This window comes from Acyrthosiphon pisum, chromosome A1 (assembly GCF_005508785.2).
Source record: "Acyrthosiphon pisum isolate AL4f chromosome A1, pea_aphid_22Mar2018_4r6ur, whole genome shotgun sequence".
Classification (NCBI taxonomy): domain Eukaryota; kingdom Metazoa; phylum Arthropoda; class Insecta; order Hemiptera; family Aphididae; genus Acyrthosiphon; species Acyrthosiphon pisum.
In genome coordinates this window covers 92,295,900-92,367,988 of record NC_042494.1, presented here as the reverse complement: position 1 = coordinate 92,367,988, position 72,089 = coordinate 92,295,900, and the positions used below count along the sequence as shown (strand labels likewise).

Here is a 72,089-nt window from a genome sequence, read left to right as displayed (position 1 = left end):
TTTTTTTTAATACCATAGATAAGTATATAATATGTCTTATACCTATAGACCGACATGCCGTCTCCACTCAGAATCGTTTTTCTTATACAGTGATATTATATCATTGAATTCAAATTTAATACTATCCATTATACAGTGACCCACTTGTAACCTACTGTACAGCAGAGCGAAATCCACTTACCCACCTTTTTTTAAATTTTTTTTCAATAAATAATCATACTAAGTACAATAAATTCTAATTCAACCTTAAAAATTATATATGGTTAATGATGATAATAATAATAATAGTTATAATAATTTCATGATTTAAATAAAAAGGTCAAAATCATCAGTAATTTATTTTTTATGACACTTATTTATTTTTGAAACCTTGAATAATTTTTCAATCTCATTTCATCAACATTTGGCTTTTGTATTGAAACTATATTGGTCGGAATTCGCAAATTATCATCGATTGTACTTGTTTCTGTATTTATATTTTTACCTATTCTTGCATTAATTTTGATATTTTCAATTATAATTTGTCGCCAATTGTTTGATGGATTTTTGTAACGATTTTTTAATGTGTAACGGCCGATTGGCTTTTAAAAAACCAGCTTATCTCCTACGAGTGTTTTGTTTATGTTATAATTATGATTGAGAATGGCAATTATCGAACGTAAATACATTCCATCAAACTTGAGATGTATTCTTTTGGGCGTATATTTCAAGCGAACGTTGTGATAGGACTCCAAGCGACTAGTATGTACAAAAAGTTTTGCGTGTTGTAAATCTTTTAACAAATCTTTAGCCATAATAATGTTTTTTAACGCAAAGTAAGACTCACTATTAGGATGTATCCAAAGCTTTTTTTTTAAGTCTTTATTGTTTAACTTTTCGTGTTCACATTTTGTATTTTTGCCATTATCTTCCCATCCGTGCACATTACTAATGTGGTTAAGAACTGAAGTGAATTTTTCAACGAGTAATGATCCGTCACCGTTACAAGTTTGAGAGGACCCCCATAAATGGTTATTTAAAATATTTATGCTCGTTTTCCATAAATATGCATCTGGATATTTTTTGTCAAGTCCTTTCAATCTTTTCGACAAACTCTTAGACAAATGCCATACATCAAATTCATGTTCAATTTGAGGATATTTTGTACGTAAAAAATATCGAATACCTCTATGTCGTTCCGTTAGAAATAGTTCAATATTACAATTTTCTTCTTCAATTAATTTATCGATTAACGAATCGCAAGCTTTTCGTTCCAAATCCCCAGAATCCATACTTTTTTGGACTAAATTAAAATCAATTATTTTACTGCTATGCAAGTCCATTACTGAGTTACTGCAATATTTTGCGCAGAAACCTGGGGAATCAAATTGCCCATCTCCGGCCAACCAAATATTTTTAAGAATTTTTAATTACATTTAAATTGTCTTTTCGGTGTTCACGCCACATATCATTAATTACTGGACCTGTATGTAATTTAGTAATAAAGCCGTATGTTGTACGTGAAAAAAAAGCTAGATTTATTGATCGATAAAAAACTGACATTTGAGCGAATAAAATTCCCGAAAGCGTTAAAGCAGCTAATATTTTAATACGCGAACGGAACTATAATGTTTATAACTACGCATTATAAAAACATAATATAATATTATCAAATCGACAGACATCTTTTACTAGGTACTTATATAGAGTAGTAGGTAAAGTGATAACCTAAAGAAAATATGTGTTCAGCGGTGCAGCTAAAATTTAAACACCCCAAGCTCCTTTTATTTAAGACTTCAAATACTCACTTAGTATGCAATTTTATTTTTTAATGATCTTTATCGTCAGTAAATATTTTATTTTCTCAACTAGCATTTAAATTGTATTATACTATATATAGTAATGTATATTAAGCTGAATTGCCTATCCTCGTGGATGTTTGAAAACACGTAAGACGTAAACGTAGTTTCTTTTTTATCAAAGTGATGATTAAAAAATCGGCTGAGAAGCAGTACTTATATGGTACGCTGGCATTTCACCCACTTACAATCGTAGAGTATAAAAAGTATAAAGTTTAAACATTGTATAAAGTATTAACATCAAAAGGGATTTGAATACTGAAATTGGCTCAAAAAAATATTTAACACATTTGTCGTAGTAATAGTTTTGATAAACAATTTTATATAAAATAAAATTATTAAAAGTAATAAAAAAAATATTCTAACCGTTACAATTTAATATTGGAAATGTGGTTGGCAGATCCCCCTCTCCCCCCACGACTCAGAGAGTTACATAATTGTAACAAAGTTATCACCCCGAAAATTTGAACTCTAGTTGCTCCTATGCAAGATATACATATATAGTTTCCGATATAGGTATCATATATAATATAAATTGTTATTGTTAACTATATGAATATATCATATGAAATATGAATAATTATGGACAATAATTATTGTATAATATTATAATATTATTCCTTGATGTTTGCCAGTTTTTCGAGAAGAAGCATTATTATTTTTGTTTATCAAAAAGCCTTTGTCGATTTAGTGATTTTTCAGTTATTAGATACCTATAGGCCATGGGTACTATACCTCTAATATATAAATAGTAATTACTATTTACTTCGTTCGACGATGGGTTTCGTTTGGGTTTATTAATGAAATATTATTTTGCTGAAAACGCTATTCTAGTTATAGGCAAAGGTTTAACAATAATTCTGCTATCTTCGACATGTTCCTGTACATCGTGTTGTGGCAGTTTTATATTTTATATTTTATATATTATCTACGTATAGTTATATCAACATCTGTCTACTACCCGGGTGATCATTATATTATGATTTATTGTAATTTTATTGATTTTACATTTCATGGAAATATAATAAAATGAAATAATATTTCTTTAACTTTCTTCAATACATTTTGATATAATACCTATATATCAATGTTTTAAAATAATTATTCTATGACAATTAAGATATTATATTGTTTTTAGATATAGATACTGCACACTATAGACTAAAGACAACTAGTTGGTATGGATACTATACTACGCTATAGAAGCAATTATTTGTAATGTACTTTCATTAATTAACAAAAATGTTTTTTCAATTAGTTTTTAATGACTTAACCTCGTTTTGAACATATTTTGTGCTCGAAATTATTATTGATTTTAAATGTAATATCATTATATTACAGGTACCGGTTTCATGTGATACATTTTGCGCACGAACGAGTGTTTTCACGTATCATATTTATCACAATATTAAAAAATATCTACCTATGCGTTTTATTTGGAAAATAATTTGACCACAGAAGTTTGGTCACAGTTTTGATTTTACTAGTCTTCTATATATACCTACACGAATAAGTGCACAAAAAGAAAAATTTGTGGTTTTAATGTCACGTATATAAATTATTATTGACCGATATTTATGCTTCACAAAAAATCATAAATAACTGATGAGTATTATTTAAAAAATGCAATTTAAGATTTTTACTTAATTGTCACAAGAAGTTGGTAAAATTTAACCAAATGTTGAAAGTGAAACATAACATGACATATATTTAATTTTAAATTGCAAGTCCACATATTATTATATATTACGATGGTATTAATATGTTATTACAATATTATGGTTTATAACAATATAATTTCAGTAGTTTAGTACAATTTTTGTACAATCCCACATCAATTAATTTATCCCAAATCGATAAATTATTGCTAATATATATTTTTTTAATTTCATAGAAACAGGTTTTATTAAGATTACATACATTTTTTTTTTTAAATTCTCTAATCTCTTATAAGTTATAACTAATACTATAATAGATTCGCATTTTAAATTGTGCATATACAAATTTAACCTACCTACTGAAAGTGTATCATTATGATATTAAATTATTATATTTCTTTAGCATAAAGAATGACTATATAAGACATACATAATATTTGTACAATTAAATTTCTCATCGTGACAAAAGACTGAGTATAATAATATAATAATACACTCGACTTTCTAAATCATTGAGTTCGAATTTCGGTTTTATCTGAAAACTTTTTTTTCTTTTAACTTTGAAAAACATAGCTTACTATATTACATTATTATATTTTGATTATTTTTCACGAACCACAGGGACTGGGTGGTGGACGCTTGCATAATAAATACAGACTATAAAGCAGGTACTGTAAACGAAAGCCTACAATAAAACAAAACAATACGGCATAATAAAAAATGATTATAATAATACATAATCTACAATGATTTTTCCTCCTTATACATATTTTATACTCTTTTGCTCGTCACGCTCGAGTGCTTGACGTACGACTTTAATGGAGATTGCTCGATGGATCAGTGAAAACACCGGAGAGTGGAGAGTGCAGTTTAATAAGGCTCAAGTCTTATAGCGCTCACGACATTTATAAATTATAAATAATAATAACCGCGAGTACCAACTTAAATAATACTCAGTGGCCATTGGGACAGAGCCATTACAGTCTACAGAAGTGATTGAAACAACAGAGATTATTATGAATAACCATTTTCGAAAGAATGTAAATTTAAATAAATCTGGAGATATTTTTTTTCTGTTTTTCCTCACTTAATTTTATTAACGATTTTCTAGCAGTTTTAAATATTTCAAACGGGTAATGGATTCTTTAAGATGATTTCTTTTTTTCTTTTCACAATATTCAAAGACGGGTTTTTACTCATAAATCCAAGCTCACATTACGCGTACCTACAAAGTACAAATCAACAATTTGTTACAGCAATTGTACATGTCACGAAAAAGTTAAATATTTCACAGTTCAATCACAATCATAATAATTTATTTAATCAAAAACTGATTTAATAATCGTCATTGTGTCCAATAAATATCGTATAATAGATATCTATTGTATCAAAAATCTAATGAGTATATCGTATTATAATTATTATTATTTATTTATTGTTATAAACGCTTGTAAGGGTCAGGTAAAGTAAGGATACATGTACAGTACCTAATAGAACTTAACTATAAGTACATATTAAGATGATATTAATAGAGCATAATAATAATTATAATACACTAAAATACATTAAAATATTATAATTTCAAATACCTAATGGTACTACCTAATAGTAATTTAGTAATAACAATTTTGTAATATAACACCTTTGGAGTTGAACAGATTTCGATAATATATTAAGGAAACTTGGCATATGTAAATATAATGTACCTTTAAAAGTTTAAAACAAATCGAAGTTTTTTTAATTCATGCTATGTCATTATCTGTCAATACGAATTATACGACCCATTATTATTTTTATTACATACGATTATCGGATAAATTATTCCAACTGTGTTTTCCAATGAAATAATTTCATATTTGAGTAATTACATAAAGTAAATATGGAATATATTTTATAAAATCAAATATTGTGATTTGTCAATATTGTGGGTATTAATAAATTAACGATACCTAGTCAAAAATATTTATAAATATTACAGATTTGAATATTCGATCATCCCTACGTGGTTTCCTCTCGAAATGTTAGGTACTAACTACTAAGGTATATTCGATGTTTTCGTGCGTACTTGCCATTATATTATATAATATTATAATTATTACCAGCTGTTGCAATGAAATCAGTAAAATATATTATAATCACAGAATAGATTAAATTTTATGTGCTATAATGTTAAGGCCTATGTGTGCCTATTTCATATAGGCAGATATATGTAAGTACCTATGTGAGTATATTAACATTAGTTTGAAACGAGTTTAGTGAAATCATTTTAGTCGTATAAAAAAATTATACATGTTGTGTTGACGGAAAATCGGTCGTTTATATTGTACTCTAAACCACAGCAACAAAATACCTACGCAGTTTTTATAACTTTGACTTTTTATACCCATCGGTACCTATATATTCTGTTAGTGGGTAACGGAGAACGGTTTTCTGCAATATTGCAGTCTATCGCGTTCCGCCGTCCAAATCGTCTAGTCTTTGAAAAATACATATCATTTTAATAGTCTATATATTATGATATGCATCAACGAAAAAAATTAATGTTTTGTCGTATTCGGGAGTGTTTTTTCTATAAAATAAAGTGATAAACAAACGGAATTTATAAATTCAATTGGTTAACCTGAATAACACTTTTTTATGCACAGGTACCGCAGATTCGCCAAATTCTATTTATGGGATTACATGCAGAACGTTTTTTAGTACCAAACGACCTATTTAATTTAAAACCTACACCTGCCGACATCATGCGTGGGATAGTTTATCAGTGGAAAGGGATTTACACAGATTTAAACTATACACCGGAGTCGGAGAAAATCGACTGGGATTGAAAATGATAAATTTTACCAATCCGAACATAGATATACAAATGCGTGATAGTAGTAATGATAATAATAATAATATTAAGCATTAACTATCCAGATAAACACATTATAATAAAAAATATTTAAATTTTCAATATAATGGCAAAATTCGTCTCTGACGATATTCTCGTAACGAAAAATTAAGAGTTGATGAAAATAAAATTAACTTAGAAGATTTTTAAGAATTTTTTCCTAATATGTTCCTAAAAAATACAGCAAAAAAAAAAAAATAACGCCAAATTCGACCAAAAATAAATATAATATATATTATAACTAGCTGATCCCGTCCACTTCGTTGCTCGTTAAATGTACCAACTCTATATGACTCAAACTTTGTTCAATTCGTTATTTTATATTCGGTGTACGGTGTTCAAAATGTATCTTAACTTTTCCATTGCACAGAATAAAAATTCTGATTCGCAGCAGTATATTATCAGGAGGTATATCTGCGGTAGATCGCGGACCCCGTGCTGTTTGTACGTATAGTAGTGTATGATTTAACTCTAAAGTATCAAAGTTATAGATACCAAGTTTGTCGTATTCCACCTATGGTGGATTAATATAATCAATTAACACAAAATCCTAACCTAACCTAGCCGTACTATATCAGATGATAAAAAAAACCAATTTACCATTTTTAAATTAGCCTGTCTTCTTCCCAGGGGTCTAATCTATACACACAAACATCATTTATATGTATATATGACACAAATATAATACAAACAACGAACATACCCGATTAACCAATAGCAACCAATATATAATACACTGTTGTATTTTTACATCCAGATTTCCTACTTTTCCGGTGGATTATCCTAAAATTGTCTTAAAACCCTTTCTCCTGACAATTACGAACATCTTAAAAAAAATTTGAGCCGTTGGACCAGCCGTTGTCGATTGATGAGCTAATGTACATTTTCACGCTCCATTTATATATATATATAGATAGATAATACAATGATATAGTATGATATAAGAATACAATTAGTAATTTATAGCCAATAATCATACAATCAGGTTCACTTTTCATAGCTTCATACACTATGTAGAAGCTAAGAGTTATTTTGGTTATTAATTAACTATATTTTATAACATATTGTTTATAGGTAGGTATTTAATATAATAAAACTTACAATTAAATATTTATATAATAATATTTTAGTTTATGCCTACTTGTATTAACGGGTTTCGTTATCATTAACAAAAACATATTTATGATTCACAGATTTTCCTTGAAGATGGAAAATATTGAGTAGCAAGCAAGTTTTTTTATATTTTTGCATCCCTTTTATATTTATTTTCCAAATTTAAGCACTGAGAATAACATTATTATGTATCCCACCTTTGACATTTACCACGCTCACTATTGATAACAATATAGGTATTTTAGTACGTGCGTACCCGCACAACAAATTTTCACGCATAGGTTTTGCCTACATTAAACTCCTTATAAACAATCCGTTAAAACGGTACAATAAATTGAATATAATTAGTACCTATGCATTGAAGTAGTAGGTATATCTTTTATGTACGGTAATATGTTTTAGTGTTTATAGAAGGTGTGCCATTTTGGGATAGGAGCCGAAAAAGGTCTGAATTTGCACATATTTTTTGTAAAACAACTTCCTGTTAGCTCGCCAAAAATAAAGCCAAAGCAACGATGTGTGTTTTTAATATTTCAAATAATAATAATCGTAATAATATTTATTTGGCCATAAAAACAATTAAACGTGTAATGTAATAGTAACAATGTTACACAAAAACACGTAATTACTAAAATAGTAACTGATTATAATATAATAACAGAAGTGTTTGGTCCAACTCTTCACTGAGGTGTAACCTCGTATTGGTGAGTTGGAGTCTTACAAATTAATTAATTATATACTAATATTTGGTTGAACAAGAAAAAATAAAAAAATAAAAATAAATGCTATAAGATAGTAATAAACAAGTATAGAATAAAAGAGAAGGAAAAGAAAAGATAAAGGTTATTTTATTTTTGTCTGCAAGAAAGATATAGGATAATAGGAAACAAGTAGAAAATCAAGTTATGTTGTAAGAATTTTTTAGCCATATTTTTATAAGAAGTTTGAATTTTGAGTATGATTGACAGTTTAAAACATCAGGAGGAACGTTATTTAAAAGTTCTAGGCCTACTTTACCAAGTATCTACCGGATTTCGAAGTTTTGATTATAGGAATAGTTATTTTATCATTTTGGCGAGTTATCCACGTGATCTGTTTGAATACTTTTAAGATTAGTTTATATGTAAAATATAATGCATTTTTATAAAATAATTGTTTTACGTTGAAGATATTCATATCTGTAAATAGTTTTTCTGAGGAGTAGGTTTTTAATTTATTTAGAATTATTTTTATAATGCTTTTTTGTGCTGTTAAATAATGATTGGGTCATTGCAAAATAAACCATACGTAACATAGGTTTATCTAGTACTTTTTTAGCGTTTATATAGAAGTTTCCGCATTTTTATTATTAAATTTTGAATTTGAATGTCCCATTTCATATGTTGTACACTTAGATATTTAATATTTTCAGTTTTTTTAATTATCGCATCAGTCATTTTTAGTCTTAGTTTTACAGTCTTAGTCTTAGTTTTAAATTGTTTCGTATTTTGAGTATTTTGTACTGTTTTTACTTTTCCAATACATTTTTATTATGGTCCGACACAATTGATCAACTATTAAGAGAAAATTGATAATAGCGTAATATTATATTATATTGTAAAAAAATTAAAAACAAATAATTATAAAAATATTATTTTTACGGGGCACAACGTTATCACAAATTATAATCACAAGACAAGAACTTAAAGTTTTAGTTACCTAACCTAACCTAACCTACCCATATTATTTATAATTATAAAAAATATTAAATTAAAATCACAAAAAATGATCATTTCCGATCACAATGTCAAAAAGAAAAAGAAAGGCTAAAAATGTTATTTCTAGCTTTTCATTATTATACTAGGTATACCTAACCTACAAGCTATAACCTACATTTATAAAGTGCACATTCAGTACACATGATACAAACAAATTGAGAAAATTCTCTAGGTTGTTTTCAAACATTTTTTAAATATTTTAATTTTTCAAGAACGTTGGTTAGGTAATTAAAAAAACAACAAAAATATATAGTATATATTTAAAAACGTTAGGTAGTTTAATAAAAAAAAAAAACAACTTCTGACAAAATGTTATGATTGATTATTATTTATTGTACTACTACTTATAGGTGCAATTTGTGGTGTGTGAAAACGGCATATTATAATACGGTTATGTAAAATATATTGCGTTTACACGCATATCTACGGCACAACTACAGAAACTAGGAAGATATCAAATCCGACGCGTTTTCTATACAAATCTTGCCTAACAAAAACACATTTTGCCTCGTGAAATTGATAGATTTTGATAGGTTTTTTATTTAAACATGCAGATGGTTTTATATGGGCCGTATTGGCATCCGGTTTTAAAAACTCCATTTTCAAAAGTTGTAATAAAAGTCTAAATAATTACAAATTATTGATTATTGAGTATTTTTTATGAAGTTATTTTAAAAATCTAACTACTCTAAATGATCGCTTTTCTTTCATTTTTAATTGTTGACAATATTTTGATTTGATTTTCCTATAATGTCTCTTTTATGGCCGTCTATTTGAATTAAACTAGAAATTGCCTGCAATTTGCTCCTGAAAAAATAGCCAGTTCCGACACCATTAATAATATTTCAATATTTCAATTTTCAGATGTTCTTTCATTCATACTTCAAGTTTTAACATTTATGCAGTTAACATTCATGATACGTTTGAACGTAAAATCCGGCTAATCAATTGATACTCCAATCGATCATCAATCACTATTTGTCACTTTACAGACAAGTTGGCAATCAGGTAAGTTCTAGAATTACTAATCATTCCTTAAAGTCAACTGACTTGTATGTAAAATGTAAGCTTAGCAGAAAGTGAATCGAGTCGTTAATCGTAGTATAATATTTTATTTTATGAGACAATAATATGACGAAGAACATATTTTTATGTACCTAAATCTTCAACTTGTACTTCTTTCGGAACCATCATGTTTTACGGGTTTAATTATCGGATATTTAATAGGTTTTGTGGTTAATTCGAGTACTAGACCTTAATTTTAATATTCCGTTTTTACAACTTTTTCTACGGTGTTTTACTTTGTAAAAATTACTATGTTTTACAATATGACTGGCTACGTACAGCTAATAAATAACCTACAAAACACACTGCACAATATATGCAACACTATATGTCTTGCATTTAAACACGATTGGTCTCAAGGAACAGGCTATTTATCGAGAAACAAAAAATTCAGACAATCGTATAATAGACTGTACAGAAAAATTAAATCAAAGTTTATCAAAAAATTTAAACGATAAAAAAACCGACATTACAGGAAAAACGATCACACCTCGCGTAAACTAATCCACAGATATTGTTCATTCTTAATAAATAAAAATAAAAATATTGAAATCTGACTATATTTCATCAGATATTTTCCTGTGAAGCGATTTGTGAACTTTAAAAACGAGTCGATTCAGATATTCTTAACGTGCTAGTTTCTGTGACACCCTTAAGGCAATGCTGTGGATTTGATGAATACAACAAATTAATACATGTCAAATATTAAAACAAGTACCTAGCTTGGTATGAATGGTATACCTAAAATATAATAATTTGCGGATAAATATTAATTATTTCATATACACAAGCTTATCAAAATCAACAACAGGTTGTACCGATCGAATGTAAAATCCATGAACGCGTCTCTACGACATGTTTTCAGATTTGATTAATAAATTGATTCATCTCAATCACTCTAATTCACAATTTTGGCAGATTCTTATTTTTTTATTAACGCCAATAATAAAATAAACTTATTGCGTATAAATCTATAATATTATTATCCTGCTGTAGTCTTATGTATTTCAATATCAAGCAATGATTTTTAGTTTTATAAAATGTCAATACGTCATTTAAAGCTACTAATATTAAGAACAAATAAAACTATTGTTTTTTCAATATAAATTATTTGTATTTATAGTTTAGGTTGTAAACGACAACACCCGTGTACATTTTCATTTAATAAATTCAACGGTGACATAATAGAAATAGGTAGGTACATAGTCTTAATAACTAATAACACAATATTTTAAATGACAAACAGCATAATAATATATTGTTATATATTATGTTGTCTGATGTTGAAAAAATTATGGACAATATCTACGATTAATTTAATATGTATGCATTTAACAGAATACAAACATTAATAAACTGGATATGTATTTGTAAGTTTTAATAAAAATATTTGTTTATTTTTTGTTTTTTTTTTTTTTTGATAATCAACGTCTTTAAAATTTCACAAGAAATAAATGTATTGTACAACTCACTCAAATTCTAAAATGATAATAATTATTTACACAAGATTACAATAAAGGTAAAAATAATGATGTTTTTCATTAAAAAAAAAAAAATAATAATAATAATAATAATAGTCCTATAATAAAGTCTAAAAGAAAAACATTCTAAACATTTAAATAACAAGAACATCATATAAAAAAAATGAATAATAATAATAAACCATTATCGACGTAGTAAAATATTTACACGATAAAACATATATTATTAATATTAATATTTATCTTAATGATTTTGGTATAAAAATAATTTAGTTGAATAAAATATAAATAATTTGTAATTTGTGTAGGAAAAAATGCTCTTCTTTTTTGATTTATTACAACAAAACAAAGAGAAATATATATATCTAAATAACCTCCGGAAATCGAGTCCCTACTTACTTAGTTGAAATCGAGTGATATTCCGTGTAATTTCGTTTTGTCCACCGGAAAATATAAAATTTTAAGAATAATAAATAATATGAATACAATGTGTATTTATATTATGTATCATCATCATTTGTTTATAATGATATCGTCGTAATGACAAAAATATTGACGAATTTATTAATCAAAGTAATTTTTCAAAAAAAAAAAAACGATCCCTTCGTGGTCGGTTACTGTCCACGTGGCCGGGCCGTTTAAGGGCTGGAGGGGTATGAGCGAGGGTACGTGGGTGCTGGTTTAGTTGGCCGATGGTTGCATACAATATCCGCTGTACGTCCGGATGTTCTCTTCCGAGTAGTTCTTACTCTGTATCACTCCCGCGTCCGTGTGATGGGACGGACACGCGTGTTCCGGCGGGCACTGGCACAGCGTGTTGGTGTTCACCTCGTCCACCATCTCCTGTCGCTTGCGCACGGTGAACAGCCGGCAAGGTTCCTTACGCTGGCACCGGAGCCTCTGTAACACAAAAAGTCAATTCCAGATTATAACAAGATACATAGTACCTAGCAGGGGCGGAGTGGCCCGGTGAGTTACCGAGTAAAACTCGATAGTGGGCCGGTAAAGTACGGAAAACTCAGTGGGCCGAATTTCTCTAATCCGGCCCTGCGTAGTAGGTATAACGCAAAAAAAAATAATACTATCCAAAACGTTTAAGGGGCAGTGGCGGATCCAGGGCTTAATTTTGGGAGGGGCATGGGGGGGGGGGGCCAAAGTACAAAAAGTTCGAAAATTGGCTAAACACAGTGTAAAACAAAGGTAAAACTACGGTGATTGGGAGGGGCAAATGCCCCCTTTAACCTCCCCCTGGGTCAACTACTGTTAAGGAAGGTTAGAACGTAATAATAATAATTACAGTGGATAAGTGGATAAGTCGAAAAAATTCAAATTCCCACGAATTTCGACTTATCGAGGTTCCGCTGTATAACAATTTTTGAAATTTTTGAAATTTAACTGCACACAGCTATATTTTTATTCTGTCAAATTGCTAAAAGTCAGTTACTACGCGTTCTCAGACCAATTTCTCGGGAAGTGGGATCAAATGCCCCAGATAAAAATTAAATTTATAAACATTTAAGTGAGTTCCTCCTTCTGACAAAATAATTAATGATATTTATTGCACGAATATTTTGAAAATATAATATGGCGTTTAATTATTATTTCATATCATCGTCCCCTAGTCGCCAATTTTGTTGATGACTACCTATATAATTCTATATAACGCCACGACGTCTATTCAATGGTCCCGGATCCTTTGCGAGAGTTAATTCAACGCCATCCAATTATTATTATTATTGTTGTTTTGTAGTTCAGACAGAATACACTATAGAACAAACGGTAAATTCATCAGCGTATGGTTCACGCGGGCTCGTATCGGTATCGCTCTTATATAATATAATAATAATTAATAGGATAGAGTCCCCGTACAAGTACCAGCTAGCGGCCACTCGATGAAACAACGACATTATTATTTTTTCCCTTCGACAAAAAAAAATCTTTTGTGATGCTCGGAAGGCGTGCTATTATATTATATAATGACACCATTGAAATATGTTTTAATATGGAGTATCCGCGCGTCGTGTAAATATAGCTTTTCCGGCAAGTACCAGTACGCTTTGCACTGCGAAACTCGACTACTCTGGGGGCGCATACGCTGAATCGGTTAAGATTTTTATTTAACGTAACCGCACGTGTGAACTGAACGAATTTAATGTACTTACCATTTTACCTTGTTATATTATGCGAGATGGGCTGCCTAACTCAATAATATCGTCGGCCGGATTTAGGATTTGATTTTTAGCTGCGTTGCAGGTTAATCTTTAATGGACCAACCGTTGGTCGCTAAATCACTCGTAAGAGATTATCAGCTTGCTAATTATTCGTTAAATGTTTAGTGATTTTTTATGCGATCCGGCATAATTTTTGCACAAATATACATCGTTTAAATTTAATATTATGTATTTAATATGGAACAAAACCCCAAGAAAGGACTACTATATTGTGTAAGGTGTAAGTACATAATATATTCCATACAAAATATGGAAAATAAATATTTCATCGATAGTCAACTATAAAATATGATTATTCGACTGTCGAAGTGTCTGTTTGGGAGGGTTAATTCATATGTTGGAGATGGGGTCTACAACGCCTGCTTACGTTGAACCCACTCTAAAAATCGATTCTTAACTGAACGCTTTTTCAACGATCTTAACACATTAACTATATATGGTATGCACTGGTACTTACGCTCTGCGGGGAGCATGCGAACGAGTACTGGTAACCGATCTGTTTGGACTCGGTCTGGTACGCTTGCCGCTTCAGCAGGTAGGCGACCGAACCCTTGGGACAGTGACAGTGCACCGTCTGCAGCGTACCATTTCCCTCGCTGCGCAGTGTCCACGCCATGTCGCGGAAGTAACGACATTTGGGCAACATCTTGATGGGCTCGCATAGCTAGATGGGAATTAAGATATTATTAATATCGTTTTATGGTATAAGAATACAATATATAGTATATAAAAAAATTAAATAAATAATAATATACGTTATTAAAGAATACAATTATATGTACCTATATATCCCTTATTTATGTGCATTATAATTTATAGCTTGTTTCCTTCAATAATTAATTCATTCAGATTTTCAAGTAAGTATATATACTTTAACACCATATTATGCTATTTAAGAATTTTTCATGTCATCTGGTGTCAATACAAATTATTTTTTCAAATCTGTACAACCTTTTTTACTGTATATTTTTAAGAAGAACATTCTATTTTGAATGTTGAATATAATATATAAATCGAAGTTCAAACGAGTAGGCCCTGAGTTATTAAGGATTAAGTACTGAGGAAAAAAGTCCATGAATCATGATAATAGGTTAAAGATATGAAGGCTAATAGGCAATATGGTCATCTGAAAAATTATAGCTATTAATTATTAGATATACGTTTCATAGTTTGTAAAAATTATCTGTATATGATAAATACTAGACTAAAATATTACATCTATTGATCTATCTAATATTTGATGCAAAAGTAATACCACATAATTAAAGACAAATGTCCTTACATTCCTTAGTAGATAAATAAAGTTAAAGTAATACGCCTAACTCAGAAACTATGATTTCGAATATTTTGATTTAGATTCATCGACATTTTCCAAAAACATCACGTGTTCAACAGTTTACAGTGAAAAAGGATGGTTAGAAAAAAATATGTTTGAAGAGCCAAGGCCCACGGGACACTAGTAAATGTATATAAAAATATAGTCTTTAAATTTTAACTATCTATTATAGGTAGTTTGAAATTCCAAAAATCAGGATTTGAATAAATATGCATTACTTATAAAAGGATAAAGGGAGGGGTGACGATGCCTTGGGCGAATGATCATTTAGATTGATGCACACATAATAATTTATTATTCGCTGTCGTGGGTTCACATGCTCGTGGATTTATGCGCACAAATCATTAACAGCAGTCATTGTGCTGATAACAAAAACAGGTGGGGATGTGTATGCATTTATTATTTTTTTTTATTGAAATCTTATCGAATTCGAAACGATCGATCAAACGGAATGATTCTGACGGGTCTTATATTCAGTATTTCAATACCGTATGTGATGCACAGACATAAGTTATGTAAACTATAATATATTATTATTATATACATAATATAACAATAACAAAATATTATATTGTGCGATATCGGCGGCGCAAGGGGCGCTTTCGAGGTAAGGTGCACGCGCGCGCGTAAAGCCCAGCCGCGGTGGATTTTCATGACTTGTGTGTTTTTTTTATCTTTTTTTTTGTGCTTATTTACCTTGAACTGCCTCGTTTTGTCGGTGATGGTGTGCCCGTCAGCCGGCGACAGCATTTGCGAGCACGGCGGCACGCCCGGTGGACACCTGCACTGCCTCTCCACCCACGGCCATTGATACATGTCCACCTTGCTGCACACCGCCCACTTTTCGCACACCGGCAACTCTTCCTCCGAGCTCTGAAATATAAATAAAAACACAGATGCGATTATTACACGAGCGTCGAATTACGAAACCGTAAGGATATGTACAAATTAATAACGACAACGCGAGGAAAATGATGATAATAATAATATGATAATACGACGATGAAATTAGTAAACCAGTATAGTAACAATATCATTACGATACCTGCGCGCGTAGGGTCGCACCCACTCGGTTTGGAGAAATGTCTTATGAAACTGCATCATATAGGTACCAGGTACCAGCTTAATACATAATATATAATATTATTACTATTAAGTGTGTGTGTGTGTGTGTGTGTGTGTGTGTGTGTGTGTGTGTGTCCATATTATAATACCCGAGCGATGGCCCCGAAATAAATAGAAATTATCTATGGACTATTAGAATAATATAATATTTAAGTAGTAGGCTGTTGTAGGCATATTGCGGGTACGTAATAATTGATTTGAATATTACGATGCGTGAGCGATTTAATTCCAAGCGATGAATAGTAGTTGATATAGTGTTATTTTATTACCTAGTTATAATATTATAGTTATTGGAGATTTCGTATGTTTTCACGATGCTATAATTTATTGCAATCTTTTATTGTTTATCTGGCTCTGCAACGATCAAGTTGTGATGTCATCGAAATTAAATATTCCCGTTTAATATTTTTTTTTTGTAAGTGATACGATCAATACCTAAACCAATATTCCTCGGATACCACAGATACTCAGAGCCCTACTTATGGGGTGGGAGGAGGGGCTAAGGTGGCGCAGTCCCGGGCACCGACATAAGTAGGAGCCCGCATATATATTACTGTATATTACTGTATATTACTGTATTACAGTCAAATACGTTTTATTTATACGAATCAACATTAAATAATTATACTTATACTTATATTATATAAGTATACTTCTAATTATAGACTTATTTATTTATTATCTTAAAAATATATTGAATATAAAAAAAACGATATTGTAAAAAAAACTGAATTTATAATTTAGGTTGATAGGTCTCACCAAAAAATTAGCCCCTGGCCCCGAAATCCCTAAGTAGGGATCTGCAGATACCACGTGCTATACCATCTATAATAGTATAGTAGATAAAACTATTTATCTTTATAGTATACTACAAACAAATTCAGATTAGATATGAAAAAAAAAAAAATGTTTAATCAAATCTTAGCCGCCCGCGATATTACAACAAGATGATTAATTTATTACGCTATTTAGAATTAACCGCCACGTGTTGCTCAGTCGCTTATACAGTAATAATATTATTTATGTTAATGCAATCTGTTTGTTATTTATCACAAATAGTTCATTTACGCATCAATCGTTTTTTTTTCCATAATATTGTATCATAATAATTTGCTGCGCATTACAAGTTACAACTGCAGTCAATATAATATTATTATGCAGCCGTGAGACATATACGCACATACAGTGTATAATAATAATATTATGTTTATTGAAATGATTTGATTAGTAGGTACTAACGTAAATAATAAGGATAATAATGCAACTATCTAATACTAAGAATTTATTTAGAACGTATTTTTTATACGAAATAAAAAATGAGGTGACTTAATGCATTTTTTCTTGTTTAAAGTAGGTCATTATTTTCAATGTCGTCACGATTATCAGAATGTACCCATATAACCACGTCGTAATTCTTTATATTTTTCGATAAACTTTGGTGTCGATTTAGTTCGAGTCGGTTAGGTACACTGGGGTAGTGGATATAATACATTAAAACACGTTTAGACGTGTGTGGAGAAATACGATTGTCGTGCACTACATTATAGGTACATACTTTGGAACGACCCATTGTTTGTGATAGCACGTATTTTATGTAAGTGCAGGGTGATAACACTAATGAGTGTTGAGTTTTTCATAAAAAATGGAACTGTTAAGCAAAAGCTGCTGCACGCATCGACGTGGCTGCAGCTGTGCGATATTTTTCATTTTATTGTGATCCGTGGGTATCACGTATAGGACATGTATAATATTATAATATAATATTATTGTTAGGCCTACCTTTATATTTATAAAGTATTATAGTGAACGATAGTCGCAAAAGGCGAGCGGCTATTTGGGAATCGTCAGTATTTACTAATTATAGATTTTACTTGGTAGAACCCCCCCCCCTCCCCCCAATCAATATCGGTCTTCAAATTGCCTATATGAGATAGTGAACAGTGCCCGAATAGAGTAGAAATGCAGTTTAGAGTTTTTTTTGGTATTATTATTTAATTTGTAAAATTACACAATCCGCTTCGCGCCCGAACAGCAGAGACGGGCTCGATATAATATTATTATGGATCTGAATATATTATTATTACAACTAAATTATTTGTAGCGATCGACGGACATCAATCCGTAGCGAAAGAGATTTGTCCATTTGGTAGTATATACATAAAACAAGCTATCGAATAGTACTTCCCAACATCGTAACATTCGTGTATAATAAGTCATTTGGATTAAGTAGAAGACACCACGCGGAGGTTTTATTTATCTCGCACGATGGGGCCCGTGGGCCGCCGCTGGCCAATATCTACTATATGATATGTATTATATTGTGTTATTTAAGTCTCCTAATATAGTACATAAATATATATAATATTATGTAATATATTATAGTATTATGTGTATTATAATGATATGATAATAATATCTATACTCATTACTCAATGTTATTACCTATATGTGTATAATATGATGGCAATGTTTTGAAGTTTGCAAAAGATTTCGTCTTTTACCAAAGATTCGTGTGACGTACGTATAAGTTTGTTTATGTGAATATTGGACGTTGTAAAAAACCGTCGACAGACGTAATCATCGTTAAAAGTTAAAATATTATACAGTGTGCGCGCAACTCCACTCCAATATATATATATAGGTATAATATACAGGGCCGGAGGTATAATATCTGTAATAAAAACTCTCGTTTGAAAAATATGTTTAAATATCCATAAAATAATATAATATATTAATATGTCATCGACTTTTGGCTGTTTCAATACATATAATCTGTTTGTGTAGTGTGTGTTTATATAGAATATAATAGATCGTGTGGATTATAATATGCCTACCGCAGCAGTGATGATTGCATCTGGGGGATGATGCGAACGAGTGCAAGGGGTGGAGAAAACCAGAATTTAGATTTCATTCAATACTGTGTGAGTTTGTATGGTAAATTAGTGAATGGGTAGATAATGGTTGTATGTGACATATTATATAACATACATAAAATGGTACCAGCTATACCTATTTACATCACGATATTGTATTTCTGCGTTAAAGTAATATATTTTTAGTATGAGCGGATATAAATAGTTCACACGATCAAAACGATACGTTATGGTATAAGTATAATATAATTTAATATATTATAATTTTTTGAATACAAAATAAAAAAATACATCAGTGCGTGTTATATAATGTGTATTATGTGTGTGTGCGTGTTTAATATATGCATATGTAGGTAGGTATACAAATCGTTCGTTATTGTTATCGTGTTCTTTCTATTTGGTTCTTCAAAAGGAACATAAATAATATACTAATTTCGTAGTAAAAGGATTGTACCTATCTATTTTTATTGTTTTCTCGCGCTATTTATGAGTTTTAGTTTTTATGATATTATAATATTATGTACTTAAACGGCGAACGCGCGTGTTAAGGATGATAATGCAGATGGAAAACCGCACGTACTCTTTTTAGTTTTCAACGATTAAAATATTATTACAATAAACTCATGACATAATCGACTGTACACATTATGATTAATATTATGTGACTCAAATATTATACGTTTGTCGCCGAAAACGGCGGTGACACGTGTCGATTTGAAAATTGCATTGCTTATTCGATCGGACATCCGCACCGAACGCGTTTTTTTACCACCAAACAATAATAATCATTACACTATTCGACACGTATAAGACTGTAAGTTTGTAATTTGTTACTCGAAGTGTCGTATTGTAATCAAACGTGTAATCAAAAATAGAATATCGAACGTTGTTATTATTATGTTTTTTACTCACGTTATCACAAAACAATAAATGTCTCACCGCGCACGATAAATTCCCGTAACCGTGTACGGGGTGATTGCTTTATGTCTTTATCTATATAATAACATATATATATATATTTGAAGAATTTGAAGTTGCAGGCTTTCTCTTCGCCGCTGAAAATCATATTTTTTTTATGGATTTGGATTGTTCGAAAGAAAAAACAAATCTTACTTATTCCTATTTCGTCTACAGGTAGCACGAGCAGAAATTAATTGCAGTGATAATAATACTGACCACCAAACCCCGTAGTATATAATATGTAGTAATATTTAACTAGAAACCGCTGGCCGCTATATTTTAAAGACGTCTGTACGTATACCTATATACTACTAATATGAACTCCACTATGTTGAGTCGTCGTGTATATCATATATTTAATTCCGGTTCCGTCGCAATTAAATGAAAAAAAAAACATTGATAGCAATAATAATAATAATATGACGTCGTATTCAGCGTCGAAACGTGTTACGTCATTGTGTTTTGTTGTTATTGCACATGCACATTTCCGTGCGAAACTGCGAAATGTACGCTATTAATTTTTAGTAATAACGTTTTTTTTTTTTCGACATCGAAAATTTCCGTCGTCCCACGTGACGTTATTTGCACACACGGTGATGGTGACACGATAATATATATAATTATATTAAATTGCTATATTATTATATGTGTATATATATTTATAAATGCGCTTGCGTCGTCGTTATTCGGTGATTAAAAATTGATTTGGCAAGATTTTTTACCTAGTCCGCCCCCTTACAAAAAAAAAAATTGATCGAGCCGGCCCTGTTGGCATCGGCTCAAGTATTCGACACATCTGCGGCGCAAGACGCAAACAAATCCGTTGCGCAAAAACACACAAACACACACTCACACACAATATAGGTACCTACACCGTACACGTTATAATATGTTATATAATATATTATATTATAATTTTTTTATTATATTTATATAAGCACGTGCATCGCACGGGAGTACGCGACGCTAGTGTGTATTTATATAGATATAACATTTTATTAAGATACTTGCGCATTGTGCACGAGTGCCGCAGTGACGTACAATATATGAAATTATACATTATTGCAATTTATATATGTTTACGATGTTTTTATTAAATTAAAATATATTAATGCACCTTATACCGTCAGTAATTGATCCAGGGGTCGTTCACGGAGAGAAGGGGTGAGTTTTTAGAAAATATCATGTGAAATTATATTTCCGGCAAACACGTCTAAATTATAATTGCATTTACAACCGTTATAAACAGTATAAACGCATTTATAGAATATTACAATTAGGTATGTTAAAAAAAACTGTTCAAGAGTGAGGGCGATCCCCCCTCACCCGTTGTAGCCGCAACTGACTAAAGTACCTCTATAGGTACACACGCGTCGTATGATAACGTGTAACATATTATTTTACTTTTGTACAGACATTATTACTCTATACAATATTGCCTAATGGCTTCTCCGTGTGTTTGTGTTTATAATTTATTATATAACATATATATATATATTAACAAACGAACAATATTCACAATAGTATAACGTAAGGTTCACATGACACAATGTCAGGTGTAGGTATTGTGTTAAATTACCTATATCAGTGTGGTGAATACGATTTTTTGTGCGGGGTTTAGAGATTTTTTGTAAACAAAAAAAAATAATAATTTATTACAAAATGTAGTAAGTAAACCTACTAATTTTAGATAATAATTAAACCAGACATACCTAATTGAATAGGCCACAATATTCCAAAAAGTTACCTATTGGGCATTGTTACGCGTCCGTTGTTAAATATATATATATTATTTTATAATAAAATGAATGTATTATTTCTAGTATACAACTGTCCCCGCGTATACATACAATTTTTTCCATAAGTCGTCTTTTCGTCGTGAATAAAGTTTTTTTGGAAGAGTGTGCGACCAAGTAACATCCCCTTCGGACTCTCTCCGCTCGTCCCATTATAACTGCGACACTGACACTGAACATTGTAATTTATAGTAATGTATTATAGAATTTGTGAATACGCATCACGCGTCTATCCGAGTCAACAACATCTGTTGCTACAGGAAATCTACTGGACATAATAATATAAGTCTATATTGTTGTATAACTCGTAGTATAGGTACATAATATATTATTATGGAGTCCGGACGTTTTGGTTAGGTAAAACGACCGTATGCGATGTATTATGTTTTCCCGGTTTCATTCATATAAAAAGTATAATTGATGATGATATAAAAATATATTATTATATTATGCTATAGTCTATTGGCATATCATGCTTATTAACATATTTTATTTTATGTGATGTAAATTGTAATTGTATGTGTTCGTAGTTCGTACTTATATCGTGTTCTTTTGATATTGAATATATAATTATTATTGAGCCTATATTTCGTTTTCATTTGGCTGCAATCCGCCGCTGCAACAATGCAACATATAGGTACACTTCAGCTAATATAATAATTATATCTGTATTGTCTGTGAATGAACATAATAATTCATAATAATGATAGTGTTAGTATATTCGGGTTAAATTAAATAAACATAGTCTTGTAATATTTTGATTTTAAATCATCGCAGCAGGTATAAAGATGTGTCATAATTTCAGAATTCTAATTTTGATCCACACTGACGTTACAATAAATAGTCTTTGACTGTGATGAATCGCCTAAAGACTCCACAACAATATAATATTATAATAAAAGGAATTATCAAAAACTGTAACTATAATAGGTACTACAAAATATTATGTTCCTACGAGTAGAAACTTTTTATGTTTTATATATAGGTAGGTACAGTTTTACACTCCATCTCGGACGTCAAAACAAAGAGTTCTAAACAGCATTAGCACGGAAAAAACCAGCAGAAGGCTATATAATATGTAAGTAATAGTATATTTGAAATGTAAAAAAAAAACTATCATTATCGTGTTTGAAACCGTCCATCTAGTTGATAAAATTCGAAAAAAAAACGATAAAAAAAATAATAATAATAATAATAAAACTTCATACACACACACACACACACACACACACACACACGTATAATAATAATATACACACGCAATGTCAGCGGCGTATGCCTATATATATATATATAATAATTGACCAGATGGTGGTTACGACAGAAAACTCGGAGAAACGTTGAAAAATGTCAAAGACGATGAGGTAAAAAAAAACCGAAATGGGTATATAGGTACTATATACATACCTATAGACTACTGTTCGTATATATAATAATATGATTCAATACATATTATATTTTATATAGAATATGCGATAGGTACGCAACAATGTACTGTAACGACGACGGCCGCGCGACAGGAAGAGGTAAAAAAACGCGCACGCGCTAGCGCGTTTTTTTATATTTTTTATTGAATCGTCGTTGCTGCCACCGCCGGTAGCAGTCGATTTTCATTGATGCGACGACGGCGCGCGGCGTAAAAAGATCGGTCTGCGAGCGTCAGTGAATGGGCACGGCGCGATTCGTGGCATGGTGGGGGTGAGGGTTGCAGCGCGAATGGGTTAGGGAAGCGGAGTGGTTTCCATAATCGCCGTCGGACGGGGCGGGACGGGGCGGGTACACATGGTTTTTATATTATTATTTTCATTCTTGTTTTATTATTATTATTATTTTTATATTATTCCGTTTTAGATGGACGCACTACGCGGGCGGGTCGGGGTGGGTGGCTGCCAGAGGGAGGACGCGCTCCGATAGGGGAAACCGTCTCGGACGAACGAGAGAGATCGCCACCGCGCGGTCCGCGCGTGGCGACGTCGGAGACGCTGTAAGAGCGCTCGCGCGCGCGCGCAGCGGATCGCACGTGACATTCCATTCACGGAACGAACGGTCGGACAAGCGCGCGCCGCCGCCGCCACCCGGGATCCATGCCGTGCGACCGGTTCCGTCTTCGCGCGGGGCGGCGAAGGGTTTCCGTGCGCGCGCTCGGAACTGGTTTTCCTCTGCTCTCCCGGCTTGCAGCACGACTCGGCCGAGTACGTTCCGTCCATTATACACACACAGCCGCCGCGGTACACATTATTATTATTATTGTTGTATTCCGTGAACGCGCGCGTGTGTGCAGCGTTCGATGCGCGCCAAAAAAAATTATAACCGGAAACGCGACGTCACGGTCGGACACACCGCCTCACCTGTTTCCTCTGGCCGCGTGCGCGCTCGCGACGAGATGACGACGACGCGGCGACCCATCAATCACCTGTTGCCCGCCGCCGCGATTGACAACTCATATATAATAATACACTCGTATGTACACACACACACACACACACACACACACACACACACACACACACACACACACACAAACACACGTGTGCACCGGTTTAGTGTTCGCGTTTGCTCTCGCGTGGATAAATATAGTATGTAATACGAATCGGTCTGGATATAATCAGCGTATATTATTATGATCGCGAAATGTAAATATGCGTTGCAGTGGGTACGGCGGGCTAATATTTTTTTTTAAGGTCAAGTCGCATTTATATCCTCAATGAAAAGATCGCGATCAATATCGATGTATGATATAATAAATAAATCGTATAAATAATAAATTGTGATCGAATGATCCGGCCCGCAGCAGGCCGCCCGATGTTGTGCAGAATATAATATTATAATGTGGTGCACGTGTGTTCGCCGTAAAGAAAACTATTATTATTATTATTTGCATACGACAACGATACGAGGAAGTGCGCACCACCCCCTACCACAACACGTGGGGCCACCCGCCGGCGGTTGAATGCGCGACGACGACGATCGTGGGAGAATTTTTCTCTGCTTTTTTTCGCGGTAAACAATCGGAATAAAAACAAGTACCGCGCGCCATTCAACGGGACGACGACGACGACGACAATGGCGCGCAGGAAGAAGAGGAACTCGCCGAATATATACGTATATAAAAATAAAATATATAATATTTGTATGTATGTATATATATATATAATATAATAATATATGCGCAGTGATTGTACACACAAACTCATACAAGCACGAATATGATATATGTGTAAGTATAATAATAATATGTATATGTATGTATATGGGGGTCGGCCGCCACTGAATCTGTGCACCGATTGTCCTTATCCGCCGGCTATATAGGCGCGCTGCAGCTGTCCGTCGGGGTTACTTGCGCGTGTACATATATATACATATAATCGCGCCCCGGCGCAGATAGCGGCAAGTGTACATACATTATATTATTATTATTATAATATATACATTGTACCAGCTATTATGCGCACCGTGCAGGTAACCTAGTTTGGTTCGTCGCGTCCTTTTTTTTTTCTCAAAGTCGACGTGTATCACCTACTCGCGTATACAGCTGGTACGGTGTACGATCGCAACACGACAGACGTGGCTCGCCGCTATTTCGACCTAAATATTATAATATACGGTGGCGCCGCTCATCCTGGTCCAGATATAATATGTAACATTATAATAATATATTCCTACGAGTGTACGATATGTAGAGGTGTTGTATCTGTATATACTGTAATAAATCAAACTCTGCGAAATATACGTTTCTCGTTCGGAAATCGGCGAAGGGGTGTGCAACCCTCGACCTGCAGTTTCACGCGGTTTGCTAATAGCTTTCCGCGGCGGATGTGCGTCGAGACTGTAGGAAATGCACATAATATTATAATACGGTACATGATGCACACATATACACATATATATGTATACATAAGACGTAAATACACTGCTACACTGCAGCGAGCACAGGTATAGGTAAATAGGCGACGGAGACTCCGACGAGTTTTCTAACGGCGTGGGAGAACGCCGACGCCGTCGTCGATCGCCGGCGCGCAGGGAATGCGACGCGAAAAGAAGAGGAATGCCGTGAAATATTTTCGTGTAAAAAAATTTTGAAGTATCCGATGTTTAGCAATGCGCCGCCCGGCATACCTACATAATTAATCGGTACGAATTTCGTTTTTTTTCCCCCCCATATACAATATATTATCTAGCGCGCGCGTTCGTCTATACACATACACATAATAATAATAATAATAATACGAAGGGCTGTCGTCGACGTCGCTGAGCGAGAGACGGCGACCGGAATATACGCCCCCGTGTTCGGGAAATGACAGGTTTCAGACGCGATTTGGGCGCCACTCGATCGCACGTAAAGATATATAATATAATGTATAATATTATATACATGCACACGGTCGCCGCCGCCGGTCGCCCGCCGCCGCCGCCGCCGCGTAATCGAGGTCCGTCGCCACTGCGCACATATATCGCAGTCGCCTGCACTCACTCGCCGTCGCCTGCCACTGACGCCGCGCCGTGCGGGGCACGTCCGCGTAATAGTAATAATAACGTCGGATAACCGCGCTTGGCGCCGGTCGTGAACAGAGAAAAACGGCGTACCTACGTATATACGATGTCTATGTATATAAGTATATACCTACATGTATATACGATGTCTATGTATATAAGTATATACCTACATGTATATACGATGTCTATGTATATAAGTATGTACCTACATGTATATACGATGTCTATGTATATAAGTATTAAAGTATGTACCTACACGTATACGATAATGTATGTGATATTATGATCATGATGTCTGTGCACACGCGTCGTCGCCGTCTTCGGCAACGCGTTTCGCCACGCTCTGCGCGCCGTCCACCGCTGTGCGCGCGCGCCGCAATTAAAGACGCGTCTATATTGCCGGAGACGGCGACCGGCGCGGCGACGGCGACCGGACGCGCCGGGACGAGCGAACGCAATTCGTTATCGGACGCACCTTAATGTGTCTACCCTGTACGCTATTGAAATATGTTATTTATAATATGTACTCATGTCCGCCCTCTTTTACCCCTCTAACAGTTAAAACGAAACATTTAATTTAATTTTTTTTTCGATCGACCACCGCCCTTGCACACGTTCAAATATATATCATGTAATACGCGCCGTGCTGTTTAGACCTCGACCAGTGGTTTTCGAATAGAGGTTTTCATTAATTTTCATTTTATATTTTGATTTCACCTTTATTTTCTTCGGAGAAACACGTATACCTACAATCTACATCCATACCTACATGACTTTCGTTTTAACGAAAACTTCCTAAAGTGACCCTCTGAAAACATTATAATAATTGATGATGATCCGTGACCTATAGAGTCCGAGAGTCTAGGTCCCATATACTGTTATATTCAGTGTCTCGTCCTGTCAGCTATTCTGCTATCCACGCGCTCCTCCTTTCTTTATAGCGTAATATTTGTATTATTCCAATACGCGCGTGTTTGTGACAAATTATTATTAGGTACATAATATTTATATATTATGCAAGATGTCAAGTCGTATATTATAATAGTTGTATACTTGTATCGCATCGGATTACAGTTGAGTTAAGGTACCTGCACTTACACATAATTACGCATACACGAACCGGATCAGTCTTATACCGTAACTACTATTCATATATAAGTTTTTGGCGTATATAATATAATATTATTGTGATTTAATGAACAATTCTTTACCCTTAGTTTATTCATTTTAGTGTTCAATTGATTTTACTTGTATGCGTTTATTTTTTAAATTAATTGTTTGTGCTGTCGTTAAGAATAGGTATACGGCTCTAAACTATATAGGTTAGCCGCTTAGACAGGAACCGGTAGTTACTTATTATAAATATTTAATAATATACTCTTGCCGAATATTTAGTGAATTTACATATTATACAAGTTTCACATTTCAAATGTCTACAAATAGCTCAGAAACAGCGAAAATATTTTGATAGTATACAAAATTATTTAAATAACAGTAACAGGACGTCTAGAATATACTTGTGTAAAAGTTTTGTGAAGATGTCAAGATTCTACGGTTATTATTTTCTGAAGTTCATAATCTGAACTACCTCAAAATCGATGTTTTGGGCAAAAACTAGTGTTTTTTTTATTAGCTATTCCCAAATATGGGAAAATTAATAAATGAATTTCCTATTTTTGAACCCCAAATGTATAGGTACCAATAGTAAGTGATAATATATTCATCCCGATACCATTCTCAAATATCAATATTTAAAATGTAGTTATATAGGTACCTACGTTACTGCTCCAAAACGCGATGATACAAAAATAAAAAAACACACATATAGTATATTTTATTGAAAAATCATTTATACATTCTTCGCTCCGATTGTAGTCTAAAAAAAACCCACATCGATTTGAAATCAATATATACGCATTTCTTAGCTCTGCGCACAGAATCTAAAATAAGTGAGTTTGTATGCAATATAGGAAGCGATGATAGTTTTTTCCTGTCTCGGCAAAGATTTTTTTTAGCCACGTGCAGTGTATATATCATAATATACATATTATACATGCATCTATGTATTCTATATATTCATCAGAACCGGATCGACTACGTATATATATGCTATATATAAACTACGGCCGACCATTGCGTATATTTTATTCTATATAATTTTTATTTACTTCTTTCCATTCGATATTCGTTAATAAACGTAAAATTATTTGCCTGTCTCGTCTTGACCTATATGTATAATCTGTATATAAATAATAAATCATTATAAATTGTATAATAATACACATAGGTAGGTATTATAATTATTATATGCAATACGCATACAATGTTAAAATTGAAGTACGTTGATTTTACGACGGTGGCGCCGTTTCCTCGAGAGCGTATGTCCAACTTGCATATTTATTGTAATTTATTTATTCCACGATAACGGATCATACATCTGAGTATCTGACCACATCACGATTTCATAATTTGCGTCTTGTCGTATAAATTATACGTACTCACATTTATGTATAATATACAATATAAATATTACATATCGGGGTGATTCGTCAAATATCTGCTCACCTCCTCTAATAATAACATATTCAAATATATTTGAAAAGTGAAAACCATATTTTCGAGTAAGTATACCTACTAAGATGTTTTTACCATCTAAGGAGTGCCCTGTCTTAACACTAATTTCTAATGTCTAATTTCTAATGTCTCAACATTAATTTTTTTTTTAATGAGAATAGTTTTGTTGTTACATTTGTATGCAGAAAATGAGTTTTTGAGTTATTCAACTTTATGTATTAAAGAGGAAAATATTATTGGTCCTTAAAAGTTATAATAGTCATAAATCAAATATATTATAAGATACCTACATATATTAGTGTATAGTACTTAATATACAAGACATTTTTTACAAACTATACAATTTCAATAATTTGATATTATTAATTATTATAATTTTCAAATGATCCATCCATTTTAGCCATAGGTACGTACGTCCAGATTTATAAACATATTACCATTTTTATTTAAAGTTTAATCGTTCCGAAACTATACGTCTTGTTTGATTTTCGATTTATATTCGTTGGGATTTAAAAAAAAAATCTTGCTTAACGATTTACCGTAAAAACAGGTGGTTTTCAATTGAAAAAAAAGTTTGCATCAACACAGGACACTCCTTGTCCCTTAAGGCTTGAATGGTATAAAAAATAAAATATGGTGTCCATACCTCGCGTACCTACCTACCTTGCATATCATTAGAAATGTTATCTGTCAATTTTATGAATATTTAGGTACATAAACTTGTCACTTGTGTATCATACACAATATTATATTTATAATTTTACTATATCATCAATCTTTATTATTAATATACATTTTATACATAGGTATGACGCGTCTATTATATCACTTGAAAACATATTATAATACAATAATTATCGTCAAATCTACACATAATACCGAGAACTTCAAAGAACTTTCATGACTTACACATTTAAAGAGAGAGAGACTATATAATATAATATGTAAATATAAGAATTCATTACATAGGTATAAATACGTATATACGTGCCTGCACAATTCATGATACCTATATACAATATACAGAACGGTTTTTACTGCAGACCTCGTGTATGCAACTATAATTCCAGACTTCCATACCCAATAATGAATCCTCTACATATTATACGTCATTTTATATGTGGGCCGTTCAAATATTCGCAGGTCACAGCAGTGCAGGAGGTGCACCATTCGTATGGTTTAAGGCTTGATGTGGTCCAACATGCCATGGACTACTCCACTGCCACAGCTCACTCAACTCAGATAAATGTAATAGGTATAATAATAATACAAGCAATAAGACATATTATGTATAACGGGTAACTATTATAATTTATTAATACGGTTGTAAAGTGCGAAATAAGAGATGGACCGCGAATAGCCTGCAGATAGCCCATGTATGTATATATTATTATGTACTCTAATATTCTGTTTTGAATAATTATTATTCGAGCGAAATTTAAACTTATTTTTTGTTAGACTTGAAGAGTCGGGGGAATCGAAGTTCAATGCAAGAAATTATCAATTGATACTTAACTAAAATTAAATTGTTTTACCAAAAGCTGATTAATATGACTAATTTACATACTGTGGTGTGGGGGTGTGGGCAATACTGTCCTCGCTCAACGAGTCTGCATAAGGTTGCACGAGGAACGCGTTCGTCGTTTTATCAATCAAAATCAATTATAGACGATTATATGTAAAACGAACGACAATATTTTTTTTCATTAGCAATGTATGTCACGCACGACGTGTTATTGTTTATGATATTACGGATTATCAGCTGCATAATATGTACTACCAAGTACCTACTGCAGTTTATCACGTTGAAATATTGTAATGACACTATAAATTATTATAATAATCAATTATTTTTTTTACGAAACTCGTCACATCACCCGCACCCTCCCCCCGCCATAAACAACGGTGGGATTTTTAGCTATATGCGACAACCAGTGCGAGAGTTGGAAAAAAACCTACACGGTACATATATTATGCACATCATCGACAATGTTATTTATTTGATGTCCTATTCGTTTACGACGTGTAAAAAGCCGGCAAATTTTTCCACCACGTCACTGCAGTAATATGTAACTGCAGTTGCAGTTAACGCTGCAGTTGCAGCAGTACTCGATAACGCCTCATCGACAGCAGACAGTGCGTCGCCCGTTGTACCTATATACACTATTATTGTAATAGGTAGTCAAATACGTGCCATCAAATTGTACGGCATTTCTCTCGGTTCGAAGAAAAATCGTCAAATGCCCTTGCTCAAGGACACGTCCGCGATGAATAGACACATAATGGGTTTTTATTTATTCTTTTTCGTTGCACAGATACACGTTGAGGAGAACACAAAGAGGAGAAGGGCCTATACTATATGTATACATATATATATATATATACATAATTATTATAACTCGCAACAAAGGACCGTTGGTGAATGTTTATGACTACGATGAGTATATTATATTATATGTATATATTATGTGTGCGTATGTATGTATCATGTATATTATATATATAGGTATTGTACATAAATATCTGAGTTTGTGTGTGTGTGTGTGTGTGTGTGTGTGTGTGTGCGCGCGAGCAAGTGTGTTTGTGTGCGCGTGTATATATAATTCGCTTTGTTTTAGGGTGCCAAGGAATGAAAAAGGAGGGAAAAACAACAGTATTATCGAACACGTTGCATTCCGATGGTCTGGCGTGTTCCTTTTGTGCGAGAAGATAATCACACGATCCTCCGTCATATATATATATATATATATATGTGTGTATGTATATAGTCTTGCCCCCCCGAGGTGAGGGGGCACGGACACGTTGTTATTCAAATCTACTCGTAAATCAATATCACTCCCTCTATGTATAGGTACATATATATTTTATACCTATATATATATATCTATGTATACGACCGTCGGCCAAATAAAAAAAGAAAAAGTATTTGAAATTAACTATTATATTATTCTTCATTTATTCTTCGTCTTCTTTAGACTGCAGCTATACAGTGATAATAAAAATATATATATTTTTTATTATTATTATTATTATTATTATTATTATTATTATTGTGATCCGGACGCGATTGCGTATTATATTATTATCTATATATATATACATATATATATTTTTATGCTAGGTGTGTGTGTGTGTATGTATATAATATACAGTACGTATATTATATATTACTCCAGATTCGCGCACCTGTTGATTTACCTCGAGAAGAACGTTAAAAATCATTACACACAGAAGCGATCGTATATTGGCTGGGCACTATAAAACGTCGGGACGGTACCGTATAGTCACACTGCAGTATAATATATAATATATATATTATGTGTATACGGCAGTATACATATACTACACAGTATTCAAAAAATGTTAATGAAAAAAAAGTATATACCTCTACATAATATCATATACCTTAATTATTATATAGTGATGAGTCTGGAAAAAAAACACAATCCAAAGTTAACCGCATACACACGACTGTTGGAATGTAAGGTTGGACATTTCGTTTGATTATATTGTATTTCGTAGCTTGTGGTTATGAGGTATATGTACACGTTGGTATTTATTTCGAATTGCTAGATGAACAAAACCAGTTCAAAATAGAGAACTTGATTTTGACGAGAGGAGAAATATCTCAAACATCTAAATAGTACCTATATATTATAGCAAAAATAAAATACTGTTTTCATTAACGCTTCATCGAAACGTTTTCCACATTTGTTTAATTTAACGTTTGAAAATGTTATTAGCATAAACGTAATGTTCAAAACATTCAACCCGACCGTATAATATAAAATAAAAGTTTAAACAACAACGTATATATAATTGAATATAATTTCTTTTCGTAGTGCCTATAATTTATATATATATATTATATATATTATGCGTACGGCATACCTATGCATATATTATGCTAACGTTTTACGTTTATATGTATTTCATAACATCATTGAAATTTTAAATGATTGTCGTTTTATTTTGGCTTATATACAGTATACACACTACCTATATATTATATATTATTACGGACTTTAGAGCCAACGTATAATTTATTCTTCTTGTACTCATAATCACGGCTCGGAATATCTGTGTTTGAAAATAATTAGCAACATGCATATACATAATACTGCAGTATTATTTTATTCGAAATAATCGAGTTCTGCACCTAATATACAAGCATGATATCACGAGATATCAGGACGAGATGCTACTCCGCCGTTCGCGATCAAAAGCTTTAGAAATATTATATTTATATAAATATTAGCTATTGCATTCATATAATAATATGTATTATAGTATATTATATAGATGGTGCACGCATGCATAAAAGGAACTCGTTTGCATTCATACGACATGAAAACATTTTTTTTTTTTTTTTTGTTAAACGAGCGATGAAAAAAGTCACCAACAAAAGCGAGCAATTGGTTCTGATAATCGCACATGACAAATGAGAAAAACGGTGGTTCGGACGTCGAAAATCCGAGATATAGAAGGATACGGAGACACGGAGGACGGTTCGTATTAGTGGCGGACATGAATGTATACACATGCGACGCTATAAGAATCCCCAGGGGCGTGGGTGCGGTATATATCGTGTATATATAAGACGTAAGTATGGTATGTATAATGTACGACATGCGCGCCATAAATACATTATATAGTATAATACTATTATATTTTCGTCCGGCTGACCTTTCCGCCGAAAAGGACATTTATCCTTTTGTGTAATGGATCCCCCCCGTACCGGAAGCGCGGATCAAAAACGCAGTCGCCAACTGCACACACGCATGCGTACACATAATATACAAACACACATAATATAATATAATGCACACACATATATATATATAATATAATATATATATATATTATAATAAATAAATGTGTACAACACGACCATGGCTCGTCCTTATACACAAAAAACCCATTGACCCTATCCGCAGGACCGGATGTTCCTTATCGCGCACGCCTATCCTAGAACCGCATTCCTTACGACGACGACGACGCCGTGCCGGACGAAATGTATGTGCGCCCATCGGATGAACACAACGGGGAAAAAAAACTTATTACATTTTTCGTTTTCTTTTTCTTCTTCTTCTTCTTCTTCTTATTTTTTTTTTTATATTATTGTTATTATTATTATTATTATTATTATTATTATTTAACGATATTTTTTCGTCTGCTTCCGTTCGACCAGATTTGGCCGGTAAATTAACCGGAACGGGGTTTTTCTTTCTCCCGATAAAATGGGAAACTATATACGTATAATAATATATGTCTATGTCTTACGACGCAATGTATAACGATATTGACCTAACGTGCAGTACACTGCACACTGCCGTAGATCCGACGGGGCTGTATACCTACACATGATATTATTCATATACTACGCCCCTAGAGCTAAGCTTTGTACGTATATAACACAACAGGTAAATTTCGAATAAAAAGTGACCGCACCGAGTCGGCGCAAAAAAAAACACACACAGTGGCACCCAACCCGCGTGTAGGTACATAGATATAATATGATTTCCGTGTTCTCTACATAATGATATTATCACAAAGAATTTATTGTTATTATTTTTTATACATATATTTTTTTTTTTTTTTTTAATGTACGCGTCCTCCGACGCTTTATGTGTTTATTTTTTTTTCGGTTTTTTACAACCCCTCGGACGAAAACCAGTAGCTCTATACGCGCACCGCATTATTATAGGACAAACGCGCGATGATACGGCGCCCGTACCGCATCCCCGTCGTCGTCGTCCCTCGGAATAATAATAATAATAATAATAATCTTTGCGGCGCACAGTAGCCTCTGCGGTGGCGTCGGACAGAGGGCAAGGCGGGTGGGTTCGTGTCGCGTACCGAATGCATAATAGAGTATAATAATAATATAATATTAATAATAATGCACGCGTAGGTAGGTATACGTATATTACGCCGACGCCGCGCGTTATAAGAGACCCGAGAGAAAATAATTCGTTTACCACTCGGACAGGAAGTGCGCGGACATATTTATATATATATGTATTTTATTATATACGCACCGACGAAATCGGAACAAACAAAAAAAAAAAAATTTACCTGTCGAATTCACACCACCAGGAAGTTTACACTAGATATATATACTAATACACTAGGTATATACAACACATTATATATAATATTATACACAGGTAACCGAAACATTGTGTAACTCGGCGGCCGTTATTAGGTATATCGTATGTGTAAAATAATATATACTTTATTATACGCGTCCGCGTGTCGACTGTAATTGTCGCCATATAGGTGTAAAATTTCGTCTGGTCGATGACACGGCGAAATAAAAAATGCCGCACATCGACAGTATTACAATTTATTTATTGATAACGCGGCACACGCACAGGTGGTTAGTACAATAATATAATATTGTTGTTGTTGTTATAATATTATCATCATCATACGCGAGTGTTGCACAACAACCCGCCGCCGTCGACTGATGTAAAAGTCTGACGACGGGGTGGACATTTTAAGGAAATTATAATTACAAGTGTGCGCGTGCGTGTGTCTGTAATTTATTGTACTATTACAATAATAATATTATACCGTTTTATTATATTTTATTACAAATTATTATAGTGACCGGTAACGAGTTTAACGGCTTTCGGTTGTACCTACAATATTGATTTGGTCGGCCCACGTGCTGCCACCATCGCAGCAGCGTGTAACTCACTATATAGTGTTATTATTATGTGTGTGTATTATATAAGTACATATTTGCAAAGTTTTTCAAGGAAATTCCACGCTAATGCCTTTTGAGACATATATGATATATATAGCATATGGGTACAGCAACGAATATACCCGCCGCGGTGTATTTATATTTTATATTTAGATGTGAAAGTTTATATGTTCGAATTCCGAATGCGATTCTGTTAGAAATTTTTAACTTCAGCAGATGATGTATATACAATATACATAATAATATATCCCAAACCATATGGGTATACATGGATAGTGGATAGTGGTACGTAAAACGTGTATGCATTCGGTAACTTGGTACCGAAGGTACCTAAGTATATGCAATTTAAAGTGCGTTAAACAATAATTATTATTCGCATAGGTGCAAATAGGGGGGGGGGCTTTAGGGGCTAAGCCCCCCAAAAAATGTCCATAGCCCTCCCAAACATTTCCTACATTTTGTTTTAAGCGTATTCAATATTATCAAAGTAAGGCCCTATTAGTCCTATTAGCCCCCCCCCCCAAATCTCAAACGCTATTTGCGCCTATGATTATTCGTATATACCCATGTGAAATAAAATATTTTTAAGACTGCTTATTGTTTTTAAACCGTCCGAAATGAATATTGTATTAATTATAATAATTATATTTCTTTTTTTCAGTCGTCAGTACCTACTTCAGTAGACAATATTTAAATGGTTGTGTTGTATGTGTGCAAACAAAAAATCATTTGAGAATACTCTTTTCATATCAAAATGTTCGTTTATGTATAAGTAAATGTATAATAATATATTTTCACTCTTTTAAATTTCTCATTTAATAATATTGTATAGACTATTAAGTATTATAATGCTCTCTAAGTGCTCTCTAATCATTAACGTCTATACAACTTAATCATATAGTGTTTTCTAAACATAATAATGTGAACACAACTACATGTGTCTAAGAAAACAAATTAGGTACACAAAATAAACATGGTAAATGAGTTTATATAAGTACAAGAACTCGGAGTGCATGTTTTAGAAATAAATATCAATCATAATATATAATTTAATTGTTTAGGACGTTTAGGTATATGTTGTTTCAGTTGTACTAAAGTACATATATTTATTAGTTCTTACTTCTTACCCATAATATTGTATTATAAGCAAGAAGTTAGATCTAAGAATGCGATGTAGATAGTTTTATTTTTACTGTATTCATAAAAAAATGTAACGATTTTTTTCATACTGTGCCGAACGCTATACAATACACATTACAGTTATTATTTATTATGATATAAAGATTGTTGTTATATGTCTCGAGATGATTATTTTAATAAAAAAAATGTCAGTATTACCCAATCGGAAACTATTTATATGGACGAGAAATCACATTTACATTAATTTCAATACATTAAAACGTCTTTCGTAGTTATGTTAAAATATTTTACAATTTTTATGTATTTATTATAATTTAAAATGAGAAATTAAATACCCGTAAACGCAGTTTTTATAGTTCAGATAGAATTATAATATATAAGTGACAGCAGGCCGAACGACCACTGAAATACAGTATAATATAATAGGGTCGTATCGTCTATATAGACTACGATAAACACATACCTATATAGTAGGTTTATTTATGAAAACGAGAATGCGTTTTGAATAATTCAAAATGTATATAAGTACTTATAAAATCTTTGGGTATAATTTTAAATGTAAGATAAATAACGTCCGAAAAAGGTTTAAAAAAGCTGCGGTGCGCGGGTAAAAAAAAAACTATTGTTTTTACAAATCGCATATTATTATGATTAACGCTTATTTTAGAATGTAAACTGCGTTACGGGCCATAATATATACTAATACCATCATGTCTATGTAACGTAACGACGAGATTGCGAACAAGGGACGATTATATTATATTATACGAGACGCCCGGCGCCTTATTAACGGTAATTCAATTACGCTTGTACGAATTAAAAAATATAAAAAAAATTCCATCTCACTATACGCCATCATCGTTCATTAATGTCTCTAATGGCGAGGCAGCGATCACGAGTCACGACCAAATAATATTATAACGACGGGGCGACGACGATGCGTATTATAGTGCAACGGTCAAGTTCTATACATACCTAGCTAAATGACGCGTATGTATGTGGAACGTTTGTTTTAAAAACGATTTTCATAATTGATCGCTGCAGCAGCAGCAGTTTGAAGTTACGTGGTATTGCAGGGTACGCAGCGGTGTGCATATTACTGCTATTAAAATATGATTACGATTTAGGTTTAGGTACATAAATCATACATCGAAAGTCCCCCGACAAACTCCACGTCTATACTGTCCACCCACGCACGCCTATCGTCGCCATTGTTCTATTACACAAGCATCTGCAGACCGAATTTTGTAGACGACTTAAAGTTTTCGTCTAGTAATCATAATAATATTATAGGTATAATAGGTAATGGGTCAGCGTATTTTGATAACATATTTTGCCCTACATTCGCGTACAACATATAAACATATTATTCACCCTACAAATTTCGTTTCACCAAGCAGCAAAAACAATATTATATTCCACTTACACCCTCATCGTAATAGATCCATTTAACAATACATCAGTAATACGATATAATAATAGTGCATATGCTTATAACTATACATTTGGTGTACCTACTCATTTTTTAATCACTAAAATGATCGATACCTATACGCCGTTCTATAATATGCTTCTTACCTATTCACGACGACAGTTATATATATATCATAATAATTTAATGCACCTATATATTATGTACGTGGATATTTTAATATACTCGCGTGTTGGACATTCGAGAGCAATACCCTACGACCCATCATCGTGGTCGACGGATCGTTGGGGGGATAAATTCTGAAAAGGTATTATATTATTATTACAAAGTATATATTATATAATATGTAGGTACGTATAGGCCAACGGCCGCTTAATTCGTATAGCGTCTCCACACGTCAAATTATACATTTAATATATATTGTAGATTTCATATATATATATATATATACCTACGCGCACGAGTTCTTCGACAGTCGGCACATACAAATATATTAATATATTATGTTATGTGTGCAGTATTATATTATAACAATCGGGTACGCATTGTAATGTAGGTGTATAAATGTGTATGCCTGCATGCAGTATCTGAAGTAACCGCTATTCAAATAAGATGTAGAATACATACGATCGATATAGGTACCTAATTTTTTGTAATCTGTATTTATTTAAAACGAAAAAAACACTAGATTGCACTATTGATTTATTGTGTGGGTAATGAAGAGCGATTGTAAATACAGTTTAGTATGCGCGGTATAATTAAAATAATATAAACATAATATTATTATTGTTATGTTATTTTGTAATATACTTCATTGATTTACACGGACTTACAAACTTCAGTAATATAAGAGGGTGGTAAAAAAATAAAAATAATAATGTTTTAAAATTTAAGCTATTTTGTTTTTGCCAAATAAAATTTTTTTATTATTTATTATTTAGATCGGATCCGGAACCGCGGGCGGAGGTATAAGACGTTTCGCAGAGAATACGTATATACGAACGGCCTACGCGCGCGTCAAGTGCCGCCGCCGGGAAACGTAAAACAATATTCCTGTGAAATTTGGATTCGTTAACCAAGGAGGTCCTGGGGGAACCCTCGCCGGGACCACGATGATAATAATAATAATAATATATTATATTGTGTTAATGTTATATATATTATAATATATAATATAATAATATAATATTATATCTTATACACACAAACGCGTACGTAGGTATACGCTAAGACACACACACTCGCACACACACACACACACACGATCCGGTCAAACCAGCTTCCTATTCAAACTGCCTACTACCAATCTGGTTTACACCATATATATATATATATATTGTCCATAGGTAGATACGCACAATAATAATAATAATAATAATAGAAAGAAAAAAAAAACACACACACACATGAAGTACGTATCGGTCTATACAATCTCTGGTCTGGCTGTTTGTGCGCGTATATATTATATATATGGTGGCGCCTGTCCGCGACAAAGTTATAAAGGCGCCTAGTTGGCCGCGACTGCGGCCCGCGGGTCTTAGCACGAACGCACACACAAACACACACTGCTGCACGATCGTTATATTACTATAGCGCGCTACTGTACCAGTGGTGCTTAAAATATTATTATCATCATCATCATCATCATCATCATCATCATATACGAGACGACTTATATAATAATAATAATATAATGTACTCAATAATATGATTGTATACCGTTTTAACGATATCGATAGTATTATTATTATGTGATTTGAACATTTTCGTCCGTAATAATATATTATGATATGATAGGTAAAAAGTGTGAAAAAAATTCGAAAAATATATTCACCCCTGTCTGATAGATGACTCTGATCGCGGACGCCTCGTGTCTGAACCTCCTGGGCTGTGGTTGTTGTTGCTGCGGCGGTTTTTGGTCAACCAAGCCGGGTGGCCCGGTCGTCGGCCGCCGGTCGTCGTGGCTGTTCTCGCTGCCGTTGTTATTGTTGTTGCTGTGTTCGATATTGTTGTTGTTGTTGACGACGTCAAAAGTCGTCAACTCCACAAACTCCGGCGCCTCTGCCGTCGCCGCCACTGCAGCCGCAGCCAACGTCAACGCAGCCGCCACGTAAAACATCACCGTTAACGCGCGCGGTCCGACCATCACGCATCACCGGCCCCCAAAAAAGATATTCACGTGAACTCTGACGTCCGTCGGCGAAGAAAAACACTTGTGCGCGCGGGTTCCGTATATATTGTATACGACGTGTATGCGGTATATATAATGTTATTGTTACGGTTTTTTTCACTCAAACCGTTTGCATATACCTATTTCGAACGAGACGACAGATGTGTCTGCGTGTGTAGTTTGATATTTTGATCCGATTGAACCCAGTCGGTAAAACGCGCGAAAAAAAAAATACGCACGCTCGGAAAAAAAATCACAGATTTATTATGTATTTATCGTGTGTCAATTAAATCGCGATAATAACGCACTATTGACGAGATATCGAGTAAAAATGACGAATAAAAAATTATTTTATCTGTACGTGTGCGTAGAAAAGATCGACGACGCGGAGCGGCTGACTCGAGTGTGTGTGCGTGTGCGTACGACACCAAAGCGCGTGTGTGACGGTTGACGATCGCGGTCGATGTGCCTGTGTGTGTGTCGTCGTCGTCTGCCGCTGCTGCTGCAGTTGCCGCGCGCGTTTTCCCCATTCAAGAAACCGAAGCGCTCGCGAGCGCGTGTAGCGGCGCGCGCGCGCGCTATTACCCGCGTGTATGTGTGTGCGAGTGTGCGTGCGTGACCGTGAGTGTGTGTACGTGTTGTGTTTACGTGTGTGCGTGGATGTGTGCGGAGTGGAGAGGCCTTCGACACGCACGCACCGCCGCCGATCCGGATGGTGTATAGTAGTAGGGATGTTTTTATGAATGAACGGGCCGCCGGACGGACGGTCGCGTGGTGCGGCGGCGGTGGGGCGGTGTGCTCTGCGGGTGCTGCGCGGGCGGGGGGAAGACGGTGCGCGAGCGGGGTCGAGTGACGGGTGAATGAGGCGGTGGCGGCGGACGACGACGACGACGACGACGACTACGGCTATGATTGGAGGGCGGGTGAACGGAGCGCGGGTCGGTTGACGGCGCGCACCTGGTCCTCGAGTCCAGACTCCGACCACATCCTGCCCGGTCCACTAATTACCGGCGAGGTCGCACTGTTCGCCCGCCGCCGCTCCTCGCGCGCGGCATTCGTCGATGCTGCGGCGGAGGAGCGGATAGCAGGAGCACCGAGCTGCAGAAGCAACAGCACCGTGGCAGCAAGAGGTGGCGGCGGCGGTGTGTTTTATATACAGGTGCGGCGGTCCACCTTCGTCGTTGACCGCCGGCAACCGCACGCCTAAACCGAAACGGAACTCCGGTTACTACGCATAAAATCCATTACTTGCGAGATTATACAACATTAGGTCGTCGTCGTCGTTGTTGTTGTTGTTGTTGTTTTCTTATTTTTACCTCTCATCCTCGTTGCCTTCTCGTTTTACGCCCCTTCCAAACATGCACCACCGCCGCGGCAGTGACATGTACGCTTGGAAATATATAATATTATAATATATTATTTGTGGCGAGAATTTCTCCGCTCCCTACCAAAACCTACCGCGCGACACACCCCGTCCCACCCCGGTGCAGTCCAGATCGGTCCAGCCCAATCCGCCCGGTCGACCGTCCTGCACCGTATAAAATATATATACGTATAATGCGACGTGTACAGAAATGAAATACGACACCCGAGTGTGACCGAAATGAAATTATATGCTGTCACCGAGTGCGCACACACACGCACAGCACGCACGCACACACACGCGCTCACACTCACCGCAATATCATGACTTTGTCGTCTCCCCGAGACGTGTATTTAGTTCGCGCGGTATAAGTTTCGATGTCGTTGTTATTATTATTATTATTATTTCTCCACGTCGAGCAAGGCACGGTGCGCACACACACACACACACACACACACACACGCACACACACGCACACACTCACGCGCGCGCACACGCACCGTATAATGTCTCTCGACTCCGACACGCACCGACGGCGATGCCGACGACCTGTTGGACGTCGACGTGATTTGTGTGTGTGTGTAGAAGGATTATGTCGTTCCCCGAATCGACACCTATCTTTTCGAACGCCTATTTATTATTATTATTGGTGGGCTGTAATAAAATATCTGTAATACTCGAAAACATCGGGCTGCAAAGATTGAACGCAAGACTGGTTTGAAAAGATTGGTTATTGATATCGTCTCGAAAATAGACCGACGGTTATATTATCATATTATTATAAGAGCGTGCGTTGTATAAAAGCGGCCCATACACGTTCAATATTATTGATCAATAGGTATTGACAAAATTATTGACCGCGTATCGGTTATATCGAAATAGTACTCCAATACTTGAATAAACAATAAGGAATTATACTTAACTGTTGTAATTTAATATATTTAGTTATAAGTTCTCTAATATTGTATAGATTGATTATTCAGTTTTTGTCCGCTTTTCTTATTTATAATTAAATTGTTCGTATTATGTTATATAAGTATATAACCCTCTACCGCCACCACAACCATGTGCTTTAAGGTGGTAGATGTTTTTTTTTTTTGTAATATTGAAATTTTCAAAACCGTGTTGATGATATTTGACGGATTTTTATTGAATACAATAATATTTATCGTTTATGGACCTCTTAAGGCCGAGGGGGACTATTGGAAAGGATACGAAATGACTTACGCTGAATACAAAACTAGCCGTTGGCAAAAGATGAAATTAAAATTTGTCAGAAAAGCCAAAACCGGAGAAGATAAGGACTTAGACGAAGCAAACTGCAGGACTATATAGCGGATTATTATTTGCGACAGTCGTGAGGTTGTCGTCCACAACGCAGAAACACTGGGTCGCAGCAAGCACAATATTATAATATACATTGCGCTGGACTCCATTCCAATCTTATTTGTATCATTAACCGTAATTTGAGCAGCCCAGAAGCGTCCCGGGACCTAAAAACAATTTGTGAAAATTGTGTTTAACCCATACGGACATACGGTTCAATAACAAACGGTCAAGAGGGATATTGCATTGTTTTAGAAGTTGATATATATATTTTCGAAAGAAATGTGTTCTTCATAGGGAGTTTGTCTTGTTTTTCTCATCATAATCATAACAACGTATAACATGCATATATATGTTATTGAAATATTAATGACAGTTTATGATAATGATAAATAGAACTACGCATATTACAATTTATTCACAGATCCTCAATGAACTCTGGAAACAAATTGGAACAACGAAATTATTATACATATTATTATCTTTTTTTTCAATTTATTATAGCAGAAGTCCAGAATGAAGGACAAAAATATGGTTTAATACTTTTAATACCTTCTGTAGTTCTATATATTACACAATCTCTACTTCATCAGTATCATGGGTTTTGGTAAGACATTTATCTTTAAGCTTAAGCACCCCATATTACAGCCCTTAATACACAATAAAAAATAATAGTAAAATGTATAATGCTTAGGGCTAGGATTTCTATATAGTCCTCTATAGTCCAAATTGACTGGTTGTCAGCTACAATCCCACGATTCCCACGATTCGGTTCATTCTCAATTGAATGGAATCATAATATTTAGTTTGCATATTTTGATCAATAATAATATGCATATTATTATAAATACATAATTGCATATTTAGTTATTAAGAACTTTTTAGGAATACTAATTCAAATCGCATTTATTTAATGAAGTTCCAAAGTTTTTGTTTTATATGCAAGTCGACTGACGTGGTTGATAGTTGTACGGTTAAGTAGTAATAAGTTTGTTTAATTTCTGATTTTCGAGTAAAAGTTATTTAATTAAAAAAACTTTTTCGTTGAACCCTAATAATAATATACGAGACGCTTTTCCGATTAGCAGTGTTCAAGGTAGGTGCTTATAATGGCTGTGCTTATAGTCGTATAGTCGACAGTCGTATATACAATATACATCTATTGTTGTAATAACAGATATAACAATACAATATAACACCTAATGAATGAAATATACATATTATTATTAAATTGTGCACAGTACACGGGCCGAAATAAACGAAACTTTTTCGACGATTTATCATCGCAATAGATCCCCAGCTTGATCATCTAATAATTATTACGGTCCGTATGCTAGGGCCCGTCATATTAAATTCGTCATGACACGTAAACGTGAAATATAATATATAATATTTTAATGTATATATTTAGACGGTGCACGCCGGTAGAAAACCGTTTCAAATTTATCATGCTGTAAATCATATTATATTCTATTTTGTACGCACATAGCTGGTACCTAAATCTATATCATTCGGCGCGGTATCGGTCGTCCATAATAATATACATAATAATATTATAATATTAATTATCATGCGTATATGATTTCCATATATATATATATATATATATATATACATTATTTACTATGGTTATATCGACCTGCATACCGGCTTGATTAATTGCGTTTGCTAATATATACGTACTAATTATTATATACATTATACATATATAACATGTGTGTGCACCGAGCAGCGGTTAACCGAACGAAGGTCTCATTGCGGCTACTATACGCGTCCTCGCTGTCTTGTATAATATAATATGTAGATCATGATAAATGTAAATATTATTAGTATAATATTATATTACACCATAGCTGCTGTCCCTCCCGACGTTGACCAGACCAAAGATTTGAATATTTTTTCCAATTATATAAAAGTAATATAATATACGCGTAACAGGTGGCTACCATTTAGGTAAACAAAAAAAAAAAATCATTTTTTCGTAAGCCGGAAAAAAATCATTTGTGAGCCATCATTTACCCTGTAGGAGCAATAAACACCCTCCAAATCTCAAGGAATCTATTGATTTAACTTTTATTGACCCAATTTTCTAATGAAAAATTAAAGGAGAAATATAAAATATAGCGCGCTATAATAATAGGTACAGTCTAAGGAATAGGCCAAGTTGGGTCGTTATACCTCGCTTTGTGAACTAATTCGACCGAGATTGACAATTCGCCTGTGGCAGGTTGAATATAGCACTCGATATAAATCGAACGTGGTTCAAACTACTTTCCTGTTATCTCAATACCAATTTGAAATTTTCACGAAATCGATTAAGTGATTTTTGAGTAGGTATCCATGTAGCTACAAACATACATTCAACTCTCATATTTGTTTTTAGGTATAATTTCTTTATTCGAAACCTTAAACGTGACGATTTGATGCATGATTTTACATCATCTGCCCGAGTAACCAATGTCAACTATGATTATGGCGTATTTTATATGGTATAAACTATAAATATATATCCCAAAAACATATTTATATTAAAATACTAATTTATCCTATTATTAAAATTATAATCTATATGATGTAACCAAAAGCGACCATTTATAAACAAAATTGTTTGAGCACTTATCCGGTTTGGGCCTACCTGGTCCAATTGTAAATAAAATCCATCCAAGGACCTACAAGGACCTACAAGGACACTACTCAAACAGACACACACACAAAATGTCATTAAAATCGTTACAGCCGAGTTATTAACTATGTGTACTGAGGATAGATGATAATCCATAATAGGGTTTGGATGATATGGGAGCCATGGCGATTTAAAAACGTCGGTGATTAATATTAATTTATAAACATTAATAATCATTTTTAAAAATGGTCCAAGTACCTATATAATAACTACCAGATTCAATATTACATCCGTTTTTACTTTTTTAAAACAATTTTTAAAGACTATATTATTATCCTTTGAATATACATCTTGAAAACTAAGTAATTATTCACTCAAATTTTCACATCAACATTTTCAAAAAAAATATCCACTAAGAAATTTACTGTAAAAACGGGGGTTTTCGTTTAAGCCACTGAACACTCATTGAGTGGTACGAAAAATGTCAATAATAACGGGATAAATTCCCTCCCATCGAGCGACTTGAGTTTATTATATTAAATCTAATTAATTTTTTTGTTTTGATTTTGGATGCATTTTAGTTACACCCCCACCCCATCCCTTGATAATTTTTGGATCCGTCACTGCGGCTCGTGGATATCGCAAAAAGTGTAAACGTGGCACACTGCAGCAGCTGGTATGGAAAACCGCTGAACGTAGAAATTATAATATTATAATGTACGGTCGCTATTGTGTTATATGACGTGATAACACGTAGGTACTTTTAATGCACCGAACACATCGTTCGTCTGCTCGCGCTGCAAGGTAATTCGCGATAAATTGATAACGACGCGGCGGCGGCGCACACATCATACGGCGCGCGGTCTTCCGGCCGGACAATAATTATTATTACGAGTTTTTTTTTTTGTTTCGCTCCGGTCGTCGAGCAATCGTCATCGTAATATAATATCGTTCGTATTATTATTACACGTCGCGTTTATCTCCGACACGCGGCGGCGCGCTGTCCAACCATAATATTATATATTATACGATATGGGTATACCTGCAGCCGCGTATGTATAATAATAATAATATTATCCTGCTGCAGTGCATAGTACGACTGTAAGACGACCTACCCACTGCCCACCCACTGCATCGAGTGGTACATACGTATATATCAGAGATATGGGTGCATGTACAGCGCGCGGCGTGTTTGTGAATATTATCAGGACGATAACTACCGTGGCCGAGTGGGCGGCGGCGAGCTAATTGCCGAGTCGGGAGGAATGAAAAATGAAAGAAGTAAAAAAAAAAAATGAAAATAATAATAATTACACGGTCGGCGTGTAACTATATAATATAATATTACTGTTGCAGCAGATGAGCTGAGCGGTGTTTCTTAAAGTATAAAACGTATATGATGATATGTACCTATATATACGCGTGTGTAGACTGTAGATATAGCGTGTATATACATATTATAATGTGTATTACTGCACATATTAATCAATTTTGTGGGCAATCCTAAACGGCGTGTGTATGTCTCGCGGTAACACTCTCGCGAGATCCGACGATGATCCTATCGAGCAGAAGCAGGAGCTCGCGCGCACCGTATCATTCCGCCTGTGCTTTAATAAAAATAATTAAGGAAATATATCAAATTTACCCATATTTATTTATTGATAATTTAAACGGACTTAAGAAGTCCAATACATGTTTTATGAACATACGTGTAATAATAATATAAGGTGACTTTATAAGAAACTTTAGAATTGAACGAATAGTAAAAAATGTTAATACAAATTATATTATTAAATAAATCTTTTTGGATAGGTATCATAATATCTTATCACATGCATATAGATAGTTCTGTGCATTTTCGTATGAAAAGTGTAAATATACCCATATAGTTTGTCGTTGAGGGACATAAAAATTAATACAATTGAGCAATTCTGAATATATATACTGTAATATATATGTATTCTGTATAATATTGTATTATTGTTTGTGAGAGGTACTTAGGTTTATTATTATTAACATTTTTTTTGTATATAATATTATAGTAGTTAGGTCGAGTGGTATATATTGTATTCGATGTGTGTAGACCTATATTTATATATATATCTGTATATTATGAGGTGCCCGGTGGATTCGACGACTTAGAAATCATCATCCTGTATCATATTATATAGGTATATATTATTATGTACAGAAAAATCGCATTAACCTTGGACGGGAAACTCCTCAATTGAACATTAAAAATAAATAAATAGAAAAGAAAAAAGATCCCGACACCTTGAACCGCTCCAAGTGTTACGTTTTTTATTATTATTATTATTATTACATATTTACGGGAGCAAGGACGGATGGATGTACCTACGTATATATATGTTGTATGGTAGGTACAGAGAACATGCGCGCATTCCAGACGCGTATACAACAATGTAAATAACGCACTTTCACGGTCGAACCTATCCAAACTCAATTATAGAAAACATAGTAATAATAATGATAATAATGATACATAATATATATATTATATTATGTGTGTCGTGTGTATAGCCTATGGCTTGTACCTATAGTAGGTGCTCGGACGAATACGGTAGGTATACATAGTGTATAAAATATAATGCGTTGCGTCGTTGCAGATTATACGAAGACGGAGACGACCGAATATTATATTATAAAATAGGTATACGGATAATATACCTTGTGTTGCAGGTACACGCGATACGTCTCGTGCGGAGAGGAAAAAACGTCGAGCAAACCGGTGTTTGGAAAATTGAGATTTTCGACACACGTGAAACGTAAAACAGCTCAATAACCTCGTTATTAACCCCACGACCGATCGACGGATCGCGTTACGCCGACCCGTAGAGAATATCGAGTGTATATTATTATTATACGTCGCGTATATAGACTCGTACACACATAATATAATGTATCATAACACATGATATCATATTGAAATGCACCCCGCACAGTTGATTTAAACATTTCGTCTGCACCGATAAGATCAAATACATATTATTATAATAATATATAATGTATACGAATAGGCACTGTGATATTATAATATTATTATCGTGTTGACCTATCGCGTAACGCATCTCGACATCGATCGGACGCGACTTAAGCACGCTCGCCCTATTTGTATGCTCAAACGGTGCATGTATTCAAATGCGTTCTGATTTTTGAAATTTTTAAATAGATATTTTTTTTTTGGGGGGGGATTTTTGTATTTGTAATTAATAATATGTTTATTCGATAATGGGTTAAGTAGATATTGGTGATTCAAAAATGTTAGTGCCTATAATTACAATAAATTGATCTTTCAATATAAATGATCTGTGAAAATGACCAAATTATAATAGTCATGTAATATTAGATATAGTTTATATTTTAATACATCAACATTTTCAAGAAAAACATCCACTATCTAAATAATTTGCAGTATAAAAGGGGGGTTCTCATTCGAAAAATAGAGGTTTGTATCGCCATATGAAACTCCTTAAGTAGGTACCTAGTACAAAAAATAATTAGGAATTTGAAAATATGGTCTTTATATACTCAAAAGTTAAAATAAAAATTCTAAAAATCAGAATTTGAATAACATATGATATACTATTAAAGGGAAAAATGCTTAAAAATCACCCTGTGTGTAAATATATAATATATAGGTAATGTGTGCGTACAATATAATTGGCATGTATTATTTTAATACATTACTAAGCGTATGTGTGTGTTATTTTTCGTGAACAGCAGCAACAGCAGCAACAGGTGCGCGCCCGGCGTAATCTCCCCGCAGTGCAGTGGGGTACGCACTACACTGCAGCAGCACAGCACACCCATATATAATACGTATAATATTATTTATGCTACAGCGAGCGGGGAAAAAAAAGGTTTAAGTGATACTTAAAAGAGTAAGAGTTAACAACTGCATGCATGCGGCGCACGGTGTATGTATATACGATATATAATATATATTCGGTATTATAGCTGTATACAGCCTGTATAGGATATATACTAATTATTATTATTATTATTATTATTATTATTATTATTATTATTACTACTATTTTATTATTATTAGGAAAATAAAATAAAACGCGCGTACGAGAAAGAAGAAAAAAAAATGTTAACCCTCGTCAAAATCTGCCCATTAACTGAAATGAATTCTGTGTATGTGTGTGTACACGATACGACTCCCAAAATGGGTTCCTCCGCACGTCGTTATCCGTTTATAAATCGGAGTTTTATTACTCCTGTCAAACATCTGTTAGGTATATATGTCGTATGTACGTGTATATTTATATGTGTGTGTGTACGCGTACAGTCGGAGAACGGATTAAAATACATGCGTGTATATACATATTTTCAAAGTCGTAAAATTAATATATTGGTGTTGTGGCCCGAGAAATTGCTCGTCTTGTCGTCTTGTCGAATTATATATATATATACATTATACGTATATAGGTGTACAGTATATAGAACTAAAGACGCATATAATAATACATATATAATGTATAATATATGTGACGCGTAACCGAAAAATATGATGTAGTCCAGTAGGTCCCCACGTGCGTCGTTATTTATTTTTTTTTTGTAATTTTCCATAAGACAAAAAACTGATACTTTTAAACTATAATATTATTATATTTTGAGTATGTTCCTGCACCAGGCCGCATATTATTATAACCTTTAGAGAATTCATATCTCGATATGTATGAGCATATGGCGGACATCCATACAGGGAGGTTTATGTTGTTTAACAGCCTCAAAATAAAAAAAATAGATGTGTATATATAATAATATGAACCCATTGTAAGTTATGTGTTATACATTTTAATTTATTAATTAATATTTGAAACGAAAAACTAATAACGACGAATAGTTCATTCGTGTGCATTATACAAAATTGTAAATATTATACGAATGGTATTACAAACAATTCTTTCGATATATGAGTATTCCTTGTAGGTAGGCATTGCATTTATAACTATCCCAAGTCCAAAGAGGGGAATTTTATTATACTTAACCCTATTTTTTTCGTCCGACAATTCATCATCGTAAGTCAATTTACTATATAATCAATTGGGCCCGTACCTTTACAATACGTAATGTCTCTCGAATTGAAACAATTATGATAATAGCTAGTACTTGTCTTGCTACCTGCTGGTCAATAAACAGTCTCCGGTGAACTAGAAAACATTATTTAAACGTATGTTGTAGGTAGGTATACAATATCTAGTGAATAAGTATACACATGAAACGATACATTTCAGAGGATTTTTGTAATATTAGTAAATGTAGACCACCATTATGGAGCTCTCCAACACAAACGTTGTTAGTATAGCTAGGTACCTACCTAACATATCATTATGGTGCAAACCTCTATAATAATCAATAATAATAAATTTGAAAAAATCAGTTATTATAATCATACATATTATTTTCAATATTAGGCATAATATATTAATTTTTTTCTAAGTATTAAGATTTAAGAGTTTACATTATTTTATTTTATTATTAAGGTGATTCGAACCATGGTTTTCTATTTTTGTCTAACACACGCGCGACATAGTATTTTAGACTGTTTCTTTGCCAAACATACCAATTGATCTAATGAAGCAATAAGAATTCTAAAAACAGATTTGAATTTGTCGTCAAGTATTATTAAATTCGACTTTCCCACATTTTTGATTTTTTGGTTTTAACTTCTCAAAAAATTAAAATACAACAATTTTTAAATACTCTTTTTTAATATCACAATTTCAGGGATTCGGGGGGATAATATCAAACATGTGGAAAAGTCGATTTCAAGTAGACTTGACGACAAATTCAAATCTGTTTTCAGAATTCTTATCGCTTCAATAGATCAATTGGAATGTTTGAAAAAAAACACGTCTAATATACTATGTCACTCGTGTGTTACAAAAAAACAGACAATCACGGTATCGATCCCCTTAATTTATATAGACTTGTATCTTATATTATCTCCTTTTATTGCTCACTACTACTAAATACTAATGCATCTATTATAATATTTTATACCTATGTGAAATAATCTTCCCAAAGATATATTATCTTTGGAATTTTCATTCTATTAATCAGACCAAAAATATCAAAAAATATTTATATTATATATAATATAATATATCTTGTCCGTCAAAGAGACCATTTCATTCCCAAGGGTGAAGTATAGATACCTGCATTGTAGTTGTTTTTGAAATTCAAACGGTATAGACATATAGGTGCAAAAATTATTGTTTTTATATACGTCAAGTTAGGCACAAAAATACCTTATATTAAAATATTACCACGGTAACGTCAACGCTGCAGTATTACACATTCAGTCAGGGTTGTTTTTAACACATTTAAAACATTTGTTTCGAATGCTTTGTTAATTGTTTAAAGCGAATAAAACATATGTTTAAAACAGTGTAAAATTCAAATGAATATTATGTTTTTTTTTTTGTTTGAAACTGTTTATTTTTTTCAAAAATTAATAAATACACCAACTCTGAATTCAGTCGATCGTAGAACGATACACAATACGTCAAGTGCGTATCACGTGCGTGCTGCCTGCAACACAACTTGATACACTAATATAATTTAATAATAATTAATATTATATTATAAACACCATAATGCACGTGTATTGTAAAGTATATAGAACACGCCATACACTTACACAAATGGGAAACAGGTGCCCTGCAGATTATTATTATAAGTTTATATTATTATTATTATTATTGTAACAATATGATGTAATTAGTGAGTATAAGTATTAAGCCGAGCATTAGTTAAGAATTAAACAATAAATATATGTACATTTTAATACGCACAGTTGAATACCTAGTCATTATTATTATTATACGAGTATTATAAGCCGTAACCGGTATTCCATAATATTATTATACCTATGCGGTGGCCGAGCTATACCTATATATACCAACTGCAGACCAGCTTTATCTCCTAGGCCTCGTTAATATATAGAAAAAAACTTTGCAGGCACATAACCCGACCATTCGAACGAGTAAAAATACCAGAGGTGTACTACTGCAGTGTATAACAGAGGAGACGTTACAATAATATAATATATATTATATACAGACGGCGTATTATGTACAAATGGCCGTGCGATCGTTATTATATATATATATATATTATTGTCCGATTAGAATTCGTGCGAAAGGATTCCCTTACTGGTATATAATATATATATTGTATATACATACTATACTTATAAATATATATATATATATATAATGTGTACGTTTATAGTCTATAATAGTCGTACCTGCAGCGCGGCAGATCACCGCTCGGCGTGCAGAATCTTTTTTACGTCGTCGAGCGAAAGATTTTATTAGTTTCCGAGAAACGATATGATGCAGACAGACAAAACGACATTTCTTATATTCACGACAATATTATATTATATAAATACTAGGCGGCATGGATAGAGATAATAATATGTTCGTGTCAGGTAAAATTATTATATTATATGTACCTATATTATACATAACTACGGGCTACGACGTTTGTAGCGGTATGAATGCGGTATGAATGCGGCGAATAAAAGAAGATGCACCGAAGAAAAGCGTTTTGTTTTCGCTCCGACGAGAGAAGTTCTTGAACACCGCGGTGTCCGTCCGTTAAAATTCAACAATGTCGTCAAAACACATAGGACCATTGAACACGATTCGCACGAAGAGTATAATATATAATTCATATAATATGTGTGTGTGTCTGTGTCATATATACATTTTTTTTTTATTGAACTTGAGCCCGGCAACTATATGCTCTTGTAGGGATTACGGTTGGTATATGGTTGGTAAGGTTGAAACGGTAGGTTAATCAACACTTGTATATGTGGCAAGGTTTTTGCCACTACGAACCAGCGGGTGGTCACCCATCCGGGAACTAGAAGCAGCGGGCGTTACTTACCCTCAGTCACTTTGCGTGGTTGATTGCAGTCACCGCGTCGCGCCAAGTCACCTATATACATATTATATAGACTAGATAGCCATATAGGCCGCTATTGTGTATATATATGCAAATAATTGAGTCTCAGATTATTGGGTACGCCGCGCCGTTTCGGCAAGGTCACTTGCAGAGACCGGATGTTTATTAAAACCATGGTATAACGATGATAATAATAATAATAATATTATTACCGTCATGACGTATCGTGCCGTAGTCCAAAAATAATCATTGTGTCGAGTGTGAGTTTTGAATTTATATGATAATTAGGTAGGCGTACTTCTCGAATTATATTAAAATGTGCTGCGTGTACGATTATGTACGTAGGCATGTAATATAATATATATTACTGCACAGTTGTACGAATCACTATAAATTATTTATTAATTCATTTTTAATAATTATTATCATTAACTTAAGTAATAATGTATACATTAGTATACGATTTTTCAGGATTCGACAATTCACTGGGGGGCGCGGGCGTCTCTGGAAACTCGAAAACCCTATGATTTTGTCATTTTTGAGCGATTTAAACTTCAAAGTAAGATTCGAACAGTTTCCATATTCAACATATTACAGTTATAAATAGGTATAGTGTAGGTATCTGGTATACGCGTTGCAGGGTTTGATTAAAATTTGAAACACATTCATTTCTTACACTCTTGTGTGGGTTATTCCTATTTCCTATACCTATCCTACTGGTAGCTGTTCACTCAAACGGGGGTGGTGATTATGAGATTTGGGTTTTGAAATTCTGGTCATTCAGATATTAATTACTCTGTTTTTTAAACATCACCTGATTATTATTTCGACTAAAGATTAACCTAGGCATATATGTTATTCAGACTTATTCTTGTTACATATAGATTGACCTACTGTAATGTCTGTAATAATATGCACTATATAAATAATATAGTCACTAATAAAAGTTAACGGGTTATTTATGTATTTGATTTGATACGTTTTAATAATTAATATGAACAATTTTGTTAACAGACTATATATACTCGCGCGGTTCAACCGTAATTCTACGCATAATAATTGTTCCGTGTTCAGGACTTCAGGTGTTGTATTGCGGTTTGTATAGTACCTATAATAATTGGCAAGTGCTTTCGAGCTATTAATCGTTTCCGGTTTCGTGTGCATGACTAAATAGGAACCCCCGTTTGAAAAAATAGGGTTTCAAAAAGACTTAGAGACATTAATAAAAACGTGAAAAAAAAAACATAAATATCATCGTAAAACCATTATAATGTATGTTACGGTTGTGCAGTTGTTATGTTCGGTGCATTCGATAAAAAATATATATATATATATATATATATATATGGTGTGTATGATATAATATAAACAACGAGAATGAAATAATAACAGTATTGTAATTAGATTTATTCCGTCTCTGTTAATTTTTTCATCGTCACGAACCACCGCGAGTATTATTTTGTATGTATTACGGCCGCTGCAATGGCAACTCGGAAACGGACGTTTTCGTCAAAAGAACTTTGACGAGGACGAGGAAGAACAGGAGAGGTGGTGAAGTAAAACCCGAATAATAATGCGTCTTTATTGTATGGGGGAGCACGAGAAATATAAACATACACAAACAAGAAATAAAAAAAAAAGTGCGTGCGCGTCTTTTGGGTCTTTTCTTAACGGTTTTCGATTCACTATCCACATAACAATATATAATATATATATTTAATATTATATAGGTATAATAATAATTATACATTGTAATAATATACAGAGAGAGACGAGCGAACACAACTGTAGTTCATATATATTATAATATATAGGCGGGTATATAGAGGTACATATTATTATTATTATGTATGTACGCGCGTTGTAGTCTCTTTGAATATAATGATAATAATAATAATAATAATAATACATAACACAAACGTGTGTACGCCGTCGGTGCAGCAGTTTCACGCGCGTTATTATAATATATAATATTATATGGTTTTCGAATTGGGTCACCAGGGGGATCTGAATAAATATCGATATTAATGATATATCTCATGATACCACTCCGATCGCGGTGGCCGGAAATACAGTGATACGATTTCTATTGAAAACGAAAATCGTCGCCCTACTCGGCCGGCTGGGCGGCAAGTGCGCGAAACCCGCACCGCCACGGTGGCGTGGGAGAATGTTTAATTTGTTCACCGGCCGCATTTGTGAGATAAAAAAAAAACCGTCGTAGACCGGATCTATATACAACTACGTTTTTCTCCACCGTAGATGGTACTTATTTTTCTAGGCTACAACAAGTCGAAATGATTTCATCCTTCTTCCGGCGTACGTGCCTACCTACCTCTATATATATATATATAGAAAAGCGAGAGGAAAAAAACGAGATCGGCAGACGAAAATAGTATAATATTATAATTGATACCCGAGAAGACGCGTCCCAAACTCAAAGCGCACGCACAAAATTCGTACTCTCACGCAAACCGACGACGACGACGACGACGTCGTAAATATACATTTATATTATATCATATAATATTATGCGCAGTGTACGCGTCAAATATATATAACGACGACAAAAAAGTAAAAACCATTTTTTTCTTTTCATTTCGAACGCGCGTATATGTGATACAAATTATAAATATAAGCGTCGCGGACATGTGCGAGACGGTACAGCGACAGCTAGTACATATTTAATAATATATAAATGTATGTGTATGTGTGTGTGTGTGTGTGTGTGTGTGTGTGTGTGTTCGTTGCACCTAACCCTTCACAGTTCACGCGTACACACACACACACACGGTCATATGTATAATATAACCAAGTAGTAGAGGTGGTGGTGGTGGAGGCTGCGGTGGAGGTGCCTGCACAGGTGCGCGTTTCTATATGCGTGTAAACTATATATGAATATATATAATATACGTATATGTTCGAGGCGGAAGGCTCCCGTCTTACGCAATCCGAATCACTGCGTGTTTATAGCGTGGAGAGGAAGCTGGCGGCGGCGGCCGCCCGAGACCCGTCGCCGTACTATATAATATTATTATTATTATTATTATTATTACTACAGCTACTCTATACGGGAGGAAGAAGAGATGGGTTTTTTTCTTCTTCTTCTTCTCACCACCTGCCCGCTTTTCCCACGCTTCTCTCGCGCGCACTCACCGCCTCGGCGCTCGTCGCTCATCGCCGCCGCCGCGCGTATATATTATATATACAATACACACACACACATACAAACTATATATCGTTCGCCCTTCTCGTTACCCGCCGCCACCACACCAGATGGCCTCCGCCCCGTAATTAAATCGGACACACACCATCTGCACACACACACACACACACACACACACACACAACCCTTAATCACGGCGATAAGTGCGTGTGTATGTGTGTGCATGTGTATGGGCGAGCGCGTTAATCTCCTGGCCGCGATCTCCCGAGCTCGGCAGCATCTGATCGTCTCTCTGGTCCAAGTGCGTATATACCATACGTATAGACACGGTATAATATGTGAGAGCGGTATGGATTGCGCGTCCGTATAGTTCCGCATCACTCGAGTTTTCGCGTCCCGTGTCGTATGTCGCATTATAATATAATAAATTATTATGATATACACGTGGGAACACGCGACATTCTACACTCGACGAGCCATGTTCGGGGTAGGGTAGGGGAGGAGTCGGGCAGGCTCGTGTGGTCAGTACGAGTTGACCCGGGGGTGCGAAATGCCGAGTCCGAGGCGAAGGGACGCCTGTTGCAGGGGCGGCGGTACAGGTTAAATGTACATATAATAATATATTATAATATACGTGGACATATATTATAACAAATTGTGTTTCGTTGTGTTTGGATATTATAATATTATCGGAGCTACTATTATATTAGCTGCGGCCTGCGGGTACGGCCGGAGAATAGTTCATCAAAACCGTTGTACCCTGCAAATAATTAGATTTATGAGAAAATAAATAATTAACATTTAAACGTGTGTCTAATTAATTTCAATATATTTTATTTTATTCACTAGAATTTTTGTAATGGGGCGCTGGCAGCCGCAATACGAGTAGGCCAATGGAGAAAAAGTGGGTCGATGATATCAGGTGCGTGATGGAAAGAGCGATCTGCTGCAGAAAACGCCTCTTTTTTTCATATGGTCTCCTAACTCCTAAGAGATGCCTCCGGGAGAAAAGTCCAATTGAGCGTATGTATAAAATATATATATAGCCATAATTTGGTCAAACGCCATATTTTCACTCATCGATATAAAAGTGTGTAATATGATTGTCGTGAGCGTATTTTAATCGTAATAAATGTCATAGCCCATATAAGTACTGTAAATTGTACTAACTTAAAATCGATTATTTTTTAAATTGTATTATAAATTCAACCTAGACGCTATAATACAACATATTATTATTATCTATTAATTAAAACTTTTTAGGTATTTTTTAATATATTATTACATTTTACTTTATATAGAACTTTTAAATTCTTGATTGGAATACCATGAGTCCATGCACGTGATGGTTTATTCGGTTACGGCAACAGGTCTCCACTATTCAGCAACTGTCTCTTTTCATGCTAATAAGTTTTTTAGTCTTCCCATAAAGTCTGTCCAAAAGATTAGACACTCAAACACAGCTTTTGATTTCACATTTATAATCAATTACAAAAAACGAGTTTTAACCGAATTACACCTGACCTGCAGCTCCCAATGAACCGCAAACGGGTTGCAAATGCGAAAATCGATTCACTGACGGAGCTATCAAAAGGAGATCGGGATGCGAATCCAGCGCCCTGAAAACTAGTAAAATAAAATAATACTTGTAAGTTGTTACATGTTTGTGAAAACGTGAAATATTAAAAATAATAATAAATGTTGTCGTGCTCTAATTTTAACTGTTGTTTTATAAGTTATAACCTGATTGCCAGATAAAAACGTACACAGACATTAGTATAAATGTTAGGGTTATAATTTTTTCTATATTTCCGGCAATATGTTATATGTCTATTTATGCTATATCTGTTTAGTTTTCCCCACCAAAAACATTCCAAAATATTATGATTTATTAATCGTCATTAGTATAATTATTCGGTAGCTTAGTGACACGCAATAATGACGCGAACCTCTTTCGACTTTCGAATGAGTAGTGGCACATAGACAATTTGATAAACTAAGTTTGACGAAATGAGGTTTGTTTTCTATATTTTTTTTTTTTTATTAAATTTCGTTTGTCAACTAAATATCAATAATTTGTTGTTCTAAGCGGCGGAATAGAGAATGACCCATAACAAAATTATTTGATACACGCAGACACAAAAAATGTTCGCCATCCTTGATATACCTCAACATTCCGAGTTTCTTAAATTAATATATTACCTATATTATTATGTAATTGCTCCAATCGGCTACTTTGTAGAAACTTTACGAAGGTTATTTTAATGGTAAATCGGTAAGTACCTACAGTATAATATGTAGTTTCTATTATTGCGTATGTCTCGGAATAGTCCTCGAAACTGCATTGATTTAATAACAATAATAATATATTATACTTATTGTGCCGCTCGAGTCTCGCGAACTGTTCATTGGAAACTCGGGCGCGTTGTGAATAGATTTTTATCAATCTTCACGCTCACGCCTTTAGCAGACGTGTTGTGCACATTGTTTATTATTATCATCGTTACGGTTAAATAAATATATTTTTTAGAGTGTGAATGGAAAAATTAATTTTTATTGTTTTTTCTAAAATTTAACTCGGATGAGTATAATATGTTTCTTTTTGTATTTATTGTTATAGCGCGTTTTATTATATAAATACTTCGTCTTGGTATTATAATATTATAGTTTATCAAACCGTTTACATTTCCGCAGTTATGTTAAATTAGCAAAATGTTATAACTTATACGCTACATAAAGTCTCGTATATTTTTTTTCTTCATATAACTTCATATTTATTGTATTAACATTGTTTTCGTGAAGTTATAATAAATAGCGTAAATAATTGCTTATCGCATAATACGTGGGGAGTTCAAAAATATGTTCATCATTGAACACTGAACGGACCGTGCCATGTCCATGATTTAGGGCCGACTCCTTTTAAACATTTTTATCCGTTCTTATTTTATAGAATATAATATTAAACCTAATAATCACGAAAGCTCCCGATTTTCTTTTAATACTATAACGTATCAACGTTTATATTTTATAACTTTAACCCAGATCGAGAAAAATGTAGTGTATTTTTAAATTGTAATAAATTACATTTTAATGTTAGTTTTCAAAACAAAATTGTTTGAAACTCGGAAAATATACCTATATCCAGTCGTTGGACTTAGAGAACGCTATACATACTGAGCGTTAGTTTTCCAAAACAAAACTGCCTATTGCTATTAAAAACCAATACCAAACAATAACTGACGATGTATACTTGATATGATACTATTAGTGTGTTTACCCGATCGTGGTTAGCGGAAAACAGTTAATAAAATTATTATTACATAGGTATGCAACGGTAATGAATTTCGATGATAATAATAATAATTAACATTATAAAAATGTCATCAGTGCTTTAAATATTAATTATTATATTATGTTTCGCGCACTACCGATGGACACAATATATTTTATACGAAAGACGTCCGATTAATTTTTCATCATATCTGGCGGGGTAATCGATGTATTCATTATATAGGGGACATTGATGAGACGTCTTCGCAGAAGGGTAAGGGGTGGTTTTGCCTAGGCCAGTGGCGTAGACATAATTTCTGAAGGGGGGAGGGGGGAGTAAAAAAAAAAACGATATAGCTAAATGGGAAGGGAAAATTGGAAAATACCCCAACCTCTCAAAACTTTTTACTAAGGTAATATAAAGCCAATGGGCGGACCCCCACGTCTCCCCCTTGTCTACGCCTCTGGCTTAGGCGCACGTTGGGTGGTTTCTGCAGTACGTCAAACTTAAACAAGTCATCTACAACTATATAAGCTATGGCTAAATGTGTCTGTTGATTCGAAGATTTCAATGGCGACCTCAGACGTTGTACTGGGTAGTGTTCCGGTTCAGTCTGTAGGACTCGATTCTGTTTGCGTTATATGTCATCCTAAAACGATAAAAAAAATTACAATAACAACAGAAATACACAATGATAAATCTTATATGAATACAGAATAAGATAGTCATGAACATAACAATCATGTATAAAAAAAATTTTAAATATCAAAAAAAAGACGGATGAATGCTTTATTTGTTAACGATATAACATGTTCTCTCAAAAATTCTCCTGATAACCTATTTCTCTCAAACAGGTGCAGTAGAAAAATAAACATTAAATATTACTTACTAAAATTGAATCTATATAATGCATTTTTAGTGTCTTCTATATAACATATTGAAGTTCTATTATAATACATACATTTTATTGGATACCGTTTATACCGTATATACCCTTACTTGTTCCTTTTGAATTATATTCATGAATGTAACACATTTATATTCGAAAAATCATTATAAAATCTAACATGAAAAATGTTCGATGAATTGTTTATGATATATGGTAATTTTGATTTATTTACCGACAAGAAATACATAAATCGATACTGCAGATGCATATATCACGCTATTAGTCTGACGAGCTTGTCGATTTCCGATTTTTTTTTTTAGGATTTATAAATTATAAAATTATATTCAATATAATTATTATTGTACCTATATGGTACATACCATACCTATTCGATTAAAAATATTATGAAATATGAATTTGTTAAAATTGGTATAATTTAATAATATTATAGATGTATTAAAATAATATTTCAACATGTTTATAATAGGTGTAACCCTATCGTATAATAAAATATGCATATTATAAGTACCTATGTATATGATTTTTTTTTTTACTTTAGAAGCGTATAAAAATAATTAATAAAATACATTTCATACAACCTTATAAATGTATAGTAATTAATAACCAATCAATATTATATAAATTAAACTAATTTATTCACGCGTGTGTTTGGATTTTCAATTATTTTGTTATTCTGAACTATAAATTATAATACGTCATAATATATTACACTAATAAATAACAAGAACAACTGGAAAATATCTCATTGAAATAGCGTGTTATTTTTTATTTCGAATTACTGGAACTATTATACTTAATCATAGTGATTAGCTAACGTTAATAAGATGACGGACTGCTAAATTATACAACGCCGACAACTATAGTGGATTATGAAAAAAAAATGTTATTATAGACAACTAACTGTACTTGATATTAAAATTTACTTGAATATCTTATTAACTTATAGAAATAACACCAATTTAATTTACGTAATAACACCTAATAATGTCTTAATAATAGTATAGTGGTTACAAACGAATTCTCAGAGATGTGATTCGAGCACTGCAGGTATTATAGTGAGTAATATTATATACCTAGGTATATGTGTAATGTGTATTTATTAAAAGATTAAAGTAGATAATTTAGTAAATATTAGATTTAGATTTCTATTTTCTAGTCATAAATATTTTATACTTGAATATTTAATATTTCAAGACAAATCTTCGGTAAATAGATTACTTGTTAATAATAATAGTATTTGTTTATTTTAGGATAAACCTATATGCGGTATAGTAAAAGCAAATTGTTCGCGAAATGGGCCTGAGAAAAAAATGTAATACCTTTCTCAAACGGTAAAAAAATTTGGACATTTTATTGCATTTTGGTCTATAAAATCTCCATCACTCACAATACCTATACAAATTTCCATCGAATTTATATCTTTAAAATGGGTAACTTAAGGGGATTCGATACCGTGGTTTTCTGTTTTTGTCTATATTTATTTATCTATATTTTCAATACCGGTACGAAACTGTTCAATAAAAAAATTTATAATATTAATACTGGCTAATAACATTATTAAAATATTACTTCTGGTTCTTATAAATATGGCAAGTGTATCTAACGAATCCAGTACGAGATAATTTTTTATAGGTAATGTATGTGGATATTGTGTTTACAATATCGTATTAATATTTTTATAAATTAGCATATTCATAAGTCATACGTACGTGACCAGTTGGCCGTTTTATATAACATTTTAAATTGGGCACTTTTAAACAACATAATAATATTATGTATATAACTATATAGTTATACTGTTAATTGCCATTAACTTATGTCCAAATTTCTATATAAAGTGATGACAATTTAGTACGTAGTAATAAATATTATGTTTCCAGGAATTTTTTTTAATATCAATAAAAAGGTGGTATAAATCTGCGTAGGTATATTTTACATGTATATTGATATAACTTATATCAAATATAAACAATTAAGATTGTCTTACTGAGAAGAAAGAACCTATTGATATGCGTAATATAAAATGTTGTAAATATAATTTTACTAGATAGATACTATCTTGTCTATTTATTCGTATATTATTAATAATAAAATATTTTTGCTTTTTAGATTATGATTTCTACATTAATTTATGTTTTTCTACGAACACGAATATTTAAAAATCAACGGGTACTATAATTACAATTTGATTAAATTTTTCCGTTTAAAATCCAAGTACAATAAAATATAATTAGTTGAGTATTTTTATGAGTAAGCAGATAAGTAGTAAAATTGATTATTTTTTTAGATTTATTTTACTCTACGACATACCTATTTTATTTCCAAGTACTTCCTATTACTCATCGATGTTATTGAAGCTGAATGATAAATAATGGGCCACTAGTTTTTTTTTCAAATTCCATTAGTGTTGATCATTAGCTACACTTATTAGGAAACTAATAACCCGTGAAAAATTAGGAATGTACATTATACCGCGTATACCTAACATATAAGGACATATTAATTAACAGAATTTTGGTAAAAATTTGTACACTATTTACTTGGTTAAATATTTAACATACTTAGATTATTAGGAATTCATACAATAGAAGGTATGTTGATAATTATTGATATAATAGCTATAAATTGAGATGTATGTAGGTACGTGAAATAATAACATAATATTAGTAGATATTTATTAAACGCACAAATTCAATTCACGTTTCAGATGTTACTATTTATCACACTTCGTTTAATTCAATATAGGATGGTATAATAGTGCCTATAGGATATTAATGTGCATTATAAATTTTATATAATATACATATATATAAGTATAAAAATTACATTAAATGTAACTCAATTCGAGCACATTGCATACATATGCAAACCAAATTATTTTCCCTAGCACTTTTATGGATTCCCGAGGAAACTGGTTTACCGAATCGAAATTGGATGTATAATGGCTAATGAGGGTTTAAAAGAACTGACCAGTTGGCCGTGACGGAGTCATCGGGAGAGCGAACAGGAAAATGTCGTTTGTGGTGTCCACTGTCCTGCAACAGGTGAACACGGACGTATAGAATTACCGTTGTTTATAGATATATAATATGCAAAGGTTTTTACCACTGATAAATGCTAATGTACCTGCCGAGTTAAAATTATATCGTCATGTACCAACCTTAGTAACCTACATTTTGATGTCTTAAAAAATCACAGGTACTTAGGTGGGCCGTGATGCCCTCCCCTTTGGGTAGAACTTTGAAGGCGCTTCATTTTTACGAAATTTTTTTTTGCTTTTAGCTAATTATTATATAACTAACAATATTATTATAAAATTATGTAATATAAATATGCAGGCATAGATGTTAGTTTTTTACATTACAAATGATTATGAAACAACAAAAATACACGATGCAATTATATAGCCATATATACTATATAGGTAACTATGTACGTTAATAAAATATATTCTGAGCATTTTTATTTTACTTAAATTTTACGTAATAATACGTTGTTCTTCTGCTGTTTTATTCAAATTCTGATTTTTGAAATTTTAAGTTTACTTAAGGGCCATGTTCTTAACTATTTTGATTTCTTATTAAATTTAGGAGTGTTCTGTGGTAATACAAACTCTTTGTCTCTACCTTTTTACTGTACGTATACCTTATTATGTTCGCGCCTGTGTTAAGCTGATGTTTTTATTTGAAAATGTTGAAGTACCTAAATCAGAATTCCAACGATTAGTTTCTGAATAACCTATTAAAATGTATAAACAAACGAAAATAATCCTTAAATTGGTTTTACAAAAATATTAAACAGATGTGATATTGGATATAGCATTTATTAATTATTATACTCATGACAATTTTTACAAAATGTTGATAGATTAATATTAATTACTTAAGTGTTCAAATTATCGTAACCCTCATAACCATCAGAACTCCATCTATTGTCATAGAAATATTATCCTTGGTTAATACCTTCACAAAGTTAAATAACTCATAAGCTCCTCGTTTGATTTTCGATTTAGATACGTTTTCAGAATCATCTGTTAACCATTTTTCAGAAGAAAAAATGATTCTAGTTTGAAAATATAATAATATAATAATAATAATAAAAATAATTAATAATGAGTTGGTGCTGCCGCAGAACCATCTTTAACTAGTGTAAACAATTTAAGTATTTTAAAATATGGCCCTAAAGTGGCTGTATGTTACTTGCGTTATACTCGAAAATTCTAAAAATCATAATTAGAATACATGTATTATGTTAGGGCCCCCACAAACCTGGTCAGTGGGGCCCATTATCTTTTCGAAGAAAAAAACAACAAAAATAATAATAATAATAATATTAAATGAAAAATAGGTGTGGACTGTATAACATAATCTAAGACTCTTGGTTGTTGTATTATAGGCTGTATACGCATGCGGTGGGTGGATAATATATAAAAAATCTCGTGTCACGGTGTTAGTGTACAAACTACAAACCCCTCCGTAACGGTTCGACCGATTTTAATGAACTAATTAATAAGTTGCACTTTGTTCGCGATCCGACGCGATCCGAATATTGCCTATCTGCGGGTTGGCTGAGTTGCACTTACTGCAACGAGTTACACCCAAAAGGAGTTGAACAATCGCAATTTTTTAAAAGTTGCCACTTTTTACGGGCAACAGAGTGCACGGGATCGGCTAATAATATAATATAATATATGATTTTGATAGTGTTTGAGCCTTCAGGAAGTGCGGTCTACATCCAATAAAATAATTAATGTCCATCGAGCATCAATTATGTCTACGCGTTTACTGTTCTGTTCACGTGAGACGGCAATTCGATTTTACTGACCGCAGCGGTATATCTGCAGACACGACAATTTGTATACAATTTACAACGTTAAATTTTGTGACTATTACGCGTCAAGACTTTTAATATGTAAATACATTCTAAATACAATATTTAGAATTTTACGGGTTTTAGTCGACGCGCAAGTTTATATACCCAACTATACGGATTGTCAATGTGTGTATATATATTATATATAGTACCTAATTATATAATACTTCTACTATTAATAGTGGTATATTATGTATTGTGTCGTTACGTGTATGTACGAGATGTATGATTTGGTAAAATTAAACGTTATAGGGCGAAACGTATTGGGAGATAAGAATATTATAAGTATATTATGTTTGCGTTAACTATTATATAATATTATACTACTTACTATTTACAGGATGTAAATATGAAGAAAACGATGCATTATACTCATAATATATGTAAATAATATTTCCATGTGATAACTTCGCACCAGATTAAACTGTTGTAGGTACACACTGTTAAATATCTATTTACGATTGTTAATCTTCAAAAAATAGACCAAAAATAGATCATTTTTGTTTGTATTTCATATATTTAATTTTCGGAAAGAAGAAAACGGATATTGAGAGAACAGATCGGGAAACTCACTATGTAGTATAGGTTTTGAGTGTACTTTGTCGTTCAATTGGTCACAATAGGTAACATTTAAGTCACCTAGTTGAGGAGTCCTTCTTAATGATAGGTACTTAATAGAAGGTGTTAAATTTGAGTTCATAATGATAAGTTTGTGTAAAATACGTAAAAACGAACCTGAGTGAAGGTATGGCGTACTGTAGAAAGTCATGAATGGTTCGTGGTATCAATAACTTAAAATTTGTCTAAATATTTTTTAAATTTCATTGTGTTCAAATAATATTAATAATAACACGTATAATACGGTACCTATCCTAAATAATAAAAAAATCAAATCTCTACCATAAATGGTATTTATTTGAATTACAGTAAAATATCTATAAAAACAATAAAATTCAGATAAAAAATTGTAATTTTTTGTTTAAAAACCCGTAGCTTTTGAAATAATATGACAATCAAAAAAAGAATGTGTGGAAGTATTCTCGATATTTTAAAATTGATATAAAAGTAAAACTTACTAGGAGAGTTGTATTACATTTTTAAGCTTTTTCATGTATGTAAATGAGCTTATGAATTTAAAATAGTTATAATTAGTTTGCAAATATTCATATTTTTAGCGAATTTTATAGTGCCTATATTTTGTATGTATTACATTTCTATAAGAATAAGTTATGACTTTTGAGAAACTATTCGAGTTATAGTATTTGCAAGTTTTTTAATCGAGAAACAAAAAAATTGTAATTTTCAAACGTCTATAAATATTAAATATTCGCCAATTAAGTTAAGATAACTTAAAAAGAGCCAAATTATCCTATGCATATATATTTCTTTCTAAATAAAGTACAATAATAAAACTGATTTCGATCAAACATTCACGGTTTTCCGCTGTTTCTTGTTAGATTTTTGTAATTATTAAGAAGGTACAACTATATATAGATCAAATGATTGCTTCTAGAAACTACTCTCAATGCTTATAAATCTAGTTATATGCTCTTTGACGTGATGATGAACACAAAAGTACAAAACACACACACACACATGTATATTGTATTTAGAATGTATATTATTATTATTATGTGTATTTTTTGTCATACCTACAGGCCACACCAAACCAACTCTGTGAGATGTTTTCAGTTTTGCACATGGACCGTCATTAATATAATATAAGGTGGCACGTATTTCCGGTTAAGTACCTACGTGCATTCAACAGTAATCCTACCTTTAAAAGCAATTCTTTTCGAGTTTCGGAAAAGTGCATGATACATTATTATAAGCATGAAAAGAAAATTGACAGTTTTTTTTTTTTTTTTGACGGGACGCACCCCTAGTATGTCACTATAATAATATAATACGAATATAATAGAACCTTATAAGTTATAATAATATAATAAAAGGTGTGCCTATGTATGAATGAATGTACATACGGCCAAACAAAAAAAAAACACTCTACAGTAACTTTTTTTTCTAAAGGCAAAACAGATAAATGATTTTCAAAAACTGTAAACTCATTCAGTAAAATATTTCTCAAATGTCTCAAAATGTATTAGGTTATTATATGTTCAAAACTGATAATCAATGTAAAATTGGTAGCCCGTTCTCTTCGCGTTGAATGCACAAAAAAATATTTCTTTTAAAGACAAATAAATTAAATTCAATATGTATACCTACTGGATTTTACATTTACCAACATTGTTCACGGATTGATTTTCTAAATCTACCGGTTTGGGAAACCTAAGTAGGTAATATATTTAATAATTATTGTTAAAATAAATAAAACCAATTAAATTAAATAAGAGTAATAACTGTAATAACTAATATGTATATAATACATTTAATTTAATTTAATTTTTTTAATGGAAATAGTATTACATTACATACGAAATATTATTTCTATATTTATTTATCAGTTATATATATATATATATATATAATATATAAATTAATGTACATTTAGATGAGGATTATATAGACTTGGAAACTACTGAACCAATTAGGACCAGATTTCGCACATATGTTCTTGAGACTCGATTAGTGGTTATATCTTCGTTTTTCAACCATTATAATATAGGCTGTAGGATGACTTACGCGTGAATTTCGTTTTTACTCAAGAAATTCGAATAATCTTTTGTTTATATTAGACTAGCTGAATTATCTACCCACCGTTACAACGCCCGGAAACAAATTGTGATTGTTCGACTCCTTTTGAGCTCTCGACGCTGGGGATGAAATATTGAAATGTCTTTTTAAATGTAAATTATATTATATTTTGATGTATATAACAATCCAGACTGGTGTTGCCCGAGAGATGCGCTTGAGATAATGCGAGTAGTATATTATCAGATACCTAGGCAATATACCCACGTGGTGCGTATGTAGGTCAATGCATTTACATTATACATGTATAATTTAACTATAAAGCATCAAAGTTACACCATGTTTGTCGTTTTTACTTAATTCAACTTACGGTGGATTAATACAATCAATTAATACAAAATCCTAACGTAACCTAACCGTACTAAAATCGGATGAATAAAAAAAACAACCATTGGTATGTATAAAAGTACAAATAAGAAAAAACAATGCTAAAAATTGGTGCACCGAAACCGTGGTTCGAACTCAGGACATTCTATACAACTAAAATACACAGGCTTATCGCATTAGTAATAATAATCATTATTATTATTTAAACCAATAGCAACCATTTATATTATGAACAAAAATTTCAAACGTAAATCTCAAAATCCCTATTTGAGAACCTCTCCGAATTGGATATATTATTTACATTTTTTTGCGACAAAATGTAATCTTATTCCCCAAGGTATATTCTATCTCTGTACCAAATCGGATGAATGGTTTAGGAATGCTAAAGGACACACAGACAAACATTCATTTTTATAAATATAGATAGGGTTGTCCTTAGTTACTGTCCGTATGATTATAACTTGTATAGAATCTAAAACTGTTAGTCCTTTTCAGAAATGTCAGAAATTTTTTTTAGTGATAAATGATAATAGATATCAGGAAAGTTTAGAACCACGTTCGAAAATATACTGATAGTTCTATATCCAACCCGAAACAGGTGGATCTCTGTCGAATTAGTTCATAAAACGAGGTAAGACACCGACACCAATTTGTCGGATAACTGAAGTACACTACTGAGATTTGCTATAATAGTGTATTATCAAAGCACGATAGAGATTAAATGTATATTTAATTTTAACTACATCGTAAATCTAAGTAATGAATATATTTTTATCTTCTTTATTATAAATATTTATAATGATAATTTACATTTGTTTTATTGTATACAACTAAATGTAAGTATTCAAAACAAAATGTTGACATTTTCTGAAATTAAACAAAACATTTTTTAATTTATTATAGATAATATGAATATTAAACCAAGCCACCTGCAAGAGTTATATCTACTTTACTCATTACCTACTGTATAGTACTATATAGTGTATATACACTATACTAAATAAATTAAGTCTTAGCCGATCAGTATGAAATAAATTATTGTAATATTTAATATATATACATATGTTAACGAGACACATACAATACAAATAGCAAGACCAGACAAGATACTAATGGTTACCTGATAAAATAACGAAAATAATGATTCTTACAATGAAAGACATTTGAAATATTAAAAAAAATATTATATTTAACAATTATAAATCAATAAATGTATTAACAAATATTATCTTTTTATACTTTGTAACATTCACAAACTAGATTGTTTTTAATACAATTTTGTCAAGCGTATATAATTACCTAAGCTAATACTTAACTTCGTTTGGCATTGCGGTATTATCTAAAACAGCAATTATATTTTTGGCAGTGAGAATAGCCATTTCTGCTCTTGTTTCAATGGAAGCACTCCCAATGTGTGGCAATAACACTACAAGTCCAATAATAATATAACATTAATTTAATATTGTTAATAAACATTTATGTAATTAAATAGTATTTAGTTATATTTTGTTGTACCTACCAACATTGTCCATCTTCATCAAAGGGCTATCAAGTGGTAATGGTTCTGGTGTCATGACGTCTAGACCAGCACCTCCAATTCTATTTTCTTGTAATGCTTCGATGAGTGCATCTTGGTCAATAAGTCCTGAAAATTCAAATATTAACATAAGACTGACCTAAAGTCATGACATGCATGTTTAAAATGTGCCTTGTTACCTCCACGACCAATGTTCACCAATACGGCGTGTGACTTCATTTTGGCAATGCGTTCTCTGTTAATGATAAACTTTGTGTCCTCATTCAGTGCAATGGAAAGGATTATGAAATCACTTTGTTCGACAAGCTCATCGATTGTAACCAATTTTCCACCGAGAGCTTTGACTGATTGATCACGAATTAAAAGTTGTTATATAGTATGCAGTATGCACTTATAACTGAAATATAACATTTTACCAGCAGGTTTTTCAGTTCTACTGGTGTACAGCAATTGAGAAATGTCAAATGTCTTCAGCTTCCTTGCGATTGATGTCCCAATGTTGCCACATCCAACAATACCAACAACAGAGTTTCTAATACCTCTACCACACATCCAATTCATCCAAACAACCGTAGTCACATCTTTCCATCCACCTCTAAAATAAATTATTTAATACTTACACCCAACTGTATTTAATGTAATTTAATGTAAGTACGTTTTCAATGCATGATTTGCTTCGAAAAACCGTCTCGTTGTCGCTATCAACAATCCAACTGTTGTTTCTGCTACTGTTTCACTTAAGACATGTGGCGTGTAACCCAAACGTACGCCATATTTTTTCATTGCAGTCAAGTCGACGTGATCATATCCCACAGATATGGTTCCAACAACCTTTAAACTGGAGCCTATGCAATGAAAAATGAAAAATGATTAACTACTTATTACATCAGTTACTTACAATATTATTATTATTTTATCTGGTTGTAATGAGTTTATTAACCCGCCGTTTTAATTAATTCTTCGTCAATTTTGCTTAACGCACTACAGAATATTGCGAATTTCCCCGGTACTTTTTTCATCATTTCTGTCCGAGTGATTGGTATGGAATCACATACTTCGACATCAAATCTGAAGTATATAAATACATAAGAACAAATTGTTAAGCGTACACTTTGGGCAGAATAGGTAGGTAACCAACCTTTTACGAAGTAAATCAATTGCGATCTCTGGAACGAGTTTCATTGCAACTAACACTTTGGGTCTTGACATTGTAGTAAGCATGGTGATGACTGATGACCTAAATTCAACGTAGTATACACTAAGAAATACATTTCACTATTTATTAAAAAAAAAAATATTATTGTTTCAACACATTGGTAATGCTGTTATAGATGATTTATTGTGAAAATATATAGTATTAATTACAAAATATTCATATTTATAG

The 72,089-nt window shown here is 33.0% G+C and overlaps 3 protein-coding genes across 4 annotated transcripts in view; all 3 read right to left on the bottom strand.

Annotated features, from left to right (window-relative positions):
- Window positions 1-584: 584 nt before the first annotated feature.
- On the bottom strand, window positions 585-1,322 carry LOC103308390. Its single transcript, XM_008181670.1, has one exon. It carries the CDS (start codon window positions 1,320-1,322, stop codon window positions 585-587), a length of 738 nt encoding a protein of 245 aa, XP_008179892.1.
- A 10,818-nt stretch (window positions 1,323-12,140) lies between these two features.
- On the bottom strand, window positions 12,141-41,182 carry LOC100163166 (protein giant-lens). The gene is made up of 4 exons (XM_001948830.5): window positions 40,316-41,182; window positions 16,069-16,245; window positions 14,494-14,700; window positions 12,141-12,705 (listed from the first exon to the last, which is right to left on the bottom strand). Exons 1-4 carry the CDS (start codon window positions 40,625-40,627, stop codon window positions 12,487-12,489), a joined length of 915 nt encoding a protein of 304 aa, XP_001948865.2. The 5' UTR covers window positions 40,628-41,182; the 3' UTR covers window positions 12,141-12,486.
- Window positions 41,183-70,190: 29,008 nt separating this feature from the next.
- Window positions 70,191-72,089, bottom strand: part of LOC100167268 (glyoxylate reductase/hydroxypyruvate reductase) — a 2,151-nt gene continuing 252 nt past the window's right edge. Inside the window, exons 2-8 of one of the 2 annotated variants that reach the window (XM_016801891.2) lie at window positions 71,844-71,963; window positions 71,646-71,773; window positions 71,361-71,550; window positions 71,122-71,300; window positions 70,885-71,049; window positions 70,688-70,813; window positions 70,191-70,594 (exon numbers count right to left, since the gene is read on the bottom strand). In XM_016801891.2, the coding sequence (XP_016657380.1) occupies window positions 70,473-70,594; window positions 70,688-70,813; window positions 70,885-71,049; window positions 71,122-71,300; window positions 71,361-71,550; window positions 71,646-71,773; window positions 71,844-71,926 (993 nt within the window). In that variant the 5' untranslated portion in view covers window positions 71,927-71,963 and the 3' untranslated portion in view covers window positions 70,191-70,472. The remainder of the gene's footprint in view (window positions 70,595-70,687; window positions 70,814-70,884; window positions 71,050-71,121; window positions 71,301-71,360; window positions 71,551-71,645; window positions 71,774-71,843; window positions 71,964-72,089) is intronic. The other variant, XM_001952025.5, reaches the window with a different exon arrangement.

Bases quoted from the DNA above. Each gene is read 5' to 3' on its own strand.
- LOC103308390 (XM_008181670.1), bottom strand. From the start codon at position 1,322: ATGGACTTGCATAGCAGTAAAATAATTGATTTTAATTTAGTCCAAAAA.
- LOC100163166 (XM_001948830.5), bottom strand. From the start codon at position 40,627: ATGGTCGGACCGCGCGCGTTAACGGTGATGTTTTACGTGGCGGCTGCG. The intron at 14,701-16,068 runs GTAAATAAGCAC...ATTCCCATCTAG, and splicing joins ACAAAACGAGGCAGTTCAAG to CTATGCGAGCCCATCAAGAT. The intron at 12,706-14,493 runs GTAAGTACCAGT...TTTGTGTTACAG, and splicing joins TCGCATGCTCCCCGCAGAGC to AGGCTCCGGTGCCAGCGTAA.